Source organism: Cydia pomonella, chromosome 6 (genome assembly GCF_033807575.1).
Source record: "Cydia pomonella isolate Wapato2018A chromosome 6, ilCydPomo1, whole genome shotgun sequence".
NCBI lineage: Eukaryota > Metazoa > Arthropoda > Insecta > Lepidoptera > Tortricidae > Cydia > Cydia pomonella.
The window spans coordinates 10,777,329-10,849,417 of NC_084708.1; the positions used below are offsets into that span (position 1 = coordinate 10,777,329).

The 72,089-nt window shown below is 39.0% G+C and overlaps 1 protein-coding gene across 2 annotated transcripts; it reads left to right on the forward strand.

Annotated features, from left to right (window-relative positions):
* Nucleotides 1–22,977: 22,977 nt before the first annotated feature.
* LOC133518929 (monocarboxylate transporter 9) lies at nucleotides 22,978–37,740 on the forward strand. Of its 2 annotated transcripts, none has more exons than XM_061852721.1 (8): nucleotides 22,978–23,459; nucleotides 28,858–29,025; nucleotides 33,253–33,523; nucleotides 34,415–34,617; nucleotides 34,797–35,070; nucleotides 35,525–35,700; nucleotides 36,655–36,820; nucleotides 37,331–37,740. In XM_061852721.1, exons 2-8 carry the CDS (start codon nucleotides 28,906–28,908, stop codon nucleotides 37,681–37,683), a joined length of 1,563 nt encoding a protein of 520 aa, XP_061708705.1. In that variant the 5' UTR covers nucleotides 22,978–23,459; nucleotides 28,858–28,905; the 3' UTR covers nucleotides 37,684–37,740. The 2 variants fall into 2 exon arrangements, with proteins under 2 accessions (XP_061708705.1, XP_061708706.1); XM_061852722.1 differs by lacking the exon at nucleotides 22,978–23,459 and adding an exon at nucleotides 27,723–27,771.
* The last annotated feature ends 34,349 nt before the right edge of the window (nucleotides 37,741–72,089 follow it).

Below are 72,089 nucleotides of genomic sequence, written 5' to 3' on the forward strand. Positions count from 1 at the left end.
TCTATATTCAAACAATATAATCTTTGGACATTGAGATGGAATAGGTAACTATTTTATTGTCTAATTGGAGACAATTTTATTTATTTTTCATTCCCATAGCCTCTTGTTTGGAAATTAAGTTATTATGTCGTAACGGATCACTAATTAACTTGAGTCTAAGGGAAAATATTAATAGTAGATAATTAAAAACAAAACTTAATTACAGTAGGTAAATAGGTTACCGGCAACTTGATCATTCCAGTCATTATTCATAATGATCGGTCAGTAACATGATGCCCGCGTCAGGTAAACAATTTGATATAATAAAACAATATAAACGGATTATATTACGCATAATGAATTTAATAACGTTTAGTAATTTTTACATCGCTAGTAGTCAATGGTTTAGCGTTCATTATAAGAGATGAAATCCGTTTAAAAAGTTTTATTTCATTAGTAACTATCGCGATAACCGATGAATATGCAATGTGCACAATTAATCATGACCATTCTTGGGTAATGCAATAGACAGATGAACTGTAGTTTTTTATTTGTTATATGAAATTTTAACTTACAGATCAATTACATTAAATATTTTGCGGAAACTGGACTTGATCAGCAATGAAGGTTCTATCACATTATTTACTAAAAAATAAAATTAAAATTTATCATCAAATCCAAGATATGCATATAAATAAAGGTTGCTATTTTGTGCATTAAATCGTCTACTAGAAAATATTTCCTTTATCACTATTTGCCTCATCAATTTCAAGTGTCGACGCTTCGGCGAATCACAGTAAATCATTTTATGATCGACCACTCGTTTTTTTGGTGCTCGAAAACGACCACTAAATTGTATTTTTGGTAGTTAAAAACAGACTGATATTTAGATGAGTTGTGATAACTTGATAAGTGCATTATTAGCATGCGTACATATATTTACAAAGATAATTTTCATAGTTTCAAGCTGGTATTTTATTTGATGCGAGTCTTTCATGTTTTTTACGTTTGCTAGGTTCATTAAAATTTACTGAATACGTTTGAGCCGGTTTTAGTTTATAGGTATAAGTTTTCACATAGTTCTACTAACAAAATTATTTTTAATAAATGAGGATTAAATGTATAGTTCGTGTCATCCACGATGACGCGCAGATTTGTCAAATGTAAACTTTAATAACACGACAATACGAGCCAAGGCACGCGTCTTCGTGAATGACACGATCTATATGTTACAGAGATCTTGATTGAATGGCATATGACGAAGCCTGTAGCTGACATTGCGCATAAGATATTTACATATATAATGTTGATTATTAGTTGACATAGACTCCTAAAAGTTGACATTTTTGTAAAACTCAAAATATACCTTAATTAAGTTCTCGTTTTTCTGCTTACTGCATATTATGACAATACAAAAAATATAACCAATAAGTCAGAGCTATTATTAGTTACGGTCTGTGAATAAGTTTCCTAAGACTATGCCGGCAGTTAACTGCACTGTACACTCTCAAATCACTTGAGAGGGGCTGCCGCCGACAGCACATCTCCAGGACCGGACGTTCCAGCAAACTCAGCTGACTTACACCGTTACAATATTATACTGAATCTAGTGTATTACCAACAAGTTCTGTAGGCATTACATGTAAAGATCCAACTTGGTTTCGGGATTTAGCTTTACAATAACCAAACTATAAAAAACAAAAACTGTAAAGGTTGTCTGGAAGAGATCGCTTTTTAGCGATAAGACCGCCTGTTGTTACCTGGTTCTATTTTCCTTTAAAATTCATTTGTAGTTTTACATGTATGTAAAATGTATAATTGTTGGTGCAATAAAGAATATTTACTTACTTACTTACTATGGAGCTTGTATACAACATTTTGACATCAAAATTATATCTAAATTCACGCGCAAACGATAAAAAAATGACATCATATCATCTTATAAAGGCAAAAAAAAAATCTTGACAATTTTTTTTTTTAATCAGTACACGATACCATATACCTATTATGCCCTTAAGGGGGTCCCAAACGCCAATAGCCTTCGATCTGAATCCTTTAGATTTCTAATATTTTTTGTAGCTTATCATATTAACAGCAACGGTTGTAAGCAATATAGTATACCATATTTACTTCAAAGTTCACTGTCTTCGAGATATTCGGCATCAAAGTTGAACAATTTCAGACCAAAAAACTAGTTAACTGGCCATAACTTTTGTGATAATTAGTTTAAAATTAAAATCTCTAACCAGTTTTAGTTTTTAGAGACGTCAAAGACGAACCCAGATGTGTAGATTTCGTACAAATAAAATCCTTCACAGCAATGTAGTAACGAAAAACTGTTTTTTTAGACAATGTTTTAAAAAAAAAGTGTCAAGCTTCCCTCATGGACCAACTTCGTATGCACAACTGGTTGTGCCATAAGGAATATTTTTTCGAAATATTTTCCATAGACACAACTGGTTTATCAAGGATTTAATTTTAGTTCCCAATTACACAACTACCTGGCATAACCACGCGGATTCTCGTCGCAAAGTTGAAACCATACGGAGACATTTTTTTTCGTGAATATGTACCGCAATGGAAATATCAGGATCCTCTGTGGTCGTGCCGTGTAGTATCACGCATATAACTTCCATAAATATTCCCAGCAGTAGTAGAGAGAACTCATATCTCACTCTTCTTCAACAAATTGTAGCTCCCGCTTTCTTTATCTTACAAGCAAAAAAAATAAACACTGTAATAATAAAGAATGATAAATAATATAATGATAGGCGTAGGGATGTGATGACCCCATCGCCCGCTGGTTTTACCAGTGCAATCAGTCAACGCAGGGCAGCTTGTGGCGAGCTGTTGGGGAGTAGCGACCTCACGTACCCGAGTGGTCCTGGGGAGTTCTGTTAGCCGCAAGGAGGGTGGGTGGGACAGGATTCTCTGCCTCTGGCTTGCCTTAGCCGGCTGCCCAGAGTGGAGTCGTTAGAGCTATAAGCTCCAGGGGTGGAAGTGAAAAATTGCATAAGACGCGAGTTGGCACAGTGGCTGCTCGCAGCCACTGGGTAGAAAGCGGCGTACACCTCTCGACACCCCTGAGCCGCTCACACCGGTGTTGCCCTTGAGCCATCCTAGATGTCGCTTTTTGTGGGGGCCCATCTTGTGGGGGCGAGTCACCGTCTGCCGGAAATAAAATTGAATACCGTTTTATTAGGCAGGCGTCCGGTTTATCCCATAGCCCAGTATTTACTCTATCTCTTTCACTCAATAGCCCAGTTCATTTTAGATTCCATCAACCCTCAAATAGTCCTTACACCCTGGCGGGTGCTGCCTCTGCGTGCGTCCCATGACGCGGGCAAGGGCAACATCCGCTAGGTGTACCCCACCTTACCTTTCATTAAAGTGTTAAAAGGGCCTCTACTTGTTGGCTTCGGCTCCGCGCACGCCTCCCAAAGGTCCGGAACACCATTGTTCCGTGATGGGAAAGACATACAAAGAATGATAATAAATTTTCAGAAGTCCATTATTTTATTATTTTATTTTATTACAACTTGTTAAAGTGATTTATAAGTGACTGTAGGTCACAATTAATGGAGTGCAAAACTGCTTTATAAAAGCTAACAATATCATTTGTGTACTCCTCGTTAAAACTGAGAGAATTATTAGGAGCCTCGACCAAATTGTTTCAATTTCGCTCAATTATTAATAATATTATAATGCAAAGATAAGTGGGAAAAGTGGCCATTATCACTGTCAATATCTAAAGAGGATATTAATGTGAAAGCTATCTATTTCCTCTTTTGATTGTAGTTGTGTTATAAGAAATGGTTCGAGAGCACATTAGTTGTGCTTAGTTGTGCCAGTTGTGCGTAGTTGTGCCATTAGGAATACATATTTTTAATGGCACAACCAGTTGTGCATACGTAGTTGGTCCATGAGGAAAGCCTGGTTTATTTCTTTCAAAATCCGGCATTCCAGAATGGAGATAAAAGATTGAAGAACCGATAGCTGTTTGTCTTATAATTCTATAAGTGCAAATGAAGGAGTAACGACTCAAAAGTAGTCAAAAATCGATGAAAACCGCGGGGAGCACCTTAAACGGATCCCCACTATTTTTGTTAGACCTTGTATTTTGCCATCAATATAAGTTAGAGTTATTGTTTTGTTTCAGCAAAGGACCTAATCAGATCAAATGATGACATAGACGGAGACGATATTGCTCAATGGTTCAGTAATTGCCTATTTTCACTCTGATCGCATGTTCAGCGTTTGTTTAAGAGATAACAATATACATGATGAACAATAACAATATTCATGATGGATATATACAGAGGATTACTTTAACTAGCTTACATCTAAAATAGGCTGAATAAAAAAGGATGCTGGGGGAATTTTCTCGTTGTGCGAGGAAGCCGACAGCTCTTTGGTCACCAGTTACGTCAACGAGACGCTTCACGATTTCTGCAAAAAACTTGTGCGCGCTGGGACTCCATAGACCAAGAGTTTCAACGCAGTTAAGAGTTAGTTTTTAGAGAGAAAACGCTCTTAAAATATTATGATAATGGTGGATTACCACCATCCACCATCATTAGATGACAATGGAGATATTATTAGTAGACAGAGCCACAATATTTATTATAAAATCGTCCATATCGTGTTCAGTCAGTACATGAAGTATAGACAGTGAGTGTCAGTCATGGCAGTGATTAACCGGATTAACCAATGAACTTAATTGTAGCAATGCTGAAATTGTAATTTCATGTAGCTTTAAATCTATTTTGGCAAGAAAATAAATAAAAATTGTTTTGAACACGAGATATTCAGTCATTTACACCATGTACCTATTGAAAAATAAACGAAATGTTTCCGCGCTGCGGTCAAATCATTTTGTTTGTCAATATTGAAGCGTACAATACCAATATGATGTTTGCGGTTGAGCCCCGATGCAATACGCTAGTGTTTACCAATATGATAGGAAAATGATGATAGTTTTTCCTAAAACTTCGATCGGATATTACTATTCACGTTTATTCGTCTTTTATTTTCCTTATATGCTAAAATCACTAAAATAAAATAAGTCAAAAATAACTCCTTTGCGTTGCTAAAAATAAAATACTTTTAGTCTAATAAAAAAAAACTAAAAATAAATACTTAGACATATTTTTTGGAAACTGCAATATAAATAAATACACGGTGTACCTTTTTGAAATAACAAATATTAACATTGGAACTGGTTTTTAATTATTGAGCACTAATGAAAAATATTATATTTTTGTAACATGTATTATAAATCTAATACATTGTTTATAATAATTTATTCAATAATGAAAATATTTTTAAAGTAATTAAATTTACTTTTTTCAAAGTCAAAGACAAATCTTTACTGCGTCGTACAAATCATATTAAATGGATATAAGGTGTAGAAGTACATGTGAAGATTACACACCGAATTGTATTACACACCGAAATAAGAAGATGTTATTAAGAATGTACCATTTTAGAGAGGTGTACAATTGTGATACTTAGTGATAGAGTTTGTTCGGAAAGAGAAGAGGCCCCATACATTCCCCGACTATTCTCTTGCCGCACCTGACTCTACTAGTTTAATATTTTACAAATAAAATAAAAAATAAATAAAAGCAAAACAGTTTGATTCTTATTATAATATTAATGTTATTTTTTAAATTTTTTCTTTACTCTTATTTAGATAAATATCTAATAATTTGCGATTATTTTAATAAGGGCTGTAGATTTTGTTTTTATATACGTGGAAAATAAGCATCCTACCCGCCTGATGGTAAGCAGTCACCGTAACCTATCGACGCCTGCAACTCCAGAGGTGTCACCATTTATTCAAAATTAGACTTGTGCTATTACTTGTGGACGCGACTTTCGATATTATTCCAAAACCATTATATTCCGTTCAGTGACTGTATATAATTTATTTACAAAATTACGTGTTCATTACTTTATCATTTTGATTACATGTGACTCCATCGAATAAACCCGTAAAACAATATAGTGATGGGAAAAAGTTTGATTCATTTTATCCTCAGAGTCACAGAGTCAGTTTTGCTTTTATTATAAACGTTCATACAAGTTGGTTTCGGAATGGAATGTTCGCTTCGCGCCTTACTAGAAAAATCTATTTTCTTTATTAACTTAATAATCAAGGTATGCACTTACATTTTATTTGAATTTACTCCTAAAAGTGTCGATAAAAATAACTTTCATTCAATTCCTCTGTGATTTATTTTCAACCCATCTTTTTTCGGGGTGTACAACTTTGAATACAACAGCCCATCTACGAGATCGTGCGTGACTACCCCCCAAAAAGAGGGGGAAAAGGGTCGGTTCCCCAGGTCCAATTTATGCTATATTTCTTCCTGCTCTTAGCAACTAGGGCAAGTTATACATCATTTTTGCATAATTTAGGGACGAATAATACATTTTTGAATTAATCGTTATACCTTTTCGTACAAATAAAAACTGACTTGCACAAAAAATTAAACTTATAAAGCATTTTCGGTGTCAATCGGTGGTATAATAAAAAAAACCGGACAAATGCGAGTCGGACTCGCCCACCGAGGGTTCCGTACTTTTTAGTATTTGTTGTTATAGTGGCAACAGAAATACATCATCTGTGAAAATTTCAACTGCTATCACGGTTCATGAGATACAGCCTGGTGACAGACGGACGGACGGACGGACGAACAGCGGAGTCTTAGTAATAGGGTCCCGTTTTACCTTTGGGTACGAAACCCTAAAAAGACAATTTAGCCCATTTATTCCTTATTCTTAAATTCAGTGTAGCTAAGTCGGATAAGATGACTTCGCTTATAGTGAAAAATCGCTGACTGTGACCTATAAATCCTATTTTCATGAAATTCTGACCGGTTATACTGACATTCGCTGGTTTTCGTGGCCGTCACCACGTTTATCACTGCGAGGACGTTTGGTGCGTTCGTGGCATGTAATTTATTGTGAGAATTTGAGATTAATTTGAAATTCTTTCATCATCTGTGAAAATTTCAACTGCTATCACGGTTCATGAGATACAGCCTGGTGACAGACGGACGGACGGACGGACGAACAGCGGAGTCTTAGTAATAGGGTCCCGTTTTACCTTTGGGTACGAAACCCTAAAAAGACATTTTAGCCCATTTATTCCTTATTCTTAAATTCAGTGTAACTAAGTCGGATAAGATGACTTCGCTTATAGTGAAAAATCGCTGACTGTGACCTATAAATCCTATTTTCATGAAATTCTGACCGGTTATACTGACATTCGCTGGTTTTCGTGGCCGTCACCACATTTATCACAGCGAGGACGTTTGGTGCGTTCGTGGCATGTAATTTATTGTGAGAATTTGAGATTAATTTGAAATTCTTTACAAAAATAGGAAGTTGTACAACTATGCTTTATATGACATGCGCTTAGTATGACGTGTTAGTCACTTCCCTTCGATGTCATTAGCGGCTTCTACTGTATGTACTTCCAAGAAAAATATTGTAGAGAGTTTTATGGAAAATATACTTCTCCTAGACATTTTTATTGTAGCTTTCACAGTTTTAGTGAAAATTTATAAAAACTAAAAAAATGGGGATAGAACAGTGGGGGAAGAGGAAAAACATTATTTTCCCGGCGTGTTTCTACTTTTATTTACTCTTATATACGTAACAGCTATATGCATGCCAAGTTTCGTGCCGGATGTGACCATACCTCCATACTAAATGGAGCTAAGGAGCTGCAGTAATATTGAAATTAAATAAACTATGAACATTATTTATATACAAACATAGTTCGGTGCAGAGATTTTTTGTGTATTTATTAAGAGTTTTGTTTTCAAAATAAGTTGATACAAATGCTCATTTGTATATAACGGGTAGACAATATATTTCAGTCTGCAAAGTTTACCTTTGAAAAAGTCGGTACACCTGAATGTTGAATTCTACTTTATAGACGCAACTCAACTGCAACGCGAATGAAACTTGTGTTCAAGTTGAGGGAAGCTCGCATTGTGCATTGGGCACTGTAGCGTTTTTGTTCTTTAACTGAAGTTAGTTTCTCAGAATCAGACAGTCTTCAAAGGCATAGCATACTTATCTTTGAATACGAGATGATGAAACCGGAAACTTGAAAGTAATTAATTCCTTAAGCAGCACTTCTCTGCAGCACTCCATATTTTAACATACATATATAGATACATGATATAGGTATAACATCTATAAGATTAGCAGAGCAGTACACTCAGCTAATCTTATAGGTGGTAGTACACTAGCTGAGCGGGTGTAAGTGGGGACGTAGCAAATATTTCATAATGGGCTAGACTTATAATGACGGGTAATTTGTAGCGACAAACACAAAACTTTTAACTAACTTATCTAGTAAAATATGGGGAAATTGCTTGGTGACCAAGTAAGGTGAACATTTCCCATCCACCACGAATACACCATACTTAAAAATAACAATACAATAATCTTTTTCTACTTGTCGACTGTAATGGTTGAATTAAGATTTCGTATACCAAACTATAATTGCATACCTTTTATGGGCTCCCAATTCATTTATAGATTCATTTCGATACGCTCTATTCATTTATAGAAAAAATTACCAATCACGTACCGCCGCGCTCCCATAGAAAATAATAAACGGGCGCGGGGCGCGGAGAACGGGTTGTAGATGTCTCCTAGAAAAGTATTGTACACAATAGTGGTATAATCAAGTTTTTCAATCTTGTACCTTACTTAGGCAACTCAGCACGCTTCGTTGCCAATACACACTTACACAGAACTCGACTGAAAAGCTCTCTTTTATATCATGATTGTATAAAATACTATCAATGTACACCTCACATAGTTACATGTACAGAAATAGAAACAAAGTACAACAAAGAAATAACATTCCGAGACATGTAATACTTTTTAACGACGTTCTATATTTAGTCAATAATCATTTATACTAACTTCAGCAATGGCAGGATCTGCTTTAATCAACGTACATGTCGTACATATGATATTTATTAGAGAGGAGTTATGATAGGTAGATTATTATTTGCTGAAATCTATTTCCATTATTAAACACGTATTTCTGAGCACGTTTGAGGCTTCCCAATTAATTTTGCATTACGTGGCATTCTATTAAATTGAATTTGCGAAGTGGTTTTGAAAACAAAATTTTGTTTTATGAAGATACACGCGTGTTCATTAGTGCTAAATAAGTCCATTACAGAATACTTACGTAAGCTATATCGATTAGATACTTATATTTAAATAACTTCGAGAGAATACATAACTAAGTACCTATCTTAAATTGGAAGAAAATTAACGACGTGGAAAAAATACCCAGACAACTAGGCACTGAAGTGTTTATCAAACTTCAGTACCTACAACATATTAGCAAATATTTTTAATGAAAATTAAGAGATATAGAAGATGGGCCTCTTCAGTGTGTTAAAGTTTTCAAACAGCATTTGGCATGCATAGCATTATGCACTTAATATTTCAGTAATACGTAATACCATCTCCAGCTCACGTCCAAGAAAGTGTACCTACTCTTTTTATTGTAGCACATTAAAGGCCTTGGAATTTTGGAATGTTGCTAAATCTCGAAAGACGTGCAGCAGGAAATGTTCTCTTTATCTTGCACCATCCGCCTTCCGCGTACCTTCCGCTCTCCATTCCACATCGCCGCGCCACACAACGGAACTGACAGGGGTTTATTTACAATAAAATATGTTTAGCTAATTCTGGATCGTGCTTTGAATGTTCTAATGTCTAGGTAGCTGCTCCAATCGCGTCAATCGTTTACTCGAATGGTTAGAAATTAGAGAAATGTACCTTAACCATAACTTTTATTTTAAACTGAATATTACTAATGAGGGCATGATATTTTATGTTGTATTTCAGCCTATAGGTATTTAAAAATAATAATAAGTATGTTAATGACAGAACTTTTACTAGTAGAATTGGTAATTAAAACCCCGTATGGCAACAAGAATGCAAACAAAATCATCAACGATACTTCAAATGTAAAAAATGAATAAAACTAACAGTTTTTTTATAAATACAAGCGATGGAACACATTTGAAATTATAACGATTTATGACCGTTTAATAACAGCTACTTGCCGCGCAAAATATTAAACAAATAACGCAGCGAGGGAACTAAGTGAAAGATACAAATTGATACACAGTGGGAGCTCCATTTTTACAAGAGACAGGCGTCGCAGACTATTGTTTCCCTAGTGCAAATGCTGGGGGATTATCATCAATCACCAACTGCAAATTGCACATGGCCTTTCGGAATGCACCCACTGCCATTTGTGTGCCGTCCGTAGAGATGGGCTGACCATTCGCCAAACGTTGTGGATTAAGTGATTGGAGTAAGATTCTACACTTTTTATGTCGTTGGGTTACCTATTTAGATAGGGATCGGACGCATTGAAAGTTTAAAATTGTGAGAATATGCCAATTAAAGAATTATTTATTACATTGACACCACTCTAGTAAGCTCATCCTCAATTAAGTCCCCTACAGTCCACGCACGCTCCTTACTTATAATTGTTGATTCACTTATTCAATCCTCTTTGTGGGGTTTTCAATCCGGATCGAAATAATAGGTATCTCTTACTTCGGTAAAAAATGGATATTCCATACAAATTCCAAGTGCGGATTGCAACCTATATACAATATAGTCACCCCACTACTCATTTTTAATTGATACGCAAATTGTCAATGTGAATTATTCAGCATTTAAGTGTAAAATAAATAATAATAGTATGTGACACTCACTTGTAAAGGTACTTTATGGTGGTTGGCACTTACGACGCGTAGCAGCGTATTTGTATAGGAGCGGCGTGAATGACAGCGTAAGCGCGAGCCACCATAAGGTACCTTTTCACGTGGAATGTCACACATGTAAGAGACAACATGGTTGTTTGTATAACACTTTATGTCATCGTTCTTTAACTAGGAAAATATTTTGCACTTACGCACAAATATTTAGTAACACAAAAAAATGCATCTACATAGAATTTCCTTTGGGTTATGTTAGGTTAGGTTAACCGTTCTTCACCCTTAAAATCTTCTCATCTGCGTACACGAAGGCCTCTGTTCGCGCGCGGTGTGATTCGTACTCGTCGGGCCCGGAACGCTCCCACTGCTAGAGCTCTGGCACTTTTTAATGAGTTTTTAACGTCAAACATGAGGCTAACGTATACTACGATAGTATCGGTGCATTCCTAAAAAAATTCTTAAGTTTTATTAATATGTATCTGGCGGATGAATAATGTTATTTTTGTATAATGTGTCTAAGTTTAAGATTGACATCCTCTCCTCTGTTTCATTTATATAAATTATGTGCGATGTTTGTTGATTTGACCTGATCTATTTGATTAATTTTGTATTGTTTTAATGTATTGTTTTTTTTTTACTGTGTTTGATTCACAATGTATATAATTGTCTCTACCGCATAAGCGTTTTGGCATCCTTAGCTGTAAGTTTATTCATGTGACTGAAATAAAGAAATCTCACATTATTTAGGTAATAATTGAAATCTGATATAGTTTATCGTTTTGACAGAATTGAATAGTAGGAAAAGACATCAAATTGCCATGTAACTCATCTTGCATCTTCACTTAGGTACAGTCAGCATCAAAAGTAGCGGATGAACGAACGCTCCTATCTATCATACTGGAACACTATTCTAAATAGAGATATCTGTATAATTCAAAGGTAATAACACTACTTTTTGAGGCGATAGTTTTTTTCTCACAAAGATTTGGGACTACCTGCCATAGTAAAAGTTTTACAACTTAGAATAACCAATCCGGTGCCATACCGCTTGCCCTTATTTGTCAAATAGACCAATAAGCCTAACTTCCTTTGTTTGCTAGAAACAATAATAAGGACAAGAACTTCGCAAGCTGAGCACACTTCGCTAACCATTTTGCTATGATTGTTTTACCCACAGTTCACTGCATATACGATTTTTTTTACAAACTATTTATACACTATCATATCGTCTTCATGGCATTATAATAATAAATGTAAATTATAGGTAAAAAACCATAAATAAAACATGTTAGAATCCACATTCTTGTATAGTCCAAGGTGCTAACTTGACACCATTCCTATATCGACCACCGACCACCGTGCTAACTTGTCACTATTCCTATATCTCCTTAGCACGCTAATCTAGAAGATACGAATGGTGACGAGTTAGCACTGTTGACCATATAGAAACATGGACAAGATATCCTGAGCCACATATGCAATGCATAGGTTAGTTCGCTAGTTTAATTCGGTAAGTTGTTATAGTTTTTTTATGGTTATCACTTATGAGATAACAATTGTTGCTATAAAGTTCTTGGCCACAATCTTGTTATTCTACATATAAAGACATATCTCCGTTTGTGACGTTATTAGAGAATGTTAAATACTTTTGACGCGTAGTCTGACTTGCTACTTTTGATACTGACTGTACAGTCGCCATCAGATATATCGGAGCGGCTAATATGCTCAAAAATATCTAAACACGCCTCTATTGTTACTATTGTTAAGGCGTTATAGTACGCGTTCAGATATTTTTGGTCACCTCGGCCGCTCCGATATATTTGATAGCGACTGTACCTGTATTTTAGCGCACGATAAATACAAATCCAGGTGCTTGCTTTTGAAACGTTGATTCGTATTTGGCTGTTAGTCTAACAGTATCGAGCACATCTCTAGCCGGTTAGGATTAGATAGCATTAGTTGAATCGAATTCCGTGCTAAGCGCTCTGCGGGGCTATGTGTTACGGTAAACGCACGACCGCGTCTTGTGCCGCTCTAATCGCCGGTGCAGCTGCTGTGTGCTCCAGGCCAAACCTGCACCAGTTCCCATAACTGACGTTTTTAAATACCTGTTACTATATTTTATTTTATATTTATTTAATTATAAAGTTAAAAATACTATATTATTTTTTAAGGATCTTTTATATTTTATTTATCGGAGCGAAGTTCTTATATTCAGCTGCAGTTTTGGCTAGCCTAGGGGCACGTCCCGGTATTTCGAAGTTTTTTTGATTTTTATAGTTTGTTCCGCGATAACTTTAGTTTTGTTCTAATTTAAATTAAATGATATAAAAGTGTAGCTGAGGGCATTTTATTATTTAAGTTCTAACATGATCAAGGACATATGGAGCTAGGAGGCCTGAAAGCTATTTGTGAGGGGTCTTGCTATAATATTAAGTACTGGTCAACTCGTTAGCAGGAAAGTATACGTTACCATTGTGGCGTAGGTAGGGTAGGTGGACCGTTGTCTGGTCAATGGTGGTGGGTAAGCGGAAAACCGAGTGTTTTAGGGGGCATATAAAATATTAATAGGTACCAGTGGCCTAATTGAGTTGGAAATCGAGACCTGAGTGTGTGCAGAAGAACTTTTAATAAAAATTTCAACAATAGACAAAGTTCGCCAACTTGAATTTCTTCATATTTGAATTCATTGGTCTGATCATAACATACAGTGATAATTGAGGCCACTTAATATGAATCTTTATTCAAAATTCTCTCTCCAATAAATCTTGTTGAAAAAATAATTGTATAAATTGCCGCCATCTTGAATTTCTTTATTTTTGTCCCAATCGTATAGAAAATTTATATCTGAGGATCCGAAAGGTCTCTTAACATTAATCCGTAGTCTAAATTGTAAAAATCGGCAACCATCTTAAATGTCTACATTTTTGTGAATATCTGAATCCATTTTATATACGAGTAATTCCCTCAAAAGAATGTTTCAATTGCACGTTTTTGGCGAATTGCGAGCTCTCAGTTCGGGAAAAACTAAATCAGGCAAAAAGGTAAATAATTAGTAGACTTAAAAGCACCACTCTTATTAAAACATAATGTAACATCGAAGGCTTCGTCAATATATATACGTACTTAAACAAGCAAAAAACATCCACAACACGTTTCGTCAACGGCCTACCTAGTACCTATTAATACTACTAAACAACTCTTATTAAAAATAATCAACTTCAAGTCTTCTATCTCACTCTAGGTCAAGCAATCTAGTTCCCTTTATATCAAAGAACATATTGCAATTACATTTACTCTATAGATACACTTTAAGCTACATATGTACGTGATTATTTAGTGCATTAAGCCAATATAAATTCGACTTAGCCGCAAAAGTTCCAACGATATTTAACCATATTTCATCCACTAAGGAAATGACCAAAATTAACAAATAAACTTGGTTTTAAGTTTGCCAATTTTCGTTTGGTTTATGATTTCCTACCGAATCGGTAGAACTTCCACAACTGAGCTTGTTAGTAAGATATAAATGTAACTTATTTTATCGTTTTCTTGCCCCCCTTCCCCACCATCGAAACCCGATGCCCAGCTTGTATCGCCCTTTGCCATCGTTCGGTAACTTCGACCAACAACAATCGTAAAAAGATACCCGACACAGTTAAATTAAAGTTATTTCAAAACGGTCTCAATTGTTTCATTAGTAGAAATTAATTAATGTTTTGTGGTCCAATAATTTGCAGTATTCCTTGTTTTTTCGTAAGTCAAATTAAATAAGTACAAAGGTTCGCACACATTCGCTGATCACACAAAACGTCGCCGTTTATTAAGTCCTAAAACTTTAACATTTTTAATGATAAAAATAAACATTAGGAGCACTCTCTCGTAAAGTAAAAACTATCGGTGATGAACATTAAATTTTCTGAAACCCGCACGGAAAGTTACAATTACAAACCCTGAATACAGTACACAGGAAATGACATTTTCGTGAGCTCTCGTTTTACTAATTACGCTGAGGTATAGGCACCTTCTTATGCCACATCTTAAATAGCTAAACTAGATAAGTTTTTCTATAAAGCGTACAATGATGGGTTGTGTTTTTTGTTACAACAACATTCATTATCAGCATATCAACCTTTTATCGCCTACTGCTGAGCATAGGCCTCTCTTCGAGGAGGTACGCGACTTATCCCGATCCTGGGCCAATCTCAACCCGCCGGGGCCCGCAATGTTACGAATGTCGTCCACCGAACGAGCCAACAACATTCGGTACTAACAACAAGCTTAAAAAAACATTAGGAGTTTTATGTGATGCAGTTATTGTAGCTATCTACTCGTAAATACTTGTTTAAATACCTTTTACGTCGAAACGACGATTGTTGTATGATAACTAAAAAAATCAACATGTTACTGAGTTTACCAAAAACGTGCGATAAAAGGTTTGATATGATTGACGATAATGAAAACGTTTATTCGAAAGGGTTGACAACATTGAAAAAATCAAAATAAACTCCTCCCCACTTCTTAAGATGAGAGATGCCTTAACTACGTCCTTTACTTAAAGTTGCAGTTCATTCGAGTCTTCTTTAATTACAATTCCTTATTCAGAGAAGAGCAGGAGCCGGGAGTTCCGAAACTATTCGAGACACTAAATCCGGTTGCCAGTACTCTAGTACTCGTATCTAAGAGCGCAACATGCATACCCATGTAAATTTCTAGGCGAGCAAGCCCTCGTTAATTTGAGTCTTGTCACGGGGCACATCCCTTTCTTAGTAGCGAGTCTTGCCTTGTTCACAAAATATTTTGTAGATGATCAGCTAGTCCCTACTATAAGATGATCCCGAGATTTGTTACAACTGTGTTAATCATGAAATCAAAGTTATACCGGATTGTTTGCAGCGAATGTACCGTATTGCCGTTGTGAATAGCAGCCTTGCCCGCGCCTCGTTCAACCACTAACGGCTTCTTGGCTGGTTTATATTTAAACTATAGAATACTAGTATAGATCTAAGGGAATTTCAGATATGTATTTTATATTATCCATGAAAATATGATTAATTTGAAACCGACTCGTTTGTATCCAAAAAATCTAAATGTATCTATCTATATAATTTCTTAATTTCCTAATTTCAGGTAAACATCTGTAACTTACAGCTAGCAAGCCAAAGCGTTACAAATATTAATTAATACATATTAACATTACAATGATTTAAGACTAACAAAAACTTCGTAACTTAAGAACTAACACATTAGGATGTTTCGATAACTTTCTTATATTGTTGAATTAAGAAATACCACGTAGAGTGAAACAGATCACACTGCGGGTCTGCGTTAAGTACGGAGTTGAGCACAAAGAGCGGCGCTTTCCGCTGCAGTACGGTGCGCGCGCGCAGGATAGCTAAAAATATTACAAGAAATTAAATAAATAATACTATAAGCACATTACGATACAAGACCGAAAAATACGAAATTCGCAACCCGTGGCGATAAATTCGTCTTATCAAGATTATATCATATTGGTGCTGTAAATGTAAAGTTGTAAAGATTTTGCGTCATAATTTAAAAATATTCTTACCTATTGCTATCCAATAAATGACATTGAAATGACGTATAAATACACGATACAAGTGCATGAACTTCATTCCTTAACGCTTATCCTCAATCTTATCTGTACAAACACCTGATAAATGAACAAAGAATGTTAGAAAAGCTACCGTGGAAAGCTATTTTAAATTTATTTCTCGCAAGATAACCAGTTTATTGTTAACCCTGATTACGTACTGTTGTAACGCATCATGAGGTCAGACTTAAATTGTTTTTGCTGAAGCACGCCTCGCGCTAGTCTGCGGCGAGTAAGCGAAGGAACCCAGATTAAATATAAATTTATCACTTAGTACGTGGTGTTAAATCCTTTAATATTTCACATATTTTTATTTCAATGATGTCACTCGAGTGTGAAGCGTGAAAATAGCGTGCATATAAAATATGTATTACACATACAAAAAAATAAAAAATGTGCGTCGCCCTTGTATTTTTTTAGTATTTAAACAAGATAATACAATACCATACTTTTTATTGCACACCTCACGTAGTTTACAATAAATCTACAGAAACATAAACAAAAACAACTGGATAGGGGTAACAACAGGCGTTCTTATCGCTTAAGAGCGATCTCTTTGAGACAACCTTTGGGTATCAGCGACAATAAAATTAGAATTTACGGTAGGTCCATGGATCAAACAGAAAAATATGCGAAGTCGAATATAACCAAACAACACGAAACATTAATATGAATAAACATACTTAAACACGTCTAACCATAAACATACATACATAACAAAGTGAGAAGAGAAAGATAATATTCCTTAAGGTTTGATTTGAAGGAGGTAATAATACATTAAGAACTCAACAGGGAGAGAGTGTAATGTGTAGCATGTCACAATTTTATTTATCACAGTTGTGATTTTTTAGTAGATTATTTACTCTAAAAATTTGTCGTTCATATATGACATCTGCCCGGTTGGGATCAAGACAAGTGGTCAGGATATGGCCACTACTCTGCTGGATATGACATTTAAAGGTTAGACTATTACTATGAATTCATTTTCATATGCAAAACTAGCACAATACGTAATTTTGTTATTGTTTTCGGACCACATTTTACTATTTTCTAATATAAAAACTAATAAATGGGGCTTCTAAAATCTTATATCTTTAACGATTCCCTTCCCTTCCCTTAAAACTTTTATGTATGAAGCAGGGTAGTGGCCACATACGCACCACATAAAACTGCTGGCAACGGGCAGTGGGTATGCCCACACAGGGATAGACCACAGGGATGTTTAAAAGAAATATTAATATTAAAAATAATTAAAAAAACGACGCATAAACCCAACGCATAAAACTAATCCTTAATAACTTATAAGTGGGTGATAATTCACTAATAGCTAAACCGTACAATCCAGATTCTCCTCGCTTTTGAAGACGACATAAGCCAGAGGACCGTCGCGTAGCAGGAAGCCGCGAGTGTCATGATGTGAGTCACATGTCTGTCTTAATCTTACACGTCCCCGAGAGCCGTGATTTCCTGGAATTTGCGAAAAAATATTTTTGCTAGCAGCTTTAATACCCATATAAAAATACATATTTTGTACTCAAGAAAATTGCTGCGGAACATAATATTACCGGTCTTTAAAGGTGGCATTCGGATGGCGACTGCAGCCGCATTATTTCTACAGCTGCAGCGAGATTGGATCACAGTGATTGTTAATTTTCTTTATAAATTGTTACTGTAAATGGCGGCGCGATGCGAACTTTATGATAGGTCGAACATTAGGTCTAGATATGATAGTGATCGGATATTATGTTTGTGTTAAAAGTGGCGTTTTTGTCTTAAGAAACGTCACTTTTAAAACTGATATATCCGGTCGATATTGTATCTAGACCTAATATTTGACGTATCTTAAAATTCGAGTCAGGCTGTGGTACTTACATTTCTTTTGGAGTTAGAAAAATCAATCACTCAGTCAATAAATCGAGGAAATTTACAGTTTTATCGCTCAATTCCCGAGTTCAAAGTTTACTTTTTAAAGTAAAGACATTAAGAGGAAAATGGAGGGCCGCTTCTCCATACAAAATTAGTCCCCATTTTCCTCTCTGGATATTGCCATTATGAAAAATATTTTTATAAAATTTGATGTTCATTAACCAATGGCTATGCCCCTACGTTTGACTTTTTTCGATTTATTGATTATTGTTAATATTAGGGGCGAAAAACAGATTTCATATATATTTTTAATTTCTCCTAACAATTATAATAACTAAAAACCGAACATAATCAAACGCAGGGCATAGCTGTGGCTGAATATTTACATTAAATTTTGTCAAAATATTTTTAATAATATTAATATCCAGAGCGGAAAATGAGGAATACGACATTTGTAATTTTGTATGAAAAGGTGATATCGCACAAGTCCTCCACTTTCATCTGAAACAATATTTACCCATGTTTATTTTTCTTTTTTATTCGAATTAATGAGTGAAATGCATAAAATATTTGGTACCTAAACTAGCTCTTATTTTAGTCTGCACTGTTTTCCTACGTGCACTTTATTAATTAATTATTTCGGCGCCTCAACGGGCCTAGGCTTCCGTTCTGATATTAATTTCAGTCTAAAAATGTCATTGTTGACAATAAATACAGTAAACTAGCATTTCCCAAACTATGGGTCGTGACCCAGTGGTGGGTCACAAGCGAAGATATACGTATATTATGCATATGCATATATGCGAAATGGAATAATCGTTCAGGTGGGGCTCAGTCCAGTAAACTTTGGGATCCCTGAAGTAAACGATTGTAAGTAACTTCGTATTGTAAGAATATCGACGTCCAAAACACAACACAAAAAACCAAAACCCGCCATATTAAAAAAAAAGCGATCAAGTGCGAGTCGGACTCGCCCATGAAGGGTTCCGTAGGTACCATTTATGATGTATTAAATAAAAAACAACTTATTAGATCTCGTTCAAACCAATTTTCGGTGGAAGTTTGCATGGTAATGTATATCATATAATTTTTTTAGTTTTATCATTTTTTTAGTTTTTTTTTTTCTATTTTTGTGTAAAAAATCTTAATACGGTTCACAGAATACATCTACTTACCAAGTTTCAACAGTATAGTTCTTATAGTTTCGGAAAAAAGTGGCTGTGACATACGGACGGACAGACAGACAGACATGACGAATCCATAAGGGTTCCGTTTTTTATCATTTGGCTACGGAACCCTAATAGTAATGTGAGTTTGTCGAAGCGAATTTGTGTAGCCTACAAAAACTATTACTTACCGTAATAGTATTTATACTACCGTACTTTATATTTTCTTGGAGTAGCTTGTGACACATTTACGGGTTAAGAACGGTGTATGGTTCATGTCATCCATGATGACGCGCAAGTTTGTCAAATCGAACCTTTAATAAAATGACAATACGAGTCAAGCAAGGCATGCGTCTTCGTGAATGACACGATCTATGTAAAACAGACTTTATTTTTACTTACTAATTTTACGGTATGGAAAGTTTCCTTAGTTCGATAAGTATATCGACGTTAATAATAATAATAATAAGCCCCCAGGGCAGCTTGTGGCGAGCTGAATGGGAAGTGACGTCCCTTGGGTCCCATGCCCCCGAGAGTCGGACAGGCCCCTCTCTCCGGCTTGCCTTGATTGGCCGGCTGGAGTGAACACTGAGCAGGGCCCGCAGGACTCTCACCTCTGGCTTGCCTTTACCGGCCGTCCAGAGTGGGGTGTCAGAGCTATTGGCTCGCAGGGTGGAAGTGAAATATGCATAAGACGCGAGTTGGCACAGTGGCTGCTGACAGCCACTGGGTAGAAAGCGGCGCACACCTCTCCACACCCTGAGACCCCTTGTCGCTCTGTGCGAGCGGCCGTTTTCGGGGACCCATATTATGAGTTGGCGAGTCACCACCTATCCATTTTTTCGTTTTTTTTATAACATATGATCAGGGCAGGTGCCATAGTCACCTCCATAGTCTCGGTTACCAGTCCACTAGCAACTCAACCCAATAGCCCGGTTTCTTTTTGTACCTTTTTCTTACAATAGTCCTACACTAACCGGGGCTTGTCCTTGGGTGCACTGCTATAGTGTGAACAGGGATAATCGTCGGTTGGTGTCACATTACTTTTAGAATAAATTGTCTTATTACAAGGGACCTCTACGTGTTGGCTTCGGCCCCACGCACGCCTTCAAAATGCCCGGGACCCCATGGTCCCGAGAATTTGTAAGAGACATACAAATAATAATAATATTAATCGACGTCGTGAATACAGCACTAGTTTTATGAAGTTAACGTTTGTCTTGTAGTGTCAATGTCAATTACCTACAATTGTCTTCAAGATCTTTGAACAGAGATTTCAATTTTCTGGCCAATTCGAGTTTTAGTTATTCGATCAGTTTCCAATATGGTACTGATCTGTCAGTGTCAAAATCACGTTTTTGGTTGGAGAAATATCACATTTGACACTGATAGTGATCAGGTCAGAAACAGATCGAATAACGGAAACTGGAATTGACCTGTTTGTATTATTATCATATTTATGTACTAACTAGAGTGAATCATTCATAGGTCATACTAAAACTACCAATCAATATCGTTTTCCAATAATCATTTTTATTTAATTTCAGTTGGATTTAATTATCTTAGTTAAAATTCCCCGCCACGCCAGTATCAATGATGTCATCCGTCGGGCCCTTGTTAGTGCCAGAGTGCCGGCAGTACTTTACTTTACTACCCAGCGGTCTAGCCAGGGACGATGGCAAGCGACCCGACGGAATAACAAGGCACCAGGCCTTGGAGCATGGGTCGGCCGCTAGTTTGGGACGCTACATGCGTTGATACCCTGGCACCGTCCCATGTCCCGAGCACCAAAGTTACCGCTGGTGCTGCGGCATCCTCGGCCGAAAGCCTCAAGCGCCGCAAATTTGCAGCACTAGGAAGCAGCTACATGTTTACGGCGTTTGGCGTTGAAACCTTGGGGCCATGGGGGCCAAGTGCTTTATAAATATTTGTCGGCGCGCCTAATAGAGGCCTCGGGTGAAAGGAGGCCGAGGTTTAGAAGTGGAAAAACGTTTCCTCTGTTTGTATGGACGATCACGTGATATATCTTAAATACCTTTTATCAGAATGAACCATTACTTTTATACTTAAGTATCTATGTTCACACTGATAGAAGGTATTTTGAGAGCAGGGATCGGAACCGGTTTTTTGCAAAAACATCGAAATAACCATATATTTCGGTTTATTTTATACTCTAAATGTAGGACTGAGTTGTGTTTTCAGATAACGACTTCGTATTATTAGATTGCCTAATTAGAAATGAAGTAATTAACATAGAACGAAAAAATACCGTTTTCGTTCCCATACAAAAAATACCGGTTTCCGATCCCTGTTTGAGAGTTCTGTATAAGGAAACCCTTATACAAAATTCCCAGAATATGAACTATACACACGGCTATAGAATTGTGTAATGTGATATCCAATGGCAATTAGTAACTTGCATCTCGCTCCTACAGAGTCGATTATACCCGATAAGGAACTAGAGTGTCATTAGGTAGGTATAGGAGAGCAGTTAACTGTTTACTTACTCACCGCTAATAATCATTAGTAATAGGTGAAGGTGTTAATGCGTAAATACGTCATGTTAAACCCTTGGTGCAGATTAATGCGTGTGAAAGGTTACCTCTCTAATACTCGTTACATTTCCCTTAAAATTAAGAAAAAATAGTACTTACCTATACTAGGTAGGTAGATACTATAAAAGTTACACGATATGCTCAAATCTTTTAATTAAACTACTAGTTTGTAATCTGTATTTTAAATACGACATTTACTTAATTATTAATTACAGTTTAATCTTCGTTTCGTTAAGATTAACCATAACCATAAAGTTCTACGATTTTCTTCTCTCATATGTCGTGACTGAGAAAGCTTGGGGCGGTATACACGGTGGGGCCTGTAACTAAAGCAAAAAATTAAAATGTACATTCTTCTCCTCAAACTACGCAACGTCTGTTTGACGACTTTGAAAAAAAACTTGCGGTTTGAAATTTGTTACATTTTAAAGTTAATTCGAACACGCAATGTACTATGAAATTGATTATGTCTGTAGAGTGACTAGACTGACAGGCGATGTCAATTAGACGGAGTTTTAAGTACATTGAAAATACTATTTACTTTGTTGGAAAAAATAACAATCTAAAAACTTTATGATTTTAAAAAGTTGCTACACAAAACTTGTCTAGTTTGAGGACTAGAATCTACGTTTTAATTTTTTGCTTTAGTTACAGGCCCCACCCTGTATACCGATGTAACTGTTTCTGTTTGTTTGTTTGTTGTTGTATGTGGGATTCGAGTAATGGTTAATATAATAAATTTAAATATATTCCCGTATTGATCGCATGTTGTAAATTTGGTTTACTTTATTTTTTTAAATATTATTGCAGCTAATGTTTCGCCTAATATTTAAACATGCCAACATTATCGATCATGTTGATAATATTGCATAACAGTCATCAGTCGTACCTGTGTCACCTTCAAGGTTTTGATTAGTTTTTGTATGTATTGATATTGAACAGTAGATAAAGCGACTTGGCTATTATAACTAGAGAATTATTGGATCTGACTCTCTTTTAATATATTTTTTTATATTTTATTTTATAGAAAGTAACATCTAAGTATGCTGACTATGATTTCAATAATTGTAAGAATTCAAATTTCCTTGTTCCAACTCGCATGTCTCATCATATTAGCCAAAAGTGGTCAACTACTAGATCTTATCTTATTTACCTCCACAAATCATAGGCCCCTGCCGCTGTCATCAAGTATTCCTAAGCCTTCATCAGACAATCGGTCCTCCGACACAATAACCTTTAAAAAAAATGCTCTGTTTCTGTAAAACTAAAACATCGCACGTCATATTGTTGTGATGGAATTGTAACAGTGTAATATATCACTTTGTGCCGATATCCATTGATGGGCGCGTTCTCGAACGCGGCGGACGTCCGTGAGTTGTCAATTAGCATGAGATGTGCAGGCACGAATGCCTATAGCGCCTGATAGTGACTCCTAGTTTTGTTGAGTTAAACGAATCATTGTTTTAACACTTATTTTGTTCTGTGGCAAAAGGTTAGTAAATTTATTTTTTGATTTTATAAGTATTTCATTTTTAATTTTATTCTTATTATCTTTTTGGTCGTTACTTTGATAAAGTTTTTAGCACTCGAATTTAATGATGATAATGATTTAGGGACGTGTTTTTATGCTCGTGTTGAGATGAGTTTTAGACTTTGAGGATAGATAGAAAGGAATCTATAACGGTCAGAATTATAAATATTTTTTATTTTTATTTATAAGTTCATTGTAGTTTAAATGTAGCAAATACTAGCCATATGATAACCAAGCAACTGACATCATTTGGAAAAGGCCTTAATTTGACACAGGTGGTTGTATAATTTGATTTTATATACTTTTATATGCTTAAATTATTTTCTTCTTCTTCAGTCGGTCCCTCAATACTGAGGATCGTGACATCATGTCCATTTGTTGAAGACCAGGTTCTTCCATAGGGTTCTGTAAATTATTTTATGGTGACCTATATGTCTCTTAAATAATAAAAGTAGGTATATTTTCTTCCTGTGCATGAAATATGTACACATATTAATGAATGACGTGAAAAAGGGTCTGTTACAAAGCAATTACTACACCCACTTAATTAGGAGGCTATAATTATATTATATTTTATTCATAAACAAAAGCAAATACAAATTTAAACGACTCCATTCTTAAAAACTGAATCAGCTTTGTGATATTCGCATTAGGAAAATATAAACCTAAAAATTTCTTAATAATTCACTTCAGAACTTGGTACAAACTACAGATGTAGTGCATAATTGTTTTCCATTGTATTTTTTCGGAAACGTTCGTATTTGTCATGCTACTTCAGTCAACCTCAGTACTTTTAGTTCCAAAACTGATTGAAATAGCAAGACAAGTTTTCCGTGAAAATACGATGCAAAATAATTATGCACTACATCTGAGTAGGTACCTGCTAGTACAAAGAGAAAGAAGAGTGATTGCCCTAGTCAATATAATTGTTAATGTTATTAAATAATACCCCATACACAATGGAATTTACAGAAGATCAATGAATGATGACGAGGTAAAGTCCAAATAGATATGCTTTGGCTGACCGGTATCGGTTGTTATTAACAAACTAATTAAATATTATCACGACGTTGTGTTACAGATACAATATTAGTGAGTATTTACTACGGAAAATACCTTTTATAAACTCGATTAATACCTATGTACACCAGTCAGCTGCAGAGATAATGTACCGCCCCTGCATAGAAATTTGTATGCAAATGTGCTAATAAAGCAAAAACTAATATTATTGCTGACTGTACCTAAGCACAGAGACCTTGCATTTTATATTTACTAAAGTTGTAAGTTAAAGTTGTTATGGCTGCAAATCATGCTAAATAAATAAGCAATCAAAGAAAATAAACGATGTAATACAAACAAAATTATTGCGACATCTTAGCGATTTTAACATATCGAGTTATGCATGACTCACAAGCTCATGAAGCCATATTTGCTCAAAGATTATCTTTTTTGACGCGATTATAATTATGGCTTTCAAATCTGACTCAATGTTAAAAACGGACGAGCAATTACCGTGACAATGTCATTAGGTAGGCAGCTAATATTCCTATTACAATAGCTAACAAAACCTAAATGTAGTATATTGTCTTGTTTTTAGGATTCCGTAGTCAAAAAGGCAAAAACCTGACTCCATACAAGTACATAATGTAAAAGTGAAAAAGAGTTTTTTTTTCAGTAAAATCAATGAGCGGCACTTCATTCGATAGGTCATTAAAAATTACATTTAGTTTTCTAAGAGCGTTTTTTGATTCAATGTACCTATAAGGTAACCTTTTGAAAGTAATTACTCCAAAACTCATAAATACCTATTGTGCTCCCCTGTAATTTACCTCTGCCCTCTAACTAAGGTATGAACAGAACGTTCAAACAGCAAAAAAAAAACACGAAATAATGCTTAATGAATACTTTTCACGAAAATTATTTCAAACATCATTGGTTGACCCAATAATGAGTGTTTTCCAAATAACGTATCTTCTTATTTAAGCGACGTAGGGAGGTACCGCAAATGTACGCCCTTATGCTTGTATGGCTTTTTGTGCTGTCTGAAGATACGGAACCTTCCATTATTTACACGTACTAGCCTTTTTATTTATTTTATTTTTCCGTGTGTGACGGTCATGGCAAGTGCGCAGTGTCGCTTTATCTGTCAAAATAAATTTATAAGCGGTTTTACCTATATTGTTATCGCACGGCGCGATAAAGATTACGATACACAAATCGCGCTTAATTAGAGTGGAAAAAGAGCAAGGTAATTTAAAACTACATCAAATAATAATTATAATTGTATAAAGCAATTTCAAAGGCATCTCAAAAATAGCTTTCGCTGGGATACCTACGTTTTAGGAAACATAAATGCATTTTTAGTTTTCATAAATAGGTATGTAATTTATTTCAAACAATACAATTACAAGCACCTAGTATCAGTCGATATTGTATATATTAACAAAATAATAGAGGTGAGCTGGCTAGTCTAAATATTTTTTATATGTAAGAAAAACCAGTGTGAATGTGCAATGTCAAAAAACATGCGTTTTAATTAACTGAATAAAAAAAAACTATACAGACAGTAAACTCATTCTACGGACTTCACTGGCGTATTTCTAGTCACTCGCGCGACATGTTTCGGAGAGCCTAGGTCTCCTTTCTCAAAAAATCATAAACACGTGTTGTGGGAAACTATACATAAAACCATAACCTGTGAAATTTTGTTGTCTTTAATGTAAACAAACCGCCCTCAAACTAGTAATAGGTATAATAGTAATTATATTAGGGAACCACTTATCCAAATGACTTGATAGCAATTTATAATAAAATAATTACCGAAACCGTACAAAGATTAAGTATAAATTTTATGGTAAAAAGTTGGGATACTACTGCACGTATTTCCGATACTTATCATATAAGTCATATAACGATTAAGTAATATTTACTCGTACCATAATTACTGTAAATGTTTAACTTAACTGTTAATGTTAACTATTCACATAACTTATAAACTGAAATAATAATACAATTCCATTTACTTTCATGGTTCTTTACTGTTTCATTTATAAGTAGACATTGACAAAATTATCGAAATAATGATAATAGGTAAATATAAATCTTTACTTATATCTCGACTTAGATATTTTACTACAGTAATGTACATGAAATAAAGAATTCATATTTTTTAGGGCAAATGATGACATTTAATCGGAAAATAACGACACTTATGTTTGTGAGCTTATACTAAATGTCAAAGTTCAATATTGGCTTGCTTTGCTGTTTAATAGGTACGTATGATAAAGTTTGAGTAAAAAACAAGTCAATTTTACGTAGTCATGTATTGTAAACCGAGAGTCGGACTTTGACCGATAACTACGATTGTAACGCAATAATATAATAAGTTTAACTATGTACTTCTACATTTGTGACGTGAAATAATTATTTTTATATTAATGCCATTACATTTCAACTGAAATAGATGTCATATACTAAAGAAAAATTACAAAGCCGGCATATTTGAACCGGAGTCTTCAAAACCTTGAAGAGCTACTAATATTATTACTTTCTGATACATAGAGATTTAGAGATTGGTACCCATAATATATAATATAAAATACGTGATGAAGTAATCAAATTTACACAATAATTTGAAACAATATTATTTTTATAAAACGTTGAATTTCCATATCACTTAAGTATATTATTATTATTTAAATTCTATGTATACCTACCTATTATACCAGCTAATTTATAGGTCATCTACAAGTGTCATTGTTATAACGAGTTCAACGCTTCATCATATTATTATGTGAGATAACGAGATTGTTTCCATTTAAACCGACTGACTTTTGATCTTCTAGAGTCATCATATTTCCACACTTATCAAGACACACCCATTTAATAAATTACGTCATAAAATATTTAGCCGTTGTATTTGTATACGGCTAGATTGACATATACTTAACTATATAGATAAATTAAGGAAAATAGTTATTTGTTATTAAATTATTAAACAAAAAAACATGTAAGTCTAATAAAATGTGTGTTCATAACAACATTATCCTCTTTCCAGGGATATACCTGCTTTATGAAATGCACTGATATTAGTACGCAGATGACAAGCAAAATATAAACGTGTTATGTTCAGTTGTATTAAAATAAAAAAAACATTGGCAGCTCTTCGGCATTTTCAATCAATATTTCATGTAATAACTTTACTGGCGTTGATAGCAGTCGTAAATAGGTTTTGTGAATATATACGCATTATAAATATGAAGATTGTAGTACAGTAAGTATCCCCACTTAAGTATGCTTGTTTTCCACCGACGTAGTATATAAAAAAAACTCACGTCGATATACAAGCTGTATATAAAAGTAGATATTTACGAGTATGTTAGAGTAGGTACAAATGATATCACTTTAATGGATAATAAGTAATAACAAAACGCTCAGGTAATGTGATGCAGCAAAACAGAAAAAAATAGGTAGTGTACCTGCCAACACTTCGACTTTGACGACCGGTCTGGCCTAGTGGGTAATGACTCCGCCTATGAAGCTGATATTCCCGGGTTAGAATCCCGGTAAGGGCATTTATTTGTGTGATGAACACAGATAATTTCTATGTAAATGTATTCTATGTATATAAATATGTATTTTTCTATATACGTATGTAGGTATATCGTCGCCTAGTATCCATAAAATAAAAATAAAAATAAAAATAAAATAAAAATAATTTATTTCAGACCTTGGTCCATACAGTGTTAGTACGACTTACTCTAAAAATTATATTAAATTATTATTGAAATAAATTAAACTTACGATATTTAAGAGTTTAAAACTAGAGCCAGGCACATACACCAGTAATAACTACATACACTCATGCGAATTGTGTGTATGTAGCTACCACTGAGTGTACCCTGGTCCAGTGCACAAGAAGCTGACTGTCAAGCCTGTCAGCTATAATTGCCAGGAGACTGTTGCGGCTGCCCCGCAGGCGCCGCAGCGCGGCCGCGCAGCGCGCGCGCATGATGGCCTGGAACCCGTCCACGCGCGCATCCGCGAACATCCCGGACGCGCTGCACCAGCGAAGCAACCGCAACAGTGCCCTGAAGGCATTGTTGTATTGGATACGTAGGTCGCTTAGCGACCTTTGCGTATAGCTTTGCGTATAGCTTGTGCTATCCTGGCGCATAGCACAAGCTTTGCTTATTTAGGGGCTAGGTGGATTTGTGTAAGACATTCCCAAATATTTAAATTAAATTTAAAACACTACAAGCAGCGTTAACTTTTAACTACAAAACTTTTGAATTTTACTCGCCATGACCATTACTAAATTTTATAATGATTATATAAAATAAAAAAAAAATTGTTGCAGAATACTATAATTTTAGTTAATTATACTAATGTATTGAAAACATTAGAGATGACTATTACGGATAAAAACTCACTAGTGCCGTCTCAGCGTGTTGAGAAAAGGGTGAAGTTAATACCGCCGGATGGAGGTTGGGGGTGGATGGTGTTACTTGGTGTCGCCGTGTGTAATGTAAGTGATCATTTGATTTATATTAATTACATATGTTTATGGATGCGAAGCATGGACACTAACACTCAAGGAAGAAAACATGCTGCTAGTTGCCGAGAGGAAAATCCTCCGTAAAATATTGGGCCCCAAACGAAGACCGGATGGAAGTTGGACAGTCCTTAAGAACCGTGAGATTGAAGACCTAGTGGCTGAACCTAACATCATGGGAGAAAGTAAAGCCCACAGACTCCGATGGTTAGGCCACCTTGAGAGAATGGACGAAGATCGGAACGTAAAAAGAGCGTACCTGGGTCGCCTAGCAGGAGGACGTCCTATCGGACGCCCTAGATATCGCTGGAGCGACATGGTGGAGGCGGATCTGCGCGAGCTTCGAGTCGACAATTGGCGAGAGGTCGCACAGGACCGAGAAAAGTGGCGCTGTCTTGTGTCGGAGGCCAAGTCTCATTTTGGGTCGCTGAGCCAACGGAGTAGTACATATGTTTATGCTACCGTAAAATCTTGCTTTTATTGAAAATACTTTAGCTAGGGAAACTCCCTAGTCAAAAATAATTTCCCGAAACGCCTTGATGAAAACACTATTCGCTAGTTGATACTAGTTTTCTGAAGTACCTCGGTGAAAACTAGTTTTTAGTAATTGTTCAAAAATGAATTTCAGTCAAAACTAGTTTTGACTAATCTACTAACTAACTAATAAACTAACTACCTAATAAAATAACGAAATTTATAAAAGTTGGTCTGCTGTATAACCACGGTTTAGGTACGTAAAGCGCTCCTCCTCGCTTTAGTCATTGTCGCACCTAAAACTTACTAATTAGTGGAAACGCGTTTTCCCTGATCAAAACTAATTTTAGCTATAACTTTATTTGAACAATTAGTCTCTGGTAGTTAGAAATCCCAGTTATAACTATTCAATTAAAAAAAAAATAAACAAACATCCCCTACGGCCTACACTATATGCCAACAAAATCCATTTCATGCTAAAAATGCCTCATATGATTTTGATGTGATGATACTCTTCATATGTTGGATCAATTTCTATAAAGCATAGCTACTAAATAACCGCAATAAACTCAGTTTTACTTAAAAAAAAACGCATCGAAATCGGCCCATTCGTTGGAGAGTTACGATGCCACAGCATACTGACAGATTTTGGCGTCCAACATACAATTGACCCCTCTTTTTGCGTCCGGGGTTAAAAAATTGTTTTCCCGAGACGTATCGGAAAACTAGTTTTAACTAGTGTCATGCCTTTTCACTGACGGGATACTGAAGACTCATTTTAAATAGCATAAACTTGATTTTACTAAAGATGTAGGTATGTATTTAATATAGAGTTACAAAACAAAAAACTAAATTGTTATCTTATGACCAGCATTTGTGGCCCTTAACTGCACATTATTATTTAGGCCCCATGTCTGATTAATTCTAAGTATACAAGATTTCTTACTCCACTTAAACTACGTTATACAATGACATCGATTATTCTAATTATTGTTTGCTAATTTTATCACAAATATAAATATTTACTCGTTTCAAATATGTATCGACAGCAACTGTCATAAAATTATTTTGTTTGCAAACAATTTTGCACCAGGAGTGTTAATCATGCGTTGTTAACATAACATTATTACATTACATAGTAGTTTCAGATTATTGTACATAGGTATATTATCTACCCACTGATTGAAAACGTTATTAAATGATTGCACATATAATGGTTTTTACATGTAAACAAAACCGATTAATAAATAATTACTACGTTAGTTACTCTAGGTATTATAGGAGTATATAAAGTTTAAATTATAATGTCAATATTAATTTCACATGTGTTAAATATATTTAACTCGCCGTAAAATGACGATACTCCATGGTTCTAAATAATTGATTTTCCTTGAAAATTATTAGTAATTATTGTATTCGACGACCTGTCTAGTGTCTATGCCTAATGGGTAGTGACCCTGCCTACGAAGCCAATGGTTCCGAGTTCAAATCCTGGTAAGGGCACTTATTTGTGCGATGAGCATGAATATTTGTTCCTGAGTCATGGGTGTTATCTATGTATTTAAGTATTTATATATTACATATATCGTTGTTTAAGTACCCACAACAGAAGCCTTATTGAGCTTACTGTGGGATTTAGTCAATGTGTGTAGTAATGTCCTATAATATTTATTTATTAATTTTATTAATATACGTTACTTTGTTAATATCCACCTCTATTACAATAAGTCCATGATCCCAACTAAAATACGGCACTTTCATAAACTTAAATGCCATCATAATACAGTAAGTGGGTAGTATAAGTGATAGTGTTTTCTATAATTAACTGTAGAATCACTAATGGTTTTAAATGCAAAACGACATCGAATTTATAAGGACCCTATTGACCTACTCAAAGGACTTACATTTTCGTTTGGAAAAATGCTCAGCCTATATTTAATTAACCTACCTAAAAAATTGATAGACATACTCGTACATAGTATGTAAACCTAAATAACATGTGGCACATGTGCAGTCTTCTAAAATGTTCTGAATGAAGACATATTAAAAAAAAAATAACTTTCTTTCTTTGACTGGAATAACTGTTTATGTCTAATATTGACGAAACAATTTTAACAATCTTTATCACAGTCGAATAATTGCGCCAAAAATATTTCTGATTATATTTTGTACAATGATATAACGAAATCCAAAGGGAAAATACTCGAAGGATTTATAAATTGTTTGTAATCCACTTGGCTTGTCCCCATTCTTGCCTGATAACCTTAAGGACATTATTGTGTTGTCATCGACCGTGATAATGACGAGATTCATTTGTTTTCATCACCTCGTTTAAGCAACTACAAAGCAAACAGGATATTTTTTTACCATTTATCTTGCTATCGATAGAGTCGACCACCCCGAAGGCCGCTGTGTTTACGTTAGGTTGTAACTAATAGCGATTGTAGTATCTGGTTATCGGTGCCTGATATCGGGGTTATATAAATTATAACATTATCTATTTGAACCGATCTATAACATCCATACTCTAGCTATTTAATTTCCATAATGTAAGTAAAATATTTGAGATGTAGGTGAAAACGTACGAAAGTAGGCCTTTATCTAATTTTCTAAAACAATAAATCTTAAGTTTATAATCTATTCTTTTTGAGTTGCTTTTTACTTTCAGTTTGTACTAGCACTTTTATGTAGTATAAAACATACCTTTTTAGTATATGTTATCACAATTTCATAAAAAATACTAGATAGTGTTATGTGATTGATTTGTGATGTCAAAAACACCGATATCTATCAGAAATTATCAAAAACAGCATGAGCATGACATCGTTCTGATAAAGATTTTTTAAGAAAAATGATAAACAACAGCCAATGTCTTCAACGTCAATACAGGTTAAAAGTAGTGGCAAATTTTAATTGCTATTGCGATTAGAACGTTCAAGCTGTCACTCAATTTATCAATGAAATTTTCAGTGACATTGCTCATTTCCCGCTGCTACAATCGCGTTCTGAATATCATATCCAGAGTCCACCTAGACCAGGGGTCTATTAAGTATCACATTTAACACGAAATAATTATATTGAAATGATAGGTTACGTAATAGGTTGTACAATTTATGTATTATATGTATATTTTTTTTTTCGGAACAACATTTTTTGTAGATTAACTTATAATGAAAGTAATTTGATTCACGTCAATGTTTTGTACATAAGGAGTATATACATTCAGATCGTAAAACATATTTACCTATTTTAGCTACTACTGTCGCCTACCCTATCTGGGTGGCGACCGATCTATTCTGGCCTAGTGGGTAGTGACCCTCCGGCCTATGAAGCCGATGGTCCCGGGTTCAAATCCTGGTAAGGGCATTTATTTGTGTGATGAGCATGGATATTTGTTCCTGAATCATGGGTGTTTTCTATGTATTTAAGTATTTATAAATATTTATTTAATATATATATTGTTGTCTAAGTACCCTCAACACAAGCCTTATTGAGCTTACTGTGGGACTTAGTCAATTTGTGTAATAATGTCCTATAATATTCATTTATTTATTTTTATGTAATTTGAGTGCGATTAATTATACCTGTGAATCAACAAAATCACACATAGGAAGACTCGAATATCAAAATAGATTTCCCTCATAATTACTGTTTCCAAGATTATTTAATACTTATCAACGTTACTGTTTTTGTTCAGTAATTAAATTAATGCATTTTATTTTCCAGATATTTAATCAGTCTATGCTATCATTATTTAGTTTATTATATGGAGATCATTTAGAAGCGATGGGCCACAAAACATCAGGAGCAGCTATCGTCCTAAGTACTATGTTGTTTGTGACCAATTTCGGCGGACCCATAGCAGGAGCTGTGCTTAAACTGACGTCACCTAGAATGGTATCAGTTACTGGCGCATGTTTATGCACCTCGGGAATATTTTTAAGTGGTTATTCCACTAATATATATCATTTGATCCTGACCTACGGCGTTTTGTTGGGTAAGGCAAATACCTTTTTGCTATAATTAATAATATATCGTAATTTTTATTCTGTACCACTAGTAACGTAATTAAACTGCTGCTGCACTCCCCATCAGTCTAGCAATACGAATATCAAGAAATCCTTCACCTTGTCACATAAATAGTAGAGTGCTTCTATATAAAAAGGAAACAGAAAAGGAAGGTCGCAAATTCCAGGCATATCCGAACCGTTGATTTTTTTGCTTTAATATAAAGATATGTAAGTGTCTTAATGCTTATTCCGTAATATATTAAACAAAAAAATCACCGCTTCGAGCATGCCTGGAACTTGCGACCTTTCTTTTCTTTTTCTTTTGATATAAAAATATTTAGTAAAACTCACAGACGATCAATAATTAATAGAATCAGGCGTTACTTTGCGGAAATCCATGCTAATTAAAACAAGAAATATTACTTTGCTAATCCGCGAGAAAATAACGTGTTAACATTAACACAACACAACACATGTGGGAACATTAATTGCATGTAAAAATACGCAAGTAAGTATAACGGGTTAGCACTGATTGACTAACACGTTATTTTCTCGCGGATTAGCAAAGTAATATTTCTTGTTTTAATTCACAGACGATCGTTAGAAAAAAAAACAGTTTATTGAAAAGCCTGTTCAAATCTTGATTTGTACGCGTGAATAAAGAAAGGTAAACAATTGAATTACTTTTCCAATTGCTGTTTTGTCTAGACAATTATGAAGTAATTTTAATTTGCGTGAAAACATTTTTTAACCGACAATATCACATTCGGTTACGTAAAAGTAAGACTTAATTTTTACGTTATAATTCACAAATGAGTTACTTAAAGAGGCTAGACTGGTGAACTAACACAACATTAACAATCGTTAGTTTGTTCCAGGTATGGGCTTAGGGTTCGTCCAGAACTCATCGTTCGTAGCCATAAACAGCTACTTCAAACTGAAGAAAAGTCGCGCTGTGGGTCTAGCTAACGTGGGCACAGGTGTGGGACAGACTGTAATGCCCCATTTAGTGCGATACCTGCTGGAAAATTACGGATTCCAAGGCGCTTGCTTGCTGCTGTCCGGTTTGAGTTTGAACGGGGTAAATATTATTTTTATAAATAATTTAAGTTGACATGAATGTAGCAAAAAATCCATTATTAGCATCTTGTAGCACTGATTACAGTAATATGTATAAAAAAGTAAAATATCTAATTAAAGTCGAAAAATATGTAAAATAGGACAAAAAATAAACAGATTTTCTGTTTGTATGTATTTTAGATTGGCGGAACACTTCTAATACAACCTGTAGAATGGCATATGAAAAAAATAGAAGAAGACGTTATTTTAGATGAGAAGTTGCATTTATTACAAGCTCAACATAAAGATATAGTCTTAAGGAAAGATTCTATCACAAAAAAAGAAATTTACAGCGGGCTGGGGCGCTCCACTGAATCGTCTCTAGGGAAAGAAAAGCAAACCGATTCAGATCAAAAGTTCAGTAGTAATAAAGAATTGACCAATGGCGTCAAGTCAACAGAAAACGTTTTAAATGGTAAGTTTAAAAATATCTTAGATTATGGTATTACACCAAGTTATTAGTACATAATTTAATATCACGTTACAAGTTAAATAAATTCGTAGATATTTATTGAAGAGAAGTAATATCCGAGCTATTAGTACGAAAGGTGCTCAAATACGAATGTACAGTATCTATCATAGATGCAAATTATATATCAATTAACTAGGCTTATAGTTTTATAAATGCTAGAGACACATATTGATAATAATATATATTGATTGATAATTCGCTTAACCCATCGTAAATATACATACATTACTTATAACCAGAGGAAAATCCAGATAATAAAAATATTACGAGTACATTGTTGTCTCAACAATCTAGTTTTTATAAGAGGATTTATCTTCTGCCCTTAAAGCTCCTTGAAATATAATACGGGTCGTTCAGATAAACACTGAGTATTTTATATTTTTTCCTTAATTTCCAGGGAATACCAATGGAGTCGCAGTATCGAAGCCCAAGAAGGGTTTAGTTAAGAAGTTGTATGATTTATTCGACATTTCTCTCTTATCGAGCCCTCGTTTTCTAAATATCATTATCGGAACCTCGCTGGCGGTAACTTCGATACAAAATTTCAGTATGCTGTATCCGTTCTTTTTACAGGTAAGAAAAAAATATTTTCCAATATTTATTGAGATATTTTGCTGTTCCCTTTTTACTGAAGACTGCGTCGACCATCCATTGGCGCCGTTATTATGGGAAACCAAACAAAGACCAAAAGTTGGGGATTCAGTAAGACAACAACAATTAATAATATACTGATTTATACATTTAATCACTTTATTAGAAAACACGATTCCCATAATTAAGGCGACACTGGACGGTCGACGCAGACTTAACAAAACACTAGTTTTATATTTACTTACAATACGTTGTCTGCGTAATATTGTTTAAAATAAATGTTTCCCACCTTCGCTGCTTCTATCACTCTGTCCGCTCTCAATAACGCTGTGCCGAGGTCTTCCTAGCCTCTAGGGCACAAGAATTATCAGGATTCTTGCAGTTGTTATGTGCACACGGTTCCCAGTCGGTTGAACACGTTCGACAGATTGACGCTGGCAAAAGCCCTATACATGATGTCATTGAAGCAAAGGTACTATTTGTGGAAAACAGACCGTGGTGTCCACCGGATATAAGAATTGCCCAGAGGCAGCAATAGAGTGAGCCTGTGTTGAAACCCAGACGAAGTCCTACAGCCAATCTGCGAATATTGGTGCTAGAACCAGTAGCTAGAATTCCTGACAAACGCAGTAGATTTGCCAATGATGAGTTAAAATATTTATCATTTTAAATCTAATTTATTTATTTAATCGTATGGCTACAAACTGGTCGCTTATTAACAAAATATTGGTGGAATTATAGAGGGTCATTAAGGACTTAAATTTGAATATCTTCTTCACCCGACGGGCTGCGTGCACGTCAGGGAAGAGCAAGTCTAGGGAATATAATATGTATTTCAGATATCGTTTTGAATTGATAAATTATCAGCATCTGGTATATTATCATCCTCACAAAATAATTAAGTAGTTAATATTTCTTTATTTATTTATTTTCCAGAAAGTAGCTGAAATGGATAAACAACAGACGGCTAACTGCATGTCTGCCGTGGCTCTGGCTGACATTGCTGGCAGGCTGATATTGCCTGTTTTCCAGGATAAGTACAGGATCAAGGCCAGATGGATGCTTATCATGACCAGTGTATGGCTCATTGTTGTAAGGCAGAGTAAGTTTATGAATTATTATTTTATAATTAATGGTACACTCACTTGCAAACTTAGAGCATTTAACCAACCGGAGACGCCTTGTCTGTAATTTGTACTGTACCAAACAGCCTGTCGATTTTTGCGGGGGAGAGGCACGTCAAATGTATGGCTATTTGTACGTTTGTCAGTCCATACAATAAGTATGACGTGGTATGACCATTGGTCGAGGTTTTCGACAGAAGGGTAAGCTCTTAAAGGCGACTCCGGTTCGTTAAATGCTCTAAGCTTGCAAATGATGAACACTTAAAACATCAATATTTGACAGCCGTTGAACCGCCTTAGTGATCCTTTGGCTCACAACGTTTTTCGCGATGAAAAAAAAAAACTGTCTGACTCACAGAGCCTATTCTTATAAATAAATAATTATTTGAATGACATAATAATAAACGGCAAGCCAAATCATAATAAATAATAATAATGTATTATTATTTATTACCTTCATGGTTATTACAATGACTTTCTGTTTTCAGTATTGGCATATCAAACAAATCAGATGGTTCTTCTGGCTATGTCGTCCATTTATGGATTTGGAAGAAGTATGGTGATTGTAGCAAGGAACATTGCTATATCGGAACAGGTCAGAATGGACCAAGTGCCAGCCGCCGTAGGCCTGGGCATGTTGACCATGGGCATAATCGTACCCCCTGCGGGTTATTTCCTTGGATGGATCAGAGACTATACCGGAAGCTTCATTGCCAGTATAACAGCACAGAACTTATTATTGGTGGTTCTTTTAGCTACCTGGATACCCGATATGCTATTATTGAGAAAAAGTGAGAAACAAAAGAAGAAGAAAGAACAAGAATTAATAAGGATGACGTAACTAGGATATAAATTACTTTTTGAGTAATTGGAAATTGCCAAATAAAATGCATTGAGATTGAGATAGGAAAATTACCTACGTGGCAGCTAAGTATACATGATTAGAGTGATTATTTTGAGTGTATTTATTTTAGTGTGTTCGTAAAGTTCATATAGAAAAATGTGCTCGCAGATGCCGTACAGAGATATGTAAAAAATTCGCCATACGTGCGAAAAGTTGCATTTACGTTATTCTTAGTTCAAGTTCTTATAGTTAAAGAAATAGTTTTAATATTTTAATATTATAAAATCATGGTTAAACAATATGATACTAGATAATTACAATTTATAAATGACAAAATAAGTACGTATTTCTAATTGTATTACATACAAACGTGTTTCATTGAAACTGGCTGTGAAATTAGTCTGTTCAGTGTAATTTGTAAGTAACTAACCTAATTTGTTTTATGTGATACCAGTTGTATATAAGTCTTAATAAATAAATATTTTAGCAAGTAAATAGTTAATATGTGATGTTAATTTAGCTAGTCCAATATAATTTTATAATAATTAATTAGTGAGTACGTAGGCCTACTACCTACTTGTAAAATATACATGGCCGTCAGTTTTTTATGTTCGTTTTATTTAACACATTTAACGTTACATACATTAATAAATTCGATAATTGTAATTAATTAATAGTTAAGATTATTTAATCTTCTCGTGTCATTTAATCTTTTTGAAAATTCAAGTGGGGCTTTAAGATTTATTACTCAACGATGATGAGGTGCACTATAAACAGCCAAATCGTACATGAACTTTATATTAGGATGAACGTTGGTGACAAGTGGCATAGTCGCGCCAAGCAATGTAGTGGTCGGGGAGCTTAAGAGGGTCTTTTTATAGTTACTCGAGCTCGTCAGATTACGATATGAGTGATATCTTGCTACCCCGAGGTGTCTACCGTAACCACTTTTAGCCGTCAATGTTAATCCGTTGGTTGGTCGGTCACCAAATCGTTAAGCGGATTGTGGATTTGTTATTTTAGTTCAAATTAGTGCTGTAATTGTACTATTATTAAATCTGACAATTATTTGTACGCATATTCTTAAACTGACAGTTACAATGTGAAAATCGGTTTGTGATCGTCAGATCAAGGGAATGCGTACAAACAATCGTCAGATTCAATTATAAAAAATGTATATTTAACATTAACTTGGACCAAAATTATCAAATCCATAATCTACTTAACGATTTTTTAACCCTCCACATTTAAAACCCCCTAAAATAAAAAAATAAAAAACTTTAAACGCTTTCCTACTCGCTGAAAAAGAATACGCTTTATATAATCTTTCTTCCTATCAGCTAATCTTTGGATTCCAATAAGTCTCTACGACACTCGAGTAACTACACATTTAGCATCGCCGGCTCTCCAGCTATACGGGGTGTGAGCAGTGCCTTGGTGTCTAAAGTCTTACGAGGATGCAACAAATGTGAGGATGCTTAGCTTCACGCTTATATATCACACAGTCGTCTTGACACAAGCTTTTGTTACGTAAATATCTGCAAGATGTATAGGTATACTCTTTATAAAGATTTGAGTTTAGAAATTGTGACAGAGTATTACTTGTCTTTGTTTATAAAATTTGGCTTTTACCTACGTATGAGATGGATTACTATATTATATAGATTGATAGGGAAGGGTACATATACCCATACTTTTGTTCCGTACCATACTGATTGAACGTCCATTATTTATTAACTTTGCAAATTCTTTTATATGCTTTGAGGTAAAATTGAAACCTAAAAAATGTAACTCAGTAGAAAATCTTTAGTGTTTCCATTTCCCACGCGGACTAATTACCCCATACTGTTTCGGGTAAATAAGAACGGCAGTGTTTATTATTTCCTTCAAATTTAGTATGATAACGTTTATATAAATAATAATAATAATTTTTATTATAATGCTAACAGGGAGATCTCGGCTTCAGTCGACCAAAAAGTATATTTTTAAACTCAAATTAAATCCTTCAGGGTGTAGGTGTAATTATAATTAGGTAGATAGACAGATAACCAAATTACCAAAGTAAGGATTGTCGTAAAAAAATATTGGATTTACGAATCTTTTTTGGGAGTTGGATTGATTTTTTATTGGGAACTCCCAATTCTCCCACTTTCCCCTACAGTGAGCTGCAAGAGTGCATACCCACTTTTATGAACCTACAACCTTAAAACAGTTGGCCATTATTCGTTCTTGATACGACTCGCAGTGCATCAGTATCTGTCTTGGAGGATTTAACAACTGGAGAAGCCTTGTCAGTAATTTTCTGTACTTTTGTACAGTCTGCCGATTTTTGCGGGGGAGGATCACGTATGTATGGCTGTTTGTATGTAACGTACAAATAGCCATGTCAGATAAACGTCAGTCCATTCAACACGTATGACCATTGGCCGAGGTTTTCGACAGAGGGGTAAGCTCTTAAAAGCGACACTAGTTATTAAATCCTCAAAGGTGTGTGTGTCTCACTTCGGTTTTTGAATTTCAACGCCGCCTCTGGTTTCTATTTTTTTAACGTACGCGCAACGCACCTGAAGCGGTAGTTTTTGTACTCAATTGTTAAAGAGCAAATAACAACATGATACTTAATCAGTTAAAAGTTTGTAAACTTAAGTGTACCTACAAGAAAATATCAATTGATTAGACTTCTTCGGCAAGTAATCAAGAAAACAAATAGGTAATTACTCAAATGAAACTTAAATATAAAATAGATATTGAAGTTTCAATTCGAGTTGCGAAAGTTTTATTGAAAATTAGTTTATTAAAGTTATCTTTCAGTTAGTTTTCAAATTCAAGATTTAAATTAGTTACGTTTTGGTGCAATAGGTATTAGTGGATATTCGAATTGAAAGCTACTCATGTTTTTATGAAAGTCGCCCTACTTTAAAGTTATAGGCAACCTACCAAACTATAAAATTAGGGCACTTTATTTGAGCTAATATTAATATAAGTACATAATAAAAAAAAACAATATGGAAACCTTTGGCAAAAGTATCGTATAAAAATTAGTTCTCTACAAAATAAAATATGTCAAAACTTAAAGAAAACCAACTACGATACAATTCAATTACTTACATTAAAAAATCTATATTAATTTTCCGTTTTCATATATAAACACATATTTCTGAAGTTAAAACCAAGTTAATCAATTGACAACTTAAAGATATAACAAGTAATAGATACTTTATTAGTTTAGTGCCTCTCGTATTGAACACGAAACTACGTTGTGTTATACTAGAAGACCTCATTCTCCCATGTGTACTTGACGTTGTAAAATAGCAGCAAAAACATATTAGTCGTGTAAGTTCGCTCGCTCTGATAGAGAAATACCACATCATATGAGCGCAACGCAAGTAAATGGGTAAGTTAAGGACGAAATTTAATAACCTGACAAGACGTCCTTATGGCAAGCGACAAAGTGGGACGTCAGCACTGCACTATTCGTTGGTACTTTCAACCTTATTTTAAGGTAGTATTTAGTTGTGATTTCCACACATAAATAAATGCCAATGACCACTAGTTCAATCTAAGTTATTATCATTAGGCCTATTATTATAAAGTACACAATCTCTCCGCACAGCTCCAAATCAACTGAGATACGTTAACCAAGTGTAAATAATTTATTTTTATACCCAACCAATAACCGTCTTTTCAATTTCGAAACTACCCTTTAACTTTTAAAACAAATTAAATTAAACGATTTAAATATCAAAAGCCCAATATATAATGTTGTTTTGGAATTGAACTAACGATTCTGAATATGGCTCAAGGGTAACCCACGAAATAAGCCGCAGTTTGCAAACAGTCGCACAATATTGTTTCTTCCCCAACAATGCCGCTTGCAGGCAGACGACAACGTAACAATGTATTAGATATCTCTGTTAAAAGAACAAAAAACAACCGGAGAACCCTCAACTGATACTGTTGGATGGGATGGAAATATACAACGTGTATTTTTGATACGACCGTATAACCGTAGGGTAGTTAGTTTAGGCTTTAATGAACACACTTTCATAATTTATAAAAAAAATAGAAGACTTACTTTTGCATATAAAATAATTCAGCAAGCAATGTATCGCTACTTTGAGTCAAAGCGTCGCATTTAATGACGCGACGTCACAACTGTTACAAGTGACTATGATGTAGGTACGAAATATATTGCCGCTCGAAAAAAAATATAATTATGCTTTGGTACCTAGTTAAGACTAAATAAAAAAATCAGAACCATTTTATAGCACTAAACCATACGTCGAGTTTAAGTTTGCGACTATATCAAAAATACATACTAATTGTTAATAATTGCAAATAACTTAATTTCTGAAAATCATATAGGTATTTAATTAAATTAATAAATACCTATATGATTTTCTTTAATTCTGATCAAAAATATCGAATCAAGCAAGAAATTTGAATGTTCTCAGACGGATTTATTTATTGGATAATGTACTAACTGGGTACGTCAGATTGTCTGTAGGTTATCGAAAATAGGTTACTTTATGCCCTTGTTGTATAATCTACTCTTTTGTGCAAACAAGTAGGTAAGAACACAATAAACAGATATACAGTAGATTTTATTCATTTCAAATAAATACTTATTTAAAGAACAATGATACGGGGGACGGAACACGTGGCGTCAGAATTGTGCCTGGCGGCCAATTCAAACTTACATTTTGATATTTTTGTTATCATTCGCTTGTGCACCTCGCTCTTTATCTATGGTCTCGCTCACGTGCGAGCAGGATGTCGTTATAATATGCACATAGCGTTATCTCGCTCAAACATCGAAGCGACGTGCGAATCAGATCCAGTGTGGTAAGCGCTTAACCAACGATTCCCTACACGGCTATCCAGTACATATTTAACCTCCATACCTCGAAAACTGAACTTTGATCCCTTTAACTCGAAAAAATCGACGTATTCTTATATCACCCTCTATAGGTCGAAATTATTTATAAATAAACCTCTGTAACTCGAAGAAAATAATAAGAACGTACTTTATACGTATGTATAATTTACCTCTCTAATACGAATTTTACATTAATTTTACCTCTGTAACTCGAAACCACTTTAAGACGAATAAAAACCTAATAGAACCTCTCCAAGTCCATACCCTCTATAAGACGAAAACTCGTTAACACTAATTGTTTGGCGTTTTCCTTAAGATTTGTGCTATCAAGGTTTCACTGTACTAACCAAATGATATCATTTTAATGTAAGAATGTCAGTTTGAAGTTTGAATTGGCCGACAGGACACATCCATTGTTAGCTTAGGTACCTACAACTATTTTTGGTGTACCTATTTAATTACTTAATGTGTGTCGCCGGCGTGTCTGCTAATAACGTTAAATGTGTTTAAATGTGTTTTATATATAAACAGTTTGAAAGCAGTCTCATTAGTCCTCGCTTTGAATACAGGCTTTGTTCCGAATTCGAATTTAAGTTGTAGGGAGAATTTGTTCATTCTGTTTGTTTCAGAGTGTATGGTGTTCTAGCTCTGCTAGACTATTCGTTTGGCTGCTAATTGAATTGATCTGAATGGATTATTCCTAAATACATACCAAGTGACTGTGAATATTCTCTATATAATGTTTAATAATAATTAACCAGATACATGCATTCAAAAATAAGAGAAGTAGATCAATTTGATCAAAGTGGCTCCAAATGATTCGTGTAATACGTATTCGCTTCGTCCGTCGCCAGTTTTGAACTTGGCGATACGCTGCCACGATATTAGTTATTATCCTTGATTCCAGAAAAATTACTAGTTTATTTTAAATGCGTATATTAATATTTTGTTTAACAAAAAGAGGCCTTCGGTTCGACAATGTCAGCTTATTAATGTTAGATAACGATTTTTTTATAATAGGTATAATACAAGCGTTGACAAAAGATATCGCATGACCCAATCACATATATTATTGGCTATTGCGCATTTGTTTAACTGTCTTCAAACAATCCGATAGCCGAAGATTGATCACGGTTTGCGTTTGATTCGCAGTAGGTACGTCAGAGAGGTTTTTAGATTTACGGCGCCTCTCTAGAACGCAACTGCACATGATTTACGCCCTGTGGTTTTTTGAATTAAATTTAGTGCTAGGAGATCTCGCTGTTCAACAGGCTACTAGGCACTCACGATAATAAAGTGTGTTTGATAATTGGATACATGTTTCAATGTTTCTTGAAGTATCCTTCCTAGGAGAAGAGGTATAGGTATTTCCTTCACGACCAGCTTAAGGCTGCTTTTCCACCAGAGATGTGAGAGAATGCGTAGCGAGGGATGTGGGTGTCATGAACTAATATAAACAATTCATTTACCTATCCTCGCTTAGCGCAGATCTTGTGGAAACAGCTCTGAGATATTTTTATACATACAAAGAAAGGAAGGATCCGTACAGGAATGTGTTGCAAAGTATACGGATGCAAGCGAAAAACTATCAGTCATTGGCGCGCACGCTCTGCTCCTGTCTAACTGCACCCCTCTCGCTTATTTGAAAAGAGCCCACCTCGCAACGCTCAGCTACCTCGCCTCGCACATCTCTGGTGGAAATGCAGCTTAAGCACATAGCAACGATTAATGTGCCAACCGTAAACAAAATAATTGGAAAAACGTGTTCAGAACACGTACCTTGTAGGTTTGGCTTAATCCCAAATGAAATGTTTATCAAACAAACATGATCCCCGAAATCAAGACTCCTTTTTTTAGGCAGTTGTGTAATTAAGTACAAGTTTGCAGTACATAATATTTTTTTCGTTAAATAGGTACAAGAATGTGCTCAACAAGTCAATTACGATACTGTTTGTATACTCCCATCAGCCATAATATGACTCCCATATGTATAACGACTAGTAAAAGTGAAACAAAATATTACATACAGACCGTTTCATGCAGAGGTCTCCTGAAGCATCTTTACATTTACCGAGGAAAATAAAAGCACAGTCAAAAAAACATCAAAATCTCATTAGTTCCCATTTCATGCCGTGACGACACTACGGAAACAGTATAACTAATGTACGGCAATAAACAGAGAGGAGGAGTGTCGTATTTCTTTTTATAACTTCTCTGTTCCATTTTCTGATTTAAAAGGTACTTATCTGGGAAAGAAGGTGGAAATCTGTGTTAGCGGCCGAGGTTACTACCTAGACTTATGCCTGGTATTACATTTTAATAGTATAAACTTTATACTATGAAGCCCGTCACAGACGGAGCGATAATATACCAAAAGATACAATACAATATTGGATAAATTGAATTGAATTGAAGGTATCTTATAACAAGGTATCTTACGGTATATTTTATGTACCATTTGACAGAGTCCACGTAAGCTATAATATATATTTTGCTATCTTACAATATCTTCTAGCAAAGCATTTTGGTATATTTCGTCTCTCTCACAGTGTAGGTGCTAGACACTTTAGACACATAGCGATATACATTTTAGTATCGTTGGCGTGTGTGGTGCTTAGCTATACTATGAGGTATCTGTCGGCATCTATCGGTATCTTATGGTATATTAATATATATTATCGCTCCGTCTGTAACGGGCTTAAAGGATGGGTATCTTCGTAAGATATCTCGTGATACTTTTTATCAATCCTTGTTAATGTATAAAGACGGTTTAAGGTCGATTCTAATAATGCAATATGATAGTTTATATATTATATTAAATGTTTACATGATTATTTGATCAAGGAAAGAAATTAGATTCTAATTGCAAAGTATACTAATGCATGTATGCATGTATGTATATATGTATTTATTTTATTAGTATGTAGGTATGTATTATATTGTTTGCGTCTTCATTTTGTTGAATTATATGTATATCGGCACTACCCGTTCAATGTTGTAAGTTCATAGTTTCCTGCTACCCAAAGGTTGTCTAGAAGAGATCGTTTCTTAGCGATAAGACCGCCTGTTGTTACCTAACTTTTCATTGTTTTTTTTTCATTTCCTGTCTATTTTTAACTGTATGGTGCACAATAAAGAATATTTACTTACTAACTTACTTACTTATACTCTCACCAAAACCTTAAAATTTTAAAGTTGACAAGATAGAAAAAAAATCACGAGTACTTGTCTGATTCTTATTTATTTTCAGTTCTATATTGTTACCCTGCATACCATATTTTTTATTAAGTAGCTCGTGATATTGCCGAAGGTTCTGACAAGCAACATTTTAAATAAAAGTATATTTTCAGAGTAATTCAGATAAAAGGTGGCCTACGCGATGGCCATTTCTTGTATCGCAAGTTAGGTGCGGCGCGCCATATTATGTTTTGTACCCTTCTAATTTCCTGACACGCCCTCTCTTAAAAGTTAGAGATAAAAAAAATTGTACACATTGTGATAAAATTTAAATTTGTATGAGATATGAATGTCTCCGATTGCAAGTAAGTCCTAGTAGTCCAAGATCCCAGAGCCGCCAGACCTTACTTATTTTCTCATGACTAAAATGTATGGAATAATGTAGTGTTAGTATATATGTACTTTTAATGTCTGCTTACTTGCTATATTGGCCCGACGGCCATTTGTCCGGTACAAGGTGCTAAAGGTTGGTAAAAATAATACTTATTTTTCTTAATAGTCTCATGGCTCATTGATACTCAGGGAACTATTACGAACCATTTTGTAAGTAGCCAGACCAATTAGAGGGGCCCAACCATCCCCCAGACCAGACCCACATAAAGTTTCACACAGACACACATAATATAAACTTTATATGGATGGGTCTACAGAAAACCCTATCTACACTTAGCATGGTGCGACATGCTTTTGGCCGGTTTTTTTATTTATCCCATGTATAAATACCTCATTTTAGAAATGAAACATAGGAACCAGTCTAGATCACTTTTTGTTTGCTATAAGATTCAACGTTTGATTTCGATATTCGATACAAATGATGTCATTTCTTGATTGACCTTAATATAGGTACTTAAATTACAATTGATACCAAAATAATTTTGATATCCTAATTGATACTCTAAAATTAAAATCTAATTTACTGGTAAAGGTTACTTTAATGTCTTCTAATTACCTAAATTCGAAATCTTCCAAAATATCTCTAGAATGGTGTACCTAATACAAATAATATTTTACAGTACATATGGTGCTACTTTACCGCACTAGTGCGAAAATTAGCATATTACGTTACTGTGTTGAACATTTAAAGGGCCATATGTACTGTAAAACGTTGTACGATACATGTGCGAATAGGTAATCTGCAACTCGTGTCGATTTAAAACACTCCCTTCGGTTGTGTTTTAATTTACCGCCTCTCTTTTTGAATTTCCTATTTTTCGCACTTGTATCGTAATGTACTATAATATTGGACTTGTAATAAGTATCCAATAGTAAAATTATTCCTACAAAGAGTAGGTAGCATACAAATATTCGAGCACATATGTTGTTGTAACCAATAGAAAAGAAACGATTAGATATGTAAGCCTCAAAGGAATGCCTACTAACGGCGATGGAGACTTAAAAGAAAGGATAATCCCCACAGATGTCTTATGAGGATAAATATTCGTTGTTTGCTCCAGGTTAAGAGCTAGACTTTGGTCAGGTAAATGCAATTGTCTTGCTCGGGCTGCACGGGCGTCCAAGTTCATAAATTCACAGGTGTGTAGCGTCAGGAAAACCAGTACTAGTTTGATCTTTCGTTTCGAATGATTGTTCCGAATCTCAAGGTCATTTTATACTTTGAATGAACGGACAATCGAGAAGAGTTTTATGAATTAGGCGGCCACTGTCTGTTTAAATTTTCACCACGGCTGGCCGACGGCCGTGCCGCCATCGGCTACCCGCTGCGCCGCTGCGAACTTTTCATTAGTTCCGACATAAGGCCGCCATTCTTTTACTATTCGCAGAATCGGTAAGGTTGTTTGACTGTTGTTTGGACACTTTGTTGTTAAGACATCGTGTGATTAAGAATTAGTATTACCTACAAATAAAACACGTTAAGGTAACTTTATACTACTTAAAGTAAATAAATATTTACCTTCTCTCAGGTATAAAGTGATTATTACTTAAGAAGATTTTTCTTTTGCAAAAGTTTGTCTGAAAAATAATTGTGTGTTTAATTATTTTCATATCTCTGCGCCTACATAATATATAAAAATCGAGAGAAACCGATGGTACATATCTCAATTTATAAGGAAAAACAATTTATATTAGAAATCCTACATATGAGTATGTTATACCATGTCACTTCATGATTTAAACCTATCCTACTAAGAATAAGCTACTTTAGAAGAATTGCTGGTGTATCACGAAAACATTACCGAAAACCGACCAGCCGTTTTGGTGATAAATAGAAAAAATCATTTACAATATGTACAAACACACTCATAGGTAAACAAACACAGCCTCTCAGTCTAACTTGCAGTTGCAAACAAGCATACGGTCTGCCTGATGGAGAGCGATCACCGTAGCTTATTACGCCTGCAACTCCGGGGGAGTTAAATGCGCGTTGCCGACCCTTTCAAAACCTGTACACTCCTTTTTTGAAGAACCCCATAGTGTTCGAGAAAATCTTGGCAGGGAGCTCATTCTATAGCTGAAGCGTCCGCGGAAGGAAATTCTCTTTAAACCGCGCGACCAATATATAGTGAGTACTGAGTATAGCAAAGCAAATTTACTATCATTTAAAAACCAATATTATTTACCCTGACCCACAAACGGCGCTTTGAACAAGTCATTTTGTTCTGCAGCCAATCCTGATCACCTTTATTACTCTAAGAGGAAAGGTAAAATCCTTCCTAACTTTGTTCGATTCAAGCCACAGTACTTATAAACGTAGAAGTCTAATTTGAAATTTCCATATATTTACGTATTATAATATAATCATCATCTTTTATAATAACTGTGGATGAAAAATAGTAGAAGTTTTCATTATTTTCGAATACAATTATATAAATTATAGATTCTACCTACTTAATGTTTCTTTAGGCTACTGGTTATATTTTTATTGCGCTTATACTAAAACTGACTTGTAGCGATTTGATGGCATCTTAGCAAAAAGACAAAGGCTCCTGAAAAGAATTCCACGTGGATTAATTACCTGTTTCGGATCTGTAGGTTCTTTGTGTAACAAAAAGCATTCCTACATCAGAATCCTATCAGGATTTAATTGAATTGCTTGGGATAGAATTTTGTGGTTAGACTCAAAACGAGACTAGTCTTATTAAAAACGTGCTAAGCGTTACACAAGTGTTCCTCACATTTTTTCATACACGTTACATTGAATCAAATCAATTTTACATCATTTGCACAAATTGAAAATTTTGAATGAAGAGTTAAACGAAGGATTTGATAATGCACATCTAAAGTATGCGGATAGTCTGGCTCTGCTCTTTTTTGTGAAATAAAGTGGTCGTAAGTGAAATATAAAATAAAGGTATGTAAGACCTTTCCGATTAAGTAGCATTTTCAGTACAACGCGGTTTGCCATAGACTGCGAACGCTCCGAACGTTTCACAATATGCACTGCTTTTTATTTCTTCCCGTTGTTTGTTCGTCGGTTAAGCGCCCATTTATTGAGGTACGAGCTCAGTTCGACGCTTCTTTATGGGAAAGTAATTATTTTACATCCTGTACCCGCTGCGCTGAATTGCTTAATTGGTATGAATAACGGGTAAAGCTTGGCAAGAGGGCATTTTAGTTATGTAATTATATCAATTATGCTTTTGGTTTAGGACTTGTTACGTTTAAAATGTCTCTCTTGTTTCTGCAATTTGTGTGATGTAGACAAAAACTATTTGAACGACGCATTTTGTGTAGCATAAATTTAAAGTTTGTGTTTGAAATTTGTGATCCTATGTTAAGTATCAATTGTTTACATCATTATAATTATTTCTGGGATATCAGAGAGGTATGAGGATTGCTCATGCCGTTAAGGTCGTCTCTAGTGGGTATACAGGGTGATTTCGGGGTCGTGGAGCAAGAGAACAAGACATCACACAGAATTCAAAGATGAGTCTAATGATGTTGCTCATTATTTATTATCACCAATAATAATGATTATTTTTCAGATGACAAGTAGAAAAAAACATGTTTGCATACAGTTTGGTCACCCTACTCAATGTGACGTCTTGTCGCTTTCCATACAGCGTATGTCAAAAGTCATAGGGTGACCATGATTACTTCGTATAAAATTAATTTTACTTGAAAAATAGTAAAAATCAAACTAATTATCTTTCAATCAAATACTACCGTATGATAATGTAAATCATTTATAGACTCAGAAAAAGTGATTCTGGATCACGACCCAGAAGTCACCCTGTATATCTAAGGACGGGCCTTACGGGCAACAACATTGAGGCCAGTATAGCGGTGTCACGCACACGAATTCCAGCCAACCGTGCAGTCTAACGTCACAACGCGATTGGTTGATGACTTTTAAATTTAAATTAAATAAATTTAAATAAATTCCATGGAATTAGATTAGTCCGTCCGTCCGTCTGTCTGTCTGTCACATCGCTAATATCTCGAGAACCACTTAAGCTATCGATTTGAAATTCGGAATAGTTATGGACAACGCTAACCTAGTCATATTGAGAGTATTATTTTATTAATTTATTTTAATTTACTATGGAAAATGCGCAATATGAAGAGGGGATAAAACTTCAAAGTCTAGTGACTAGGTCAAGTGGGATAGAAGAGTGAAAGAGCTCAAATTGTACATTCCAAAACATAATTTTTAACTGAAAAAAAAATGATTTAAAAAGGAAAATGTGAAAAAAATACAATCAGACCTCTATCTTGATTACTCTTATTTTTTATTAACAAAAAACGTTTCCGAATTAAGTTTGCAAATTAACCAACTTTACGTGTATTTATTACACTTGAGATTTCTCTGAGATTACATTAAAGACACCTTTTTCAAATAAAAGACCATTTTTTTTAAGTCGGTTCACGTGATAGAGAATAATCCTCGAAAAACCAACAAACGTGCATACATCGCACAATTAGTTTTGCCGTCGGGCCAATAGAGCAAGACGTAAGCAGACAATTTTCCGATAGATAGCGCTGGACAAAAATATACTTCGTAAGTAAGTAGTTAAAAATACACAGAAAATGAAATACAGTTAAAAGGTAGGTAACAACCGGCGGTTTTATCGCTAAGAAGCGATCTCTTCCAGACAACCTTTACCAACTTAGTAGTACCTATGCTATTTCTGATCAAAGCCTTTCGCCTTAATAGTTACACGAGATAATTAAAAGATTGTACGGGACCCTCGGTGCGCGAGTAAAACAAACTCGCACTTGACCAGTTTTTTTTTTATGTGGCAGGCTAATATCTAAAAGAGAGGTACCTATTTATTAAACATAACAATGAAGTCCACGTGTTTGAGTTTCTCGAGATAAAGTTTCTCGTTCTGGAGCGGAACATCGAGTGATTTTTGCTCTCATATTAAAAAAAAACTGTATTGCTGTCCTTGAGATAATAATATTATTTCTTTTCAATTTAACTTATTAGGTTTCAATATTATTTGATTTTGTATTGACGACAGCTTGTTTTTTAACAAAGGCCTTCTATATATAAATAAATATATATAATTTAACTTAACATCTTCTCAGGCATTTAGATTTGGATTCAGGTGGCACATAATTCAAAACAACATAATTACTATTCATAAATTATTTGATATGTACAGAAGGTACTGGGTACTGACAATAATATTAGTTATTTGTTTTACAAGGGGGCAAAGTTATTGTTTAACTGCTCGTGCTAATATTGATACACTTCAAAAAGTGGAATCTTGAGCGGTGTGAGGGTTTCATGTCACGAGGATTAACCAAATTTTGCCACCGAGTGAAACACAAAATGTTACGCCTTCGGCTCCGGCTCACATTGTAACTCACGCCACCCGCCTTTTTTGACCCTTCTTATACAACTGTTGCATAAAATACTATAAACGGCTGCTAAATTAATCAGAATATTAAATTATATACGTCAGTATTTTAAAAGTGAAACTGGTTTGTATGAATAAATAACATAAAAAATACCTACATGAAATAAGACCGAGCAAGTGCGATGAAAAAAATATTTCTTGTGGCTTTTCTGGACCGCGCGATTTCAACCGCACAGCGATTTTAAACACACGCTGGAAACTGTCTTATTTATATCATTAGTTTCAAACAGAGCAACTTGCAAAAGTCGACACTAAAGGAAAACCGACACTTTTTCGCCGCTTTATACAGAGATAAAGCTTGAAATAAGGCCCATTTAAATCCCTTTAAAACTTGTGAAAAGTTTCTTCGTGGAACGCTCGCGGGCGTTACCGGTGCAAATTTAAAGTATGTATTAGGAGTGCTGCAAACCGTCAGCGGGGCGAGCATGAGAATTCCATTACAGCTGTAGGAGTGACACGGTTTAGTGTCCCGGTTGTACACCGGGACCCGGTTATGCTCGCCCGATAACGCCCGGATTTATTTAAGGCGAATGCGCCGGTGCACTGATTCTGATAGGGATACTGCAACGAAATCGTAAAGAAAACATACCACACTACTTTTAATGAAATAAAAACGATTTACACGACCGTTTGAACGACTATGTTAGCGTGAGAAGTCATTTGTACGGTGATTGCGCTGTTGGAGAAACAATATGCAGTTCGGATAGCAATTGATCGTTCAGTCCCAAAATAATTGAATGGAATCTGATTCAGTTGCTACAAACTTACCCATCCAGCATTTTTTAATTAATTAATTTAGTGCAAATAATATTGATTCGTATATAACATTTATAATAACACTGAAAAAAAAACCTGGTACTGGTAACCAGAATCTGGTTAGCTGTACTATATTGTCTTGTTGTATATGTGACGACAGGACACTTTGTAAACATAACCAGACCATTCTGGTTAAATTAAATTTGTTAACTCTATGAAGCGTATAGTAATTCATAAAGTGCAGAAATGTAATGTATACCCATGCACCCTAGTAGTGGGTATAAGACTTTTAGTAAGCCCAATTAGCCGGTCTGTTAATGGTTACTAAATAATACAGTAACATATACGTTCCTATCCTGTTGTTATAACAAGGTATTTGGTATGTGTAACTGAACGATTTGTGCGGTGTACTGGTTTTATATTGTTCACGTTACCAGAACGCACTGTGCTAATGGGGCTTCTAAACGGGCCATATGTTCACTGCAATATGTGGCCAGCAACTATTGGTGTCCTCTTACTCACATGTTAGAAAGGGACACTAATAGTTGCCGGCCACATATTGCAGTCAAAATATGGCCCGTTTAGAAGTCCCTTCAGCACAGTGGGTTCTGGTTACGTGAACAATATATAACCAGTACACCGCACACATCGTAGACAATTTAAAAGTAAAATAATACGAGAAATAAAATCAAACGCTTTATTATTGGTTTTCTAAATAATGATAATTATAAAGCATCTTCATATTATTTAAAGTATATCAAGAACAGTATGAATTAAAGGGTCCAGCAGGCTAGGTTAACAAGACTGCCCCCCACGAGGGATTTGGTTATACTTTTAGAGTAGTGGCTGCACCTGAGAACAAATAAATAATTAATTTAAAACATAGTTTTTGTATTTGACTTAGTAAATACGTCATATATATGCGTCAACCCTAATGTGCAACAACCTAGTTAGAAAAGGCAAAAGAACCGCTCAAGCTACTTGTTTTATGAATACATGAGTTATAATATCACTCTCGTCGATAAATGACATGGATAAAATGCATAGACATCAAATGACGCCATTTTGTTACAATAAATATGTCGTCACGCGAAATAATTATGTAGGTATCAAACACAAAGTAGGTAAGTACAACCACACCTCGAGTATATGGCTAAAACTATTTTACAGCGGAATTGAATACAAAGCATTCATAATTATTTATTAACAATGAATACAGGCGAGTGATGACAAACATTAATTTCGACCATAACATCAGCTTTTTACTTACTTTCGAAAATTTCCGTATATTCCTCCAGGTTCCACGTTATTAGATGGTTTCTTAGGTCTTCGTCCATGCTCACAAAACAGACAAGTTTTTAAGCACACTTATACTATACACTTGTATAGTTTACAGTTAAATTATAGACAGGATCTAAGTAAATAAAAAAACCGACCGTCACAACGAAAGACGCTGGGGCAATGGCTGTTCCGTGACTTGCGCAATTCCTTTCTCCCTCCCCCGCCACCCGCGCATACACCATGGTGTTGGCACAACTGTTTGATTCGTTCAGAATACAATGCATTATAGTAGCCATAACATAATAACTTGTAACGTGTACACTCGTATCTTTATTTTTACATATCAATAGTTAGTGTTACGATGCATATATTAAACGAGACAAACGTTTAATATTTACAACACTTGCATCTTTACATATACCACGAAATTGTAAGCAGTACTAAATTGCATTTAACTAGAATTAAACAGTGATGTTTATAAAACAAGTTTTACATGATACAACATTTTTTGTTATTACTACCGGATTTTAGTAGGTATAACTATATTTTTAACTACTATACGTTCTGGTAGTATTGTAGAAAAATATTTTTTTCGGTGAAGAATTTAAATAAAAGTAAACTTAGATAAAATTAAAAACTAAACTAATACAACAAAAAAAAAACAAATAATACAAACAATTAAATCAAGACATTAAATAAATCCATATTATTGGACTATTACAGGAATATTATAGGACTAATTGATAGTAAAAAATATTAAATGTACAATAACTTACCAAGGGAAGTGAAAAATTGCAAATCATTAAAAATGTTTTAAACCAAGTTGAAGAAATATATCAGTGATAATGTATATTAAGTATCATCGACTAGCTGGATGTGATTGTAAACCACGTATGAAATTGTTTATAGTTTAAGCTCATTGTAAGTGAACTTATGTTGTTCTTTATGAGTAATAAAGAAAATATCTTTAAACCCAAATAAAATTATTATTGCGCAGTTAAAATATATTAAAATGTATATCAAACTTAACCTAATTTGATTTAAAATGTAGGAACGTGTAGACTATGCTCATGTCTAGCTATCGGGCAATCTAGCCTGTTTGCCACCAGATTCAGGATGGTGTTGGAGCTCTCACGTACACGGCGCATAATGGAAGCGGTCCGTTTCCGCAGTATAAATAAATAAATACTATAGGACATTATTATACAAATGGACTAAGTCCCACAGTAAGCTCAATAAGGCTTGTGTTGAGGGTACTTAGACAACGATGTATATAATATATAAATGTTTATAAATACTTAAATACATAAAAAACACCCATGACTCAGGAACAAATATCCATGCTCATCACACGAATAAATGCCCTTACCAGGATTTGAACCCGGGAGCGTGAGCTTCGTAGACAGGGTCGCTACCCACTAGGCCAAACCGGTCGTCAAAAGTATGGCCTGAAAACTGTTTAAGGTTTGGGAATCCGCAAACATACCAGAAGCACTACAGTACCTAGGAAGACCCAACAGCAGCATTAGTATATTATACTGAACGCGCAAGCCGCTGATTGCCCTCATCGCTATGTGCACGACTGTCACGCAACCTAGCGTCCGCAAGTCTAGGGGAAAACGTCAATTCACTACATCTTATAAAACTACTCCAAAACTAAAAACTACAGAACGTATTTTCATACGACTTTCATCTATCAATGGAGTGGTTCTTGAGGAAGGTTAAAGGTTTTGAGTAAATTGGTTGAAAATAATGATGTTGTCAGAAAAAAATCACGCTGGCTAGGAGCTTTAATCAAATTCGCTGCCTAATCCGTTTGAGCTAAGTATAACAACACAATGTATGGTAGGGTTGTCTCTCTTTCATGGGTCTACAATAAAGTCTGCGATGTTGAATGTCTATCTTTTAAGGATAACTTACTATACCCATTCTTAACTTCTAGAAAAATATCACATAGTATGAGGCATTTGCAAAGCTATTTACACGGATACAGTATTAATAATTATCAAATTAAATACGTTAGTTATATTAGGCATTTCATACAGATAACAATTGTCCCTTACACCATACAATTTAAATTAATATTTCAGGAGTAATCGTAAATTAAAGTTTCATTTCGAGCCATATAACTTGTACGAAATGTTAAAGAGGCTATCCGCAGCTAGTTCACATTTTTACCACCTTATGCGCTGGGATCGCTTTACTTACCCCCACCATGCACTTCGCACGTGTCGTAGCCAATAGTTGATCCACAGGCTGCACGTGTACTAGGACTGGCATTATTCCTTATGTAGGGTTATCTTAACTTCCCTTGTACATCGTGCAAATCTCCGAGCCACCATGGTGTCCCGGACAGCCAACGCCCTGCGCTCCCTCTCAATGTCTGGATAGTCTGAGAGGAACTCCATGACGCAACGACCCAGGTACTTGATTTTTTTAAATGAATATAAATATATCGCCTTAACTTTCAAGATTTTTAACCGTTTCAATCAGAATAGGCGTTTACCCCGTTCACTCTTTAGCAGCACGTCTCTTCGGCTAAATCGATGCTTTATTTTTTATCACTTAAGAGAGCATTTTGCTTTTAACCGACTAATCAACCTAGGGTACATTTTATCGGTTGTATGTTTATTTATTTGGATTACACTACAGCTGCAGCTCAATAACAAATCTTTTTTAGTTTTGCCTTAATTGGAAGGTTGAGTGAGATTAATTACTTAATAAAAACTGGGTAATAAATCAACTAATTAAATGTCGGTTTTAACTTATATAAAAAAAACGATTATAAAACCCTGTATTTTTAACTTTACGTTTTTTCACTGATCCTATAATTATTTGAAAAAACGTTTAGAACTACATATGTATTTAAATTTTATAATTTTCAATGTGTTAAGATTGGTAAAATTGGGTCAGTTATTCATGTACAACTTACCCGAAACACCGAAACTAGTTTGACTTTAACGCATTCACTACCAAAGTTTTCGTATTACTACGCTCGTAGCCGATCCAAGCGTTTTCCCGCTTTGTGGAGGAAAGTGACTTTGAACAGAGAACGCCGAATGCCGAGCGGGTTACTGGCACTCAATGTGTTAAAAAAGCTCAATATAGAATACTTACACAATTGTGGTGTCCCATACCTAAAAGGTCCTTATGCTCCATGTGCATCATGAACCTTTAAATTAGGCATAAAACATCACAATTTATTAATTAATAATATATATAGCTGCATCCCGACTCATTTCTAACCTCTCCCTATTTCTTGGAAACGGCTGAACGGATAGGGATGATTTTTTGGCCACGTATAGAGGGAATCGGGAGACGTATGGGAAAAATATGGATTTTTCGATGTGACTCCTGGATCAAAAAATGTTTGACGGCCCGGCTAAGCGGTGAGAGATAGAGGGGGGGTGCTCGACCAAATGTCATAGAGGACCCTGGGCAGTTTTGGAGGCCGCCATTTTTTTTTTCAAAATGGCGGATTCAAAATGGCGGACGATTTTCAAAACGGTCCTGGCGCGCTGAAATTTTGGTAACGGAATCTCGGGCCCCTCTAGATGCCTATGGAAAAAAAAAATTTTGAAAAAATCCAAGATGGCGGAAAAAATGGCCACTTTAGTTTTGTATGGCAACTCTGAAACGGTGCGTGATAGGTGGGGGGTGCTCGACCAAATGTCATAGAGGGCCTCGAGAGAAAAAAAACTGCATCAAAAAAAATTCAAAATGGCCGACTTTTTTTTTTTTTTTTTTTTCAAGTTGGTCCGAGCGCGCTGAGATTTGGCATGCGGAGAGCGTGGGGGCCCAAGATTACCATGTGAAAAAAAATTTTTGGAAAAATCCAAAATGGCGGCGGACAGGGGCAAATCAAATTTTCGAGTAGGTTAAGCGAGCCCGAAGGGCGAGCTTCAGGCCGGGAGGCCGAAGGCCGACCCCCGCGACGGGCCGACAGGCCCGGAGCTTCACCCCGAGTGGCCAGGCGCGCCCTACCCCCAGTAATTTTGAGCGAGGCCGAAGGCCGAGCTGCGGGAGTGAGGAACAAAGCGAAATCCTATATAAAAACTGTCTTAAGCGAGCCCGAAGGGCGAGCTTCAGGCCGGGAGGCCGAAGGCCGACCCCGGCGGAGGGCCGAAGGCCCGGAGCCGTCACCCCGACCCCCAAGCGTGCAACCCCCAGTAACTTAAAGCGAGGCCGAAGGCCGAGCTGCGTGCACAAAGTGCTCCCAAGCGTTCTACCAAGTCGACTGTCTTGATAAGCGGAGCCGGCGGGCCGACGGCCCGACGGCGACGCGTCGAGGCCAGCGAAGGCCGAAGGCCGAGCTCCGCGTAGGGCCGAAGGCCCGAAGCGTCACCTGAGAGGGGGAAGTTGGAGCTTAAACACGACCCAATAGGAAAAGTGTCTTAGACAAGCGAAACGGCGGGCCGAAGGCCGAAGGCCGTAGGCCCGACGTGAGCTTGTCAAGACACTTTTACTATTGGGTCGTGTTTAAGCTCCAACTTCCCGCACTACTCCTGAAGCGAAGCCAACCCTCCCCGAGTGTCTTAATAAGCGAAGCGGCGGGCCGAAGGCCCGACGCTGAGCTTCGAAACCCAGCGAAGGCCGAAGGCCGAGCTCCGCGTAGGGCCGAAGGCCCGGAGCGTCCCATTGGATCGCCCAAGCACGCGAGGCCGAAGGCCGAGCTGCGAGAGTGCGGCCCAAAGCGGAAGTACAATAGCATCACTTTTCCCCTTTGGAAAACATATAATCTTTATATTAATAACAACAAAAATAACGGGAAAAGTGATAAAGCGAACCGACAACAAGTTAACTGTCTTAATAAGCGAAGCGGCGGGCCGAAGGCCCGACGCTGAGCTTCGAAACCCAGCGAAGGCCGAAGGCCGAGCTCCGCGTAGGGCCGAAGGCCCGGAGCGTCCCATTGGATTGCCCAAGCACGCGAGGCCGAAGGCCGAGCTGCGAGAGTGCGGCCCAAAGCGGAAGTACAACCGCATTACTTTTCCCCTTTGGAAAACAAATATTCTTTATACTAAAAATAACGGGAAAAGTGCATTTGTAGAGCGAACCAATTACAAGTTAACTGTCTTAATAAGCGAAGCGGCGGGCCGAAGGCCCGACGCTGAGCTTCGAAACCCAGCGAAGGCCGAAGGCCGAGCTCCGCGTAGGGCCGAAGGCACGGAGCGTCCAATTGGAACGCCCAAGCACGCGAGGCCGAAGGCCGAGCTGCGAGAGTGCGGCCCAAAGCGGAAGTACAACCGCATTAACTTTCCCCTTTGGAAAATAAATCTTCTTTATATTAATAACAACAAAAATAACGGGAAAAGTTATAAAGCGAACCGGCAACAAGTCAACTGTCTTAATAAGCGGAGCCGGCGGGCCGAAGGCCCGACGGCGAAGCGTCGAGGCTAGCGAAGGCCGAAGGCCGAGCTCCGCGTAGGGCCGAAGGCCCGAAGCGTCCCCTTCGAGGCTCGCCAGCGGGGAAGTTGGAGCTTAAACACGACCCAATAGTAAAAGTGTCTTAGACAAGCGAAACGGCGGGCCGGAGGCCGAAGGCCGTAGGCCCGACGTGAGCTTGTCAAGACACTTTTACTATTGGGTCGTGTTTAAGCTCCAACTTCCCTTCAACCCCCAAAGTAACTATATTGCGAAGGCCGAAGGCCGAGCTCCGCGTAGGGCCGAAGGCCCGGAGCGTCCCATTGGATCGCCCAGGCACGCGAGGCCGAAGGCCGAGCTGCGGGAGTGCGTGCTCGCACGCGGACCATTCCTTGCAAGCAAAAGTACAACTGCTTTACCTTTTCCCTTTGGAAAACACAAACTTTTACACCTGAACAACAGCAACAACAACAAACACTACAACAACAACATGAACAACAGTACCAACTACAAAACAACAGTACCACGCACACCAGTACCAAGCAAAACTCTAACTGCTTTACCTTTTCCCTTTGGAAAACAAACTTTTACACGTAAACAACAGCACCAACTACAACAACTCATTAACAACAACATTAACAACAACACTAACAACAACACAAACAACAAACTTTTTTTTTTTTTTTTTTTCAAGTTGGTCCGAGCGCGCTGAGATTTGGCATGCGGCGAGCCTGTGGGCCCGAGATTACCATGTAAAAAAAAAATTTTTGGGAAAATCCAAAATGGCGGCGGACAGGGGCAAATCAAATTTTCGAGTAGGTTAAGCGAGCCCGAAGGGCGAGCTTCAGGCCGGGAGGCCGAAGGCCGACCCCGCGACGGGCCGACAGGCCCGGAGCTTCACCCCGAGTGGCCAGGCGCGCCCTACCCCCAGTAATTTTGAGCGAGGCCGAAGGCCGAGCTGCGGGAGTGAGGAACAAAGCGAAATCCTATATAAAAACTGTGTTAAGCGAGCCCGAAGGGCGAGCTTCAGGCTGGGAGGCCGAAGGCCGACCCCGGCGGAGGGCCGAAGGCCCGGAGCCTTCACCCCGACCCCCAAGCGTGCAACCCCCAGTAACTAAAAGCGAGGCCGAAGGCCGAGCTGCGTGCACAAGGTGCTTCCAAGCGTTCCAATAAGTAAACTGTCTTTATAAGCGGAGCCGGCGGGCCGACGGCCCGACGGCGACGCGTCGAGGTTAGCGAAGGCCGAAGGCCGAGCTCCGCGTAGGGCCGAAGGCCCGAAGCGTCACCTGAGAGGGGGAAGTTGGAGCTTAAACACGACCCAATAGGAAAAGTGTCTTAGACAAGCGAAACGGCGGGCCGAAGGCCGAAGGCCGTAGGCCCGACGTGAGCTTGTCAAGACACTTTTACTATTGGGTCGTGTTTAAGCTCCAACTTCCCGCACTACCCCCGAAGCGAAACCAACCCTCCCCGAGTGTCTTAATAAGCGAAGCGGCGGGCCGAAGGTCCGACGCTGAGCTTCGAAACCCAGCGAAGGCCGAAGGCCGAGCTCCGCGTAGGGCCGAAGGCCCGGAGCGTCCCATTGGACCGCCCAAGCACGCGAGGCCGAAGGCAGAGCTGCGAGAGTGCGGCCCAAAGCGGAAGTACAATCGCATCACTTTTCCCCTTTGGAAAACAAATATTCTTTATACTAAAAATAACGGGAAAAGTGCATTTATAGAGCGAACCGGTTACAAGTTAACTGTCTTAATAAGCGAAGCGGCGGGCCGAAGGCCCGACGCTGAGCTTCGAAACCCAGCGAAGGCCGAAGGCCGAGCTCCGCGTAGGGCCGAAGGCCCGGAGCGTCCCATTGGATTGCCCAAGCACGCGAGGCCGAAGGCCGAGCTGCGAGAGTGCGGCCCAAAGCGGAAGTACAACCGCATTACTTTTCCCCTTTGGAAAACAAATATTCTTTATACTAAAAATAACGGGAAAAGTGCATTTGTAGAGCGAACCAATTACAAGTTAACTGTCTTAATAAGCGAAGCGGCGGGCCGAAGGCCCGACGCTGAGCTTCGAAACCCAGCGAAGGCCGAAGGCCGAGCTCCGCGTAGGGCCGAAGGCACGGAGCGTCCCATTGGAACGCCCAAGCACGCGAGGCCGAAGGCCGAGCTGCGAGAGTGCGGCCCAAAGCGGAAGTACAACCGCATTAAATTTCCCCTTTGGAAAAGAAATCTTCTTTATATTAATAACAACAAAAATAACGGGAAAAGTTACAAAGCGAACCGGCAACAAGTCAACTGTCTTAATAAGCGGAGCCGGCGGGCCGAAGGCCCGACGGCGAAGCGTCGAGGCTAGCGAAGGCCGAAGGCCGAGCTCCGCGTAGGGCCGAAGGCCCGAAGCGTCCCCTTCGAGGCTCGCCAGCGGGGAAGTTGGAGCTTAAACACGACCCAATAGTAAAAGTGTCTTAGACAAGCGAAACGGCGGGCCGGAGGCCGAAGGCCGTAGGCCCGACGTGAGCTTGTCAAGACACTTTTACTATTGGGTCGTGTTTAAGCTCCAACTTCCCTTCAACCCCCAAAGTAACTATATTGCGAAGGCCGAAGGCCGAGCTCCGCGTAGGGCCGAAGGCCCGGAGCGTCCCATTGGATCGCCCAAGCACGCGAGGCCGAAGGCCGAGCTGCGGGAGTGCGTGCTCGCACGCGGACCATTCCTTGCAAGCAAAAGTACAACTGCTTTACCATTTCCCTTTGGAAAACACAAACTTTTACACCTAAACAACAGCAAAAACAACAGCACCAACTACAACAACTCATTAACAACAACATCAACAACAGTACCAACTACAAAACAACAAAAATAACGGGAAAAATTATAAAGCGAACCGGCAACAAGTCAACTGTCTTAATAAGCGGAGCCGGCGGGCCGAAGGCCCGACGGCGAAGCGTCGAGGCTAGCGAAGGCCGAAGGCCGAGCTCCGCGTAGGGCCGAAGGCCCGAAGCGTCCCCTTCGAGGCTCGCCAGCGGGGAAGTTGGAGCTTAAACACGACCCAATAGTAAAAGTGTCTTAGACAAGCGAAACGGCGGGCCGGAGGCCGAAGGCCGTAGGCCCGACGTGAGCTTGTCAAGACACTTTTACTATTGGGTCGTGTTTAAGCTCCAACTTTCCTTCAACCCCCAAAGTAACTATATTGCGAAGGCCGAAGGCCGAGCTCCGCGTAGGGCCGAAGGCCCGGAGCGTCCCATTGGATCGCCCAGGCACGCGAGGCCGAAGGCCGAGCTGCGGGAGTGCGTGCTCGCACGCGGACCATTCCTTGCAAGCAAAAGTACAACTGCTTTACCTTTTCCCTTTAGAAAACACAAACTTTTACACCTAAACAACAGCAACAACAACAAACACTACAACAACAACTCATTAACAACAACATAAACAACATGACAAACAACCAAACAACAGCACCACGCACACCGCGGGGCCCTCGGGCCCCGCGCACCAAGCAAAACTCTAGTTAATAATATATATAGCTGCATCCCGACTCATTTCTAACCTCTCCCTATTTCTGGAAAACGGCTGAGCGGATTTCGGTGATTTTTTGGCCATATATAGAAGGAATCGGGAGACGTATGGGAAAAATATGGATTTTTAGATGTGACTCCTGGATCAAAAAATGTTTGACGGCCCGGCTAAGCGGTCAGAGATAGAGGGGGGGTGCTCGACCAAATGTCATAGAGGACCCTGGGCAGTTTTGGAGGCCACCATTTTTTTTTCAAAATGGCGGATTCAAAATGGCGGCCAATTTTCAAGTTGGTCCTAGCGCGCTGAAATTTTGGTCACGGAATCTCGGGCCCCTCTAGGTTCGTATGGTAAAAAAAAATTTTGGAAAAATCCAAGATGGCGGAAAAAATGGCCACTTTAGTTTTGTATGGCAACTCTGAAACGGTGCGCGATAGGTGGGGGGTGCTCGACCAAATGTCATAGAGGGCCCCGAGAGAAAAAAAACTGCATCAAAAAATTTTCAAAATGGCCGACTTTTTTTTTTTTTTTTTTTTTTCAAGTTGGTCCGAGCGAGCTGAGATTTGGCATGCGGCGAGCCTGGGGGCCCGAGATTACCATGTGAAAAAAAATTTTTGGAAAAATCCAAAATGGCGGCGGACAGGGGCAAATCAAATTTTCGAGTAGGTTAAGCGAGCCCGAAGGGCGAGCTACAGGCTGGGAGGCCGAAGGCCGACCCCGGCGGAGGGCCGAAGGCCCGGAGCCTTCACCCCGACCCCCAAGCGTGCAACCCCCAGTAACTAAAAGCGAGGCCGAAGGCCGAGCTGCGTGCGTACGGTGCTCCCAAGCGTTCCTAGAAGTCAACTGTCTTGATAAGCGGAGCCGGCGGGCCGAAGGCCCGACGGCGACGCGTCGAGATTAGCGAAGGCCGAAGGCCGAGCTCCGCGTAGGGCCGAAGGCCCGAAGCGTCACCTGAGAGGGGGAAGTTGGAGCTTAAACACGACCCAATAGGAAAAGTGTCTTAGACAAGCGAAACGGCGGGCCGAAGGCCGAAGGCCGTAGGCCCGACGTGAGCTTGTCAAGACACTTTTACTATTGGGTCGTGTTTAAGCTCCAACTTCCCGCACTACCCCCGAAGCGAAACCAACCCTCCCCGAGTGTCTTAATAAGCGAAGCGGCGGGCCGAAGGCCCGACGCTGAGCTTCGAAACCCAGCGAAGGCCGAAGGCCGAGCTCCGCGTAGGGCCGAAGGCCCGGAGCGTCCCATTGGATCGCCCAAGCACGCGAGGCCGAAGGCCGAGCTGCGAGATTGCGGCCCAAAGCGGAAGTACAACCGCATTACTTTTCCCCTTTGGAAAACAAATATTCTTTATACTAAAAATAACGGGAAAAGTGCATTTATAGAGCGAACCGGTCACAAGTTAACTGTCTTAATAAGCGAAGCGGCGGGCCGAAGGCCCGACGCTGAGCTTCGAAACCCAGCGAAGGCCGAAGGCCGAGCTCCGCGTAGGGCCGAAGGCCCGGAGCGTCCCATTGGATTGCCCAAGCACGCGAGGCCGAAGGCCGAGCTGCGAGAGTGCGGCCCAAAGCGAAAGTACAACCGCATTACTTTTCCCCTTTGGAAAACAAATATTCTTTATACTAAAAATAACGGGAAAAGTGCATTTATAGAGCGAACCAATTACAAGTTAACTGTCCTAATAAGCGAAGCGGCGGGCCGAAGGCCCGACGCTGAGCTTCGAAACCCAGCGAAGGCCGAAGGCCGAGCTCCGCGTAGGGCCGAAGGCACGGAGCGTCCCATTGGAACGCCCAAGCACGCGAGGCCGAAGGCCGAGCTGCGAGAGTGCGGCCCAAAGCGGAAGTACAACCGCAATAACTTTCCCCTTTGGAAAAGAAATCTTCTTTATATTAATAACAACAAAAATAACGGGAAAAGTTATAAAGCGAACCGCAACAAGTCAACTGTCTTAATAAGCGGAGCCGGCGGGCCGAAGGCCCGACGGCGAAGCGTCGAGGCTAGCGAAGGCCGAAGGCCGAGCTCCGCGTAGGGCCGAAGGCCCGAAGCGTCCCCTTCGAGGCTCGCCAGCGGGGAGGTTGGAGCTTAAACACGACCCAATAGTAAAAGTGTCTTAGACAAGCGAAACGGCGGGCCGAAGGCCGAAGGCCGTAGGCCCGACGTGAGCTTGTCAAGACACTTTTACTATTGGGTCGTGTTTAAGCTCCAACTTCCCTTCAACCCCCAAAGTAACTATATTGCGAAGGCCGAAGGCCGAGCTCCGCGTAGGGCCGAAGGCCCGGAGCGTCCCATTGGATCGCCCAGGCACGCGAGGCCGAAGGCCGAGCTGCGGGAGTGCGTGTTCGCACGCGGACCATTCCTTGCAAGCAATAGTACAACTGCTTTACCTTTTCCCTTTGGAAAACAAACTTTTTCACTCAAACAACGGCACCTACAACAACAACTCATCAACAACAACATCAACAACAGCACCAACTACAACACAAACAACAAACTACACGACTACCGCGGGGCCCTCGGGCCCCGCGCACAAAGCAACATACTAGTTAATAATATATATAGCTGCATCCCGATACATTTCTAATAGAGATGTTTTATTTGGAGACTGTGGGGTTTAGGTGAAAAAAAAAAATTGATTAGTATAGAGCTCGGAATTTGTAGGTCCAGAAAAATATGGATTTTTCGATCTGATGAAAGACCACAAACCTGCATAAGAGCCCGGCTAAACGGTAAGACTTAGTGGGGGGGTGCTCGACCAAATGTCATAGAGGACCCTGGGCAGTTTCTAGAGCCGCCATTTTTTTTTCAAAATGGCGGATTCAAAATGGCGGACGATTTTCAAAACGGTCCTAGCGCGCTGAAATTTTGGTCACGGAATCTCGGGCCCCTCTAGGTTCGTATGGTAAAAAAAATTTTTGGAAAAATCCAAGATGGCGGAAAAAATGGCCACTTTAGTTTTGTATGGCAACTCTGAAACGGTGCGCGATGGGTGGGGGGTGCTCGACCAAATGTCATAGAGGGCCCCGAGAGAAAAAAAACTGCATCAAAAATTTTTCAAAATGGCCGACTTTTTTTTTTTTTTTTTTTTCAAGTTGGTCCGAGCGCGCTGAGATTTGGCATGCGGCGAGCCTGGGGGCCCGAGATTACCATGTGAAAAAATTTTTTGGAAAAATCCAAAATGGCGGCGGACAGGGGCAAATCAAATTTTCGAGTAGGTTAAGCGAGCCCGAAGGGCGAGCTTCAGGCCGGGAGGCCGAAGGCCGACCCCGCGACGGGCCGACAGGCCCGGAGCTTCACCCCGAGTGGCCAGGCGCGCCCTACCCCCAGTAATTTTGAGCGAGGCCGAAGGCCGAGCTGCGGGAGTGAGGAACAAAGCGAAATCCTATATAAAAACTGTCTTAAGCGAGCCCGAAGGGCGAGCTTCAGGCTGGGAGGCCGAAGGCCGACCCCGGCGGAGGGCCGAAGGCCCGGAGCCTTCACCCCGACCCCCAAGCGTGCAACCCCCAGTAATTTAAAGCGAGGCCGAAGGCCGAGCTGCGTGCGTACGGTGCTCCCAAGCGTTCTACCAAGTCGACTGTCTTGATAAGCGGAGCCGGCGGGCCGAAGGCCCGACGGCGACGCGTCGAGGCTAGCGAAGGCCGAAGGCCGAGCTCCGCGTAGGGCCGAAGGCCCGAAGCGTCACCTGAGAGGGGGAAGTTGGAGCTTAAACACGACCCAATAGGAAAAGTGTCTTAGACAAGCGAAACGGCGGGCCGAAGGCCGAAGGCCGTAGGCCCGACGTGAGCTTGTCCAGACACTTTTACTATTGGGTCGTGTTTAAGCTCCAACTTCCCGCACTACTCCCGAAGCGAAACCAACCCTCCCCGAGTGTCTTAGTAAGCGAAGCGGCGGGCCGAAGGCCCGACGCTGAGCTTCGAAATCCAGCGAAGGCCGAAGGCCGAGCTCCGCGTAGGGCCGAAGGCCCGGAGCGTCCCATTGGATCGCCCAAGCACGCGAGGCCGAAGGCCGAGCTGCGAGAGTGCGGCCCAAAGCGGAATTACAACCGCATTACCTTTCCCCTTTGGAAAACAAATATTCTTTATACTAAAAATAACGGGAAAAGTGCATTTATAGAGCGAACCGTTCACAAGTTAACTGTCTTAATAAGCGAAGCGGCGGGCCGAAGGCCCGACGCTGAGCTTCGAAACCCAGCGAAGGCCGAAGGCCGAGCTCCGCGTAGGGCCGAAGGCCCGGAGCGTCCCATTGGATTGCCCAAGCACGCGAGGCCGAAGGCCGAGCTGCGAGAGTGCGGCCCAAAGCGGAAGTACAACCGCATTACTTTTCCCCTTTGGAAAATAAATATTCTTTATACTAAAAATAACGGGAAAAGAGCATTTATAGAGCGAACCAATTACAAGTTAACTGTCTTAATAAGCGAAGCGGCGGGCCGAAGGCCCGACGCTGAGCTTCGAAACCCAGCGAAGGCCGAAGGCCGAGCTCCGCGTAGGGCCGAAGGCACGGAGCGTCCCATTGGAACGCCCAAGCACGCGAGGCCGAAGGCCGAGCTGCGAGAGTGCGGTCCAAAGCGGAAGTACAACCGCATTAACTTTCCCCTTTGGAAAAAAAAATCTTCTTTATATTAATAACAACAAAAATAACGGGAAAAGTTATAAAGCGAACCGGCAACAAGTCAACTGTCTTAATAAGCGGAGCCGGCGGGGAAGTTGGAGCTTAAACACGACCCAATAGTAAAAGTGTCTTAGACAAGCGAAACGGCGGGCCGGAGACCGAAGGCCGTAGGCCCGACGTGAGCTTGTCAAGACACTTTTACTATTGGGTCGTGTTTAAGCTCCAACTTCCCTTCAACCCCCAAAGTAACTATATTGCGAAGGCCGAAGGCCGAGCTCCGCGTAGGGCCGAAGGCCCGGAGCGTCCCATAGGATCGCCCAAGCACGCGAGGCCGAAGGCCGAGCTGCGGGAGTGCGTGCTCGCACGCGGACCATTACTTGAAAGCAAAGGTACAACTGCTTTACCTTTTTCCTTTGGAAAACTAACTTTTTCACTAAAACAACGGCACCTACAACAACAACTCATCAACAACAACATCAACAACAGCACCAACTACAACACAAACAACAAACTACACGACTACCGCGGGGCCCTCGGGCCCCGCGCACCAAGCAAAACTCTAGTTAATTAATAATATATATAGCTGCAAAACCACTGATTTCTAATGTATATGTTTTATTTGGAGACTGTGGGGTTTAGGTGGAAAAAAAAAATTGATTCGTATAGAGCTCGGAATTTGTAGGTGCAGAAAAATATGGATTTTTCGATCTGATGGAAGACAAAAAACCTGCACAAGAGCCCGGCTAAACGGTAAGACTTAGTGGGGGGGTGCTCGACCAAATGTCATAGAGGACCCTGGGCAGTTTCTAGAGCCGCCATTTTTTTTTCAAAATGGCGGATTCAAAATGGCGGCCAATTTTCAAAACGGTCCTAGCGCGCTGAAATTTTGGTCACGGAATCTCGGGCCCCTCTAGGTTCGTATGGTAAAAAAAATTTTTGGAAAAATCCAAGATGGCGGAAAAAATGGCCACTTTAGTTTTGTATGGCAACTCTGAAACGGTGCGCGATAGGTGGGGGGTGCTCGACCAAATGTCATAGAGGGCCCCGAGAGAAAAAAAACTGCATCAAAAAATTTTCAAAATGGCCGACTTTTTTTTTTTTTTTTTTCAAGTTGGTCCGAGCGCGCTGAGATTTGGCATGCGGCGAGCCTGGGGCCCGAGATTACCATGTAAAAAAAAAATTTTTGGAAAAATCCAAAATGGCGGCGGACAGGGGCAAATCAAATTTTCGAGTAGGTTAAGCGAGCCCGAAGGGCGAGCTTCAGGCCGGGAGGCCGAAGGCCGACCCCGCGACGAGCCGTCAGGCCCGGAGCTTCACCCCGAGTGGCCAGGCGCGCCCTACCCCCAGTAATTTTGAGCGAGGCCGAAGGCCGAGCTGCGGGAGTGAGGAACAAAGCGAAAACCTATATAAAAACTGTCTTAAGCGAGCCCGAAGGGCGAGCTTCAGGCTGGGAGGCCGAAGGCCGACCCCGGCGGAGGGCCGAAGGCCCGGAGCCTTCACCCCGACCCCCAAGCGTGCAACCCCCAGTAACTAAAAGCGAGGCCGAAGGCCGAGCTGCGTGCGTACGGTGCTTCCAAGCGTTCCAAGAAGTCAACTGTCTTGATACGCGGAGCCGGCGGGCCGACGGCCCGACGGCGACGCGTCGAGGCCAGCGAAGGCCGAAGGCCGAGCTCCGCGTAGGGCCGAAGGCCCGAAGCGTCACCTGAGAGGGGGAAGTTGGAGCTTAAACACGACCCAATAGGAAAAGTGTCTTAGACAAGCGAAACGGCGGGCCGAAGGCCGAAGGCCGTAGGCCCGACGTGAGCTTGTCAAGACACTTTTACTATTGGGTCGTGTTTAAGCTCCAACTTCCCGCACTACCCCCGAAGCGAAACCAACCCTCCCCGAGTGCCTTAATAAGCGAAGCGGCGGGCCGAAGGCCCGACGCTGAGCTTCGAAACCCAGCGAAGGCCGAAGGCCGAGCTCCGCGTAGGGCCGAAGGCCCGGAGCGTCCCATTGGATTTCCCAAGCACGCGAGGCCGAAGGCCGAGCTGCGAGAGTGCGGCCCAAAGCGGAAATACAACCGCATTACATTTCCCCTTTGGAAAACAAATATTTTTTACGGCCTTCGGCCTTCGGCCCGCCGTTTCGCTTGTCTAAGACACTTTTCCTATTGGGTCGTGTTTAAGCTCCAACTTCCCGCACTACCCCCGAAGCGAAACCAACCCTCCCCGAGTGCCTTAATAAGCGAAGCGGCGGGCCGAAGGCCCGACGCTGAGCTTCGAAACCCAGCGAAGGCCGAAGGCCGAGCTCCGCGTAGGGCCGAAGGCCCGGAGCGTCCCATTGGATTTCCCAAGCACGCGAGGCCGAAGGCCGAGCTGCGAGAGTGCGGCCCAAAGCGGAAATACAACCGCATTACTTTTCCCCTTTGGAAAACAAATATTCTTTATACTAAAAATAACGGGAAAAGTGCATTTATAGAGCGAACCAATTACAAGTTAACTGTCTTAATAAGCGAAGCGGCGGGCCGAAGGCCCGACGCTGAGCTTCGAAACTCAGCGAAGGCCGAAGGCCGAGCTCCGCGTAGGGCCGAAGGCACGGAGCGTCCCATTGGATCGCCCAAGCACGCGAGGCCGAAGGCCGAGCTGCGAGAGTGCGGCCCAAAGCGGAAATACAACCGCATTACATTTCCCCTTTGGAAAACAAATATTTTTTATACTAAAAATAACGGGAAAAGTGCATTTATAGAGCGAACCGGTTACAAGTCAACTGTCTTAATAAGCGAAGCGGCGGGCCGAAGGCCCGACGCTGAGCTTCGAAACTCAGCGAAGGCCGAAGGCCGAGCTCCGCGTAGGGCCGAAGGCACGGAGCGTCCCATTGGATCGCCCAAGCACGCGAGGCCGAAGGCCGAGCTGCGAGAGTGCGGCCCAAAGCGGAAATACAACCGCATTACATTTCCCCTTTGGAAAACAAATATTCTTTATACTAAAAATAACGGGAAAAGTGCATTTATAGAGCGAACCAATTACAAGTTAACTGTCTTAATAAGCGGAGCCGGCGGGCCGAAGGCCCGACGGCGAAGCGTCGAGGCTAGCGAAGGCCGAAGGCCGAGCTCCGCGTAGGGCCGAAGGCCCGAAGCGTCCCCTTCGAGGCTCGCCAGCGGGGAAGTTGGAGCTTAAACACGACCCAATAGTAAAAGTGTCTTAGACAAGCGAAACGGCGGGCCGAAGGCCGAAGGCCGTAGGCCCGACGTGAGCTTGTCAAGACACTTTTACTATTGGGTCGTGTTTAAGCTCCAACTTCCCTTCAACCTCCAAAGTAACTATATTGCGAAGGCCGAAGGCCGAGCTCCGCGTAGGGCCGAAGGCCCGGAGCGTCCCATTGGATCGCCCAAGCACGCGAGGCCGAAGGCCGAGCTGCGGGAGTGCGTGCTCGCACGCGGACCATTCCTTGCAAGCAAAAGTACAACTGCTTTACCTTTTCCCTTTGGAAAACACAAACTTTTACACCTAAACAACAGCAAAAACAACAGCACCAACTACAACAACTCATTAACAACAACATCAACAACAGTACCAACTACAAAACAACAGCACCACGCACACCGCGGGGCCCTCGGGCCCCGCGCACCAAGCAAAACTCTAGTTAATAATATATATAGCTGCAAACCGACTGATTTCTAATGTATATGTTTTATTTGGAAACTGTGGGGTTTAGGTGGAAAAAAAAAATTGATTCGTATAGAGCTCGGAATTTGTAGGTCCAGAAAAATATGGATTTTTCGATCTGATGGAAGACCAAAAACCTGCACAAGAGCCCGGCTAAACGGTAAGACTTAGTGGGGGGGTGCTCGACCAAATGTCATAGAGGACCCTGGGCAGTTTCTAGAGCCGCCATTTTTTTTTCAAAATGGCGGATTCAAAATGGCGGACAATTTTCAAGTTGATCCTAGCGCGCTGAAATTTTGGTCACGGAATCTCGGGCCGCTCTAGATGCCTATGGAAAAAAAAAATTTTGAAAAAATCCAAGATGGCGGAAAAAATGGCCACTTTAGTTTTGTATGGCAACTCTGAAACGGTGCGCGATAGGTGGGGGGTGCTCGACCAAATGTCATAGAGGACCCCGAGAGAAAAAAAACTGCATCAAAAAATTTTCAAAATGGCCGACTTTTTTTTTTTTTTTTTTTCAAGTTGGTCCGAGCGCGCTGAGATTTGGCATGCGGCGAGCCTGGGGGCCCGAGATTACCATGTAAAAAAAAATTTTTGGAAAAATCCAAAATGGCGGCGGACAGGGGCAAATCAAATTTTCGAGTAGGTTAAGCGAGCCCGAAGGGCGAGCTTCAGGCCGGGAGGCCGAAGGCCGACCCCGCGACGGGCCGACAGGCCCGGAGCTTCACCCCGAGTGGCCAGGCGCGCCCTACCCCCAGTAATTTTGAGCGAGGCCGAAGGCCGAGCTGCGGGAGTGAGGAACAAAGCGAAAACCTATATAAAAACTGTCTTAAGCGAGCCCGAAGGGCGAGCTTCAGGCCGGGAGGCCGAAGGCCGACCCCGGCGGAGGGCCGAAGGCCCGGAGCCTTCACCCCGACCCCCAAGCGTGCAACCCCCAGTAACTAAAAGCGAGGCCGAAGGCCGAGCTGCGTGCGTACGGTGCTCCCAAGCGTTCCAAGAAGTCAACTGTCTTGATAAGCGGTGCCGGCGGGCCGACGGCCCGACGGCGACGCGTCGAGGCTAGCGAAGGCCGAAGGCCGAGCTCCGCGTAGGGCCGAAGGCCCGAAGCGTCACCTGAGAGGGGGAAGTTGGAGCTTAAACACGACCCAATAGGAAAAGTGTCTTAGACAAGCGAAACGGCGGGCCGAAGGCCGAAGGCCGTAGGCCCGACGTGAGCTCGTCAAGACACTTTTACTATTGGGTCGTGTTTAAGCTCCAACTTCCCGCACTACTCCCGAAGCGAAACCAACCCTCCCCGAGTGTCTTAATAAGCGAAGCGGCGGG

What these genes read in the sequence shown, in the direction of transcription:
- LOC133518929 (XM_061852721.1), top strand. Translation starts at nt 28,906, where the DNA reads ATGACTATTACGGATAAAAACTCACTAGTGCCGTCTCAGCGTGTTGAG. An exon ending in TTGGTGTCGCCGTGTGTAAT is followed by an intron (nt 29,026 to 33,252) that starts GTAAGTGATCAT and finishes TTTATTTTCCAG; the next exon opens with ATATTTAATCAGTCTATGCT. An exon ending in CCGGTTTGAGTTTGAACGGG is followed by an intron (nt 34,618 to 34,796) that starts GTAAATATTATT and finishes TATGTATTTTAG; the next exon opens with ATTGGCGGAACACTTCTAAT.